The following is a 69561-nucleotide window of genomic DNA, read 5'->3' on the forward strand; positions in this document are numbered from 1 at the left end:
CCCTCAGCTATGCCACCGAGGTATAGGTCTTCTCCTGAGTTTCCTGTTTAGATCTCTGTCCCCTGGTGTCCCTCCCTGTTGTTGCTCCAGATTCTGAGGGTAGTAGCAATGGAGACTCAGAGTTGCACTTAGTGAGTCTCTGGGGAGTCCTTTCCTCCCTTCAGCTGTCCCCTTGTTGTGGAGCAGACTGGAGGTGGTGTCTCCACTGATAAACTGTTGAATTGTTAGCAGCCACTTAATCTCTCCTTAGGCCCCTCTTTCCTCTCTGTCACCAGCCACGCATGTTTGTACTCACGGGTGATTTACTGGGTTCCTGTGGTCATTCTAGTCCTGTCTTGTTTCGGTGCGGGTGGTCTCCTTTGGCATTTCTAGTTGATCCGGGAGAGGAGAGGAGAGGAGAGGAGAGGAGAGGAGAGGAGAGGAGAGGAGAGGAGAGGAGAGAAAGCGATCTGCTGCTCGTAGCTCCACCTCCCTCATGTGAGACTTCTATGAACAACTATATGCCACCAAGCTAAAGAACCTGGAAGAAATGGATGATTTCCTAGATACCTACCAACTTCCAAAACTAAGTAAAGAGGAAGTAGATAACATGAACAGGCCCATCACAGTTAATGAAATTGAAACAGTTATCAAAAATCTCTCCCCAAATAAAAATCCTAGACCAGATGGTTTTGCAAATGAATTCTACAAAACCTTCGAAGAAGAACTAATACTTCTACTTTTAAAAGTCCTCCAGAATATTGAAGACACGGGAATACTCCCTGCCAGCTTCTATGAAGCCAACATCACCCTGATACCAAAAGCAGACAGGGACACAACCAAAAAAGAAAACTACAGACCAATATCTCTGATAAACATAGATGTGAAAATATTGAATAAAATTCTAGCCAACCGGATACAGCAGTATATCAAAAAGATTGTTCATCATGACCAAGTGGGGTTTATCCCAGGCATGCAAGGTTGGTTTAATATACATAAATCAATCAATGTGATCCACCACATCAACAAAAGCAAGACCAAAAACCACATGGTCATATCAATAGATGCAGAGAAAGCCTTTGACAAAATCCAACATCCCTACATGATCAAAACACTACAAAAAATGGGAATAGATGGAAAATTCCTGAAGATAGTGGAGTCTATATATAGCAAACCTACAGCCAACATCATACTCAATGGTGACAAACTGGAAGCATTTCTACTCAGATCAGGTACTAGACAGGGCTGCCCACTATCACCATTACTATTCAACATAGTGTTGGAAGTTCTTGCCATAGCAATCAGGCAGGAGCAAGGAATTAAAGGGATACAGATTGGAAGAGAAGAAGTCAAACTCTCCTTATTTGCAGATGACATGATAGTATACATGGAAAAACCTAAGGAATCCAGCAAGAAGCTTTTGGATATCATCAGGCAATACAGTAATGTGTCAGGCTATAAACTTAACATTCAAAAGTCAGTGGCATTCCTCTATGCAAACACTAAGTTAGAAGAAATTGAAATCCAGAAATCAGTTCCTTTTACTATAGCAACAAAAACAATAAAATATCTAGGAGTAAACCTAACCAAAGAAGTGAAAGACTTGTATACTGAAAATTATGAGTCACTACTCAAAGAAATTGAAAAAGACACAAAGAAGTGAAAAGATATTCCATGTTCATGGGTTGGAAGAATTAACATCATCAAAATGAATATATTACCCAGAGCCATCTACAAATTTAATGCTATCTCCATCAAGATCCCAAGCACATTTTTTAGGAGAATAGAACAAATGCTACAAATGTTTATCTGGAACCAGAAAAGACCTAGAATTGCCAAAACAATCTTGAGAAAAAAGAACAGAACCGGAGGCATCACACTCCCAGATCTCAAACTGTATTATAGGGCCATTGTCATCAAAACTGCTTGGTACTGGAACATGAATAGACACACTGACCAGTGGAATAGAATTGAGAGCCTAGAAATGAGGCCCCACACCTATGGACATCTAATCTTTGAAAATGGTGCCCAGAATATTAATTGAGGAAAGCAGAGTCTCTTCAACAATTGGTGATGGAAACAATGGGTTGAAACATGCAGAAGAATGAAACTGAATCACTGTATTTCACCAAATACAAAAGTAAATTCCAAGTGGATCAAGGACTTGGATGTTAGACCAGAAACTATCAGATACTTAGAGGAAAATATTGGCAGAACTCTTTTCCGCATAAATTTTAAAGACATCTTCAATGAAACAAATGCAATTACAAAGAAGACTAAGGCAAGTATAAACCTATGGGACTACATCAAATTAAAAAGCTTCTTCACAGCAAAAGAAACCACTACCCAAACCAAGAGCCCCTCACAGAATAGGAGAAGAGCTTTACATGCCATACATCAGATAAGAATTTAATAACCAACATATATAAAGAGCTTGCCAAACTCAACAACAAGACAACAAATAACCCCATCCATAAATGTGGGGAGGACTTGGACAGAATATTCACCACAGAAGAGATCCAAAAGGCAGAGAAACACATGAAAAAGTGCTCCAAGTCTCTGATTGTTAGAAAAATATAAATAAAGACAACAATGAGATACCACTTCATTCCTGTGAGAATGTCATACATCAGAAAAGGTAACAGCAGCAAATGCTGGAGAGGATGTGGGGTCAAAGGAACCCTCCTACACTGCTGGTGGGAATGTAAATTGGTCCAACCTCTGTGGAGAACAGTCTGGAGAACTCTCAGAAGGCTAGAAATGGACCTACCCTCTGACCCTGCAATTCCTCTCCTGGGGATATGTCCTAAGGAACCCAACACATAATGTTGTTTTCGCTGGGCTGGCTTCACCGGTGGGTAACAGACGACCCGGGACTCATGGCTGGGTTGTATGCAGTATCTCTTTATTCATGCAGGATGCAGCGCAATCTATACCAAGCTAAGCTAAACTCTAAAAACTACAAAAAATCTTGTCCTTATAAATATACTAGCCCAGTAGGGTGGGAACAGGATGCGAAGCAGAGAGGGTGGAGAGAAAAGTGACTGGTGAAAATCAGGGTATGACAAGGAGAGGGGGCGGAGCAGGTGAGAATTCTACCACTAAACCACCAATGCCCTGGATGGAAGGTGGTGCTTGTTAACAGAGGTTATGTAAATAGAATGAAGTGGTTATGTAAATAGAATGCAGTGTTAAGCAGGGGGGATTTAAACCAAATGAAACAGAAGGGGTTTTTAAAAGCATACCAACAACATCCATCCAAAAAGATCTGTGTACACGTATGTTATTGGCAGCACAATTTGTAATAGCCAAAACCTGGAAGCAACCCAGGTGTCCAACAACAGATGAGTGGCTGAGCAAGTTTTGGTATATATATACATGTTGGTATGCATGAGACCCCTTCTGTTTCATTTGGTTTAAATCCCCCCTGCTTAACACTATTCTATTTACATAACCACTGCATTCTATTTACATAACCACTGTTAACAAGCCCCACCCTCCCTCCAGGGCATTGGTGGTTCAGTGATAGGATTCTCACCTGCTCCGCCCCCTCCTTGTCACACCCTGATCCTCTCCTTGTCACACTCTGATTTTCACCAGTCACTTTTCTCTCCACCCTCTATATGTCACATCCTGTTTCCACCCTACTTGGCAAGTATATATAAAGACAGCATTGTGATTTTTACAGTACCTTGAGTTTATCTTAGCTCGGCTTAGACTGCGCTGCATCCTGCATGAATAAAGAGATACTGCGTACAACCCAGCCATGAGTCCTGGGTCGTCTGTTACCTGCCCGTGAAGCCAGCCCGGCGAAAACAACATAGCCCGTGCAAAACAACATATACACAATGGAATACTACTCAGCTGTAAAAAATGGTGACTTCACCATTTTCAGCCGATCTTGGATGGACCTTGAAAAATTCATGTTAAGTGAAATAAGTCAGAAACTGAAGGATGAATATGGGATGATCTCACTCTCAGGCAGAAGTTGAAAAACAAGGTCAGAAAAGAAAACACAAGTAGAACCTGAAATGGAATTGGCATATCGCACCAAAGTAAAAGACTCTGGGGTGGGTGAGTGGGGAGAATACAGGTCTATGAAGGATGATAGAGGACCTAGTGGGGGTTGTATTGTTATATGGGAAACTATAGAATGTTATGCATGTACAAACTATTGTATTTACTGTTGAATGTAAAACATTAATTCCCCAATAAAGAAAGAAAAAAAAGAAAAAAAAAAGAAAACCCAAATGATAGGAGAAATCACTCCCTAAAAATACAACTAGCAGGAGGACCGTGTCAGTCACGTGAGACCTAACCTACAGAAGGCCAGTCCATGAAAAGTCCAGAATGATATTTATATACTTTCCCCATATTTGGGAGCTACACTCTTCCCTGATCCTTTTTACAACTCTGACACTATCTCCCCAGACAGTAATGTGGGTCCCCCTGCATATCAAATGTCAGGTTCAAGCAAAAACTAGTAAAGTTACGGGCCCCTTGGAATAGACCTAAAATAGACTTACTAGCTTTTTCTGAAACAGAGACCCCAAATCTTCATCTTCAATATTCTTGCCTTTAGGTTCATGATTAGTCAACAATTTGTTCTACTTTATATTTTAACTCCTTTTCAGCCACCAGGTTCCAGATGCTACCATGATGCAAATCTGACTTCTCTGGGCAGACAATTCCACCAATGTGTCCTGGAGCCCTGCCTCCCCCAGAGCCCTGCTGGGCCCACTAGGGAAAGAGAGATACAGGCTGGGAGTATGGATTGACCTGCCAATTCCCATGTTCAGTGGAGAAGCAATTACAGAAAGCAGACTTTCCACCTTCTGCAACCCATAATGATCTTGAGTCCATATTCCCAGAGGGATAAAGAATAGGAAAGCTTTCAAGGGAGGGAATGGGATATGGAGTTCTGGTGGTGGGAACTGCATGGAATTGTACCCCTCTTATCCTATGGTCTTGTCAATATTTCCATTTTATAAATAAAAATTAAAAAAAGAAAAGTCCAGAATGAAGACTAGGGAAGGAAGAGGCTGGAAACCCCAAGGAAGTTATAAAAGGAAAAGAAGGAGAAGATTTCTGGAAGAAGAAAATGATCACCCATGTCAAATGTGGTGAAGAAGTCCCATAATATGAGGACTTGAAAGTATCAGCTGTCAGGGAAGAGAAGAAAAACTTCTCTGTTCTTTTATGTTCTTCTCAGTTTAGTTGAACAATAAAATTAACATTAGACATATTAGTAGGAGAAAAAAGAAATTCAATTATATACATCTGGGAAAATCTATACAGAAGTGCATTTCAATTACAGTTAAGGAAAGAAATATATATATATATTCCTAAGCTAAAGAATGGACTGGGATCAGGATCTTCATGCAGAGAGAAGAGGAACTCACAGGAAGGGGAAGGGTGACTCATGCGACAAAGATCAAATACATATATCTTTAATTATTATATTTATTTACTTATTGGATAGAGACAAACAGCAATTGAGAGGGAAGGGGGAGATAGAGAGGGAGAGTGACAGAGAGACACCTGAAGTATTGCTTCTCTGCTTGCAAAGCTTCCCCCCTGCAAGTAGAGTCTGGGGGCTTGAACCTGAGTCCTTGTACACTGTAACATCCACATTCAACCTGTTACACCAGCACCCGGCTCCAAAGATCAAATATATATATTTTTGTTTTTTACCAGAGCACTGTTCAGCTCTGGTTTATGGTGGTGTAGGGGATTGAACCTGGGACTTTGGAGCCTCAGGCATGAGAGTCTCTTTGTATAACCATTATGCTATCTACCTTTGTCCAAGATAAAACATTTTGTAATGATATATTTGTACAACCAGAGAGATAGGTTTCTCCAATAAGAAGGTTATTTCTGGTAAAATTCCCAATTTTTGGTATGAACCTCAATTTTTATTCTTCCAGAGAGTTAATGGAGTGGTAAAGATTTCTCATGAGCCTGCAGTGTCTGGATAGACTTCAATTCCAAATAACCCACATGGCAAAGTGACAAATCTCAGGGAGGCCTATCTGAACTTTTTTTTTTTTGGGGGGGGCTGTCCTTTACTGTTGTATCATGTAACATGGCATTGGAGACTTTAGCAAGAGCAAATTTCTGGACAGTATGGAGTATGAATGGAAACGAAAGAAATGAAGGAATGAGTATAGAAAAGTTTGTCTCTAAGGGACCAGGCGATGGTGCACCTGGTTAAAAGCACACATTATAGTGCTCAAGGACCCAGGTTTAAGCCCCTGGACTCCTCCTGTAGGGGGGGTTGCTTCACAGGTGGTAAAGCAGAGCTGCAGGGATCTTTCTGTCTCTCTCCCTCTCAACCTCCCCCTCCCTTCTCAATTTCTCTCTATCTCAATCCAATAATAAATATACAAAATTTTTATTTTTAAAATTATTTGTATTATATTTATTGAAGGAGAGACAGAGAGGGAGAGACAGAGAGACACCTGCAGCCCTGCTTCAACATTTGCAAAGCTTTCCCCCCCTGCAGATGGAGACTGGGGGCTCAAACCCAGGTCCTTGAGCACTGTAACATGTGAACTAACTGTGTGTACTACCACCCGGCCACTGTATATATACAATTTTTGAAAAATGATTAAAGAAAAAGAAAAAAGAAAACTTTGTCTCTGAAAGATAATCACAGCATGAGGGTTGAATTCAGAAAGGTTTTGTTCTTGTTTTAACAAGGGGTCAATTCTATAGATTGATGAAATGCCAGAGGAGGGGGCAATGAAACAGGAGATAGAAAAAAAAATATTGGAAGACATAAAAGCCTTTGAAAAGGTCAGAAAGGCAAGCCCAGGAGCAGAATGAAGAGTTGACTTTAAAGTCAGAGCCGGTTATCCATTTCCTCCACAAGCCAAACAAAACAAAGGACGGAGGGCAACACAAAGTAAGAGCTTAGGTGACCATAACACCTTGACCATTGGAAACAGGGGCTCCCTGATGTCTTGCAGCATGATATAGCTTGTCTCCCAAGGCTTAAGCAACTAAAGAGGTGAGTCAACTTGACTCTAAAATGGAAACCCAAGCCAATGGAAGTACCTTAGCTCCCCTGCTCCTTTCCTTGTCTCACTTCCCTAAAAAGGTTACACACGCTGGAATTCTGTTCTTTCAGAGGCAATCCCAACACAGCACTGGGAAGCAGGAGAATTTTTTTTTTTTTTTTTTTCATTTTCTGCTTTGCGTTTAGCAGTGTTCCAGGTCTTGCCTCTGCAAAGAGATGAGAAATTGCCAAAGGGCTTTAATCTTCCCTTAACCCTTCTCAGTGTCAATATGCTCACTCTGCTTGCTGTTAGGCACTTAGGGGCTGGGTGGTGGTGTACGCTTAGTACTATACACCAGGACCTGAACCCCACTCCCCATTTGCAGCAGGGGGACACTTCACAAGTGGTGAAACAGATCTGCAGATGTCTGTCTTTCTCTTCCCTACTCTATCTCTCCCTTCTCTCTAAATTTCTCTCTGTCCTATCTAATATGGGGAGCAGCAGAACAGAGTAACTTACTAAAAGATATCAACTAATGTAGGGGGTGGCACTTAAAGGGAGGAAGGAGGGAGCATTGAAAGAGGAGCAAGGGAGGGGGTAGATAGCATAACAGTTATGCACAGAGACTCTGATGCCTGAGGTTCTGAGGTCCCAGGTTCAATCCCCTGCAACGCTATAAGCCAGAGCTAATCAGTGGTCTGGTAAAAAAAAAAAAGGGAGGGGGAGCAAAAGGCCAGGTGGTGGTGCACCTGGTTAAGTGTTCACATTACAGTGCACAAGGACCCAGGTTCAAGCCCTTGGTCCCCCACCTGCAGGGGAAAGCTTCACGAATGGTGAAGCAGGACTGCAGATGTCTCTCTGTTTCTATCTTCCCCCTCTCATCTCAATTTCTCTCTGTCTCTATCCAATAATAACTAAATAGATACAATTACTAAAAAGTTGCAAGAGAAGAAAGAGAAACAAAATAAAATTCTCAAAAGGCACAATGTTTCAAGTTGAGAAGCTTCCAGGACATGACCCATCCATTCCCATAGCACCAAGCCTTGTACAGGTCCGGGCATTGCCACTACTCTGTGTATGTATCTTAGCTCCTCTGGACACAGACTAGATATTCATGAATGATGAGTCCCCTGCACAATGCCTGCTCGAGTTCTGTGGTAAGAACTACCATGACTTCCTTCTCTTCAGCACCAAAGTCAGGTGCTTTAAATGTTTCTAAACAAGTCTAAGACTCACTTTCATTTTGCAGGTAGAGGGCCAAGGCTTAAAGTGTCCATGCTTGCCCAGACAGTGAGCCATAAATATATAACATGAGCCTCTTAGATGGCAAGAGAGTAGGGTATCCTTGAGAGCTTGTTTGGAGGCTTTAATAGGGGAGCACAGCTACTTGTATACCCTTCACCAAAGACTGGTCTGCCTATTGAGGGAAGGCCATCCCCTACAACCAAGCTCACAGCTTCTGGAGGAACACACATGGAGTGGTGAGGGAGGAAGGGGACTCCCACCTAGCCAGCCAGATCAGCTGAATCAATCCTGGCCATCATTGGGGTGACAGATGTTGCAGCCAGATCACCCTCATGTCCAGGGGTTGGGGTATCCTAATGGTATGTGGATCTCTGTGCAACCAAACTACTGGGGTTGGCAGTCCTTCTGCATCATTTCCGTGATCTTTGAAAGGTGTGTCAAACCCAGAACCTCATGCTTGAGAGTCAAGTGCTTTACTAACTGTACCACCTCCAGGACTACAAGAAAAAAATTCTTTCAAAAAGTCTTGCAGTATACAACTAGAAGATGGTTTCAAGGGTGGAACTTGGTCAAGCAAACGGCATTCAAGTAGACTGGGAGCAAACTGCACTGGTCCTTGGATCTCCTTTTATTCATGTGGAAACCAAAAGGACAGTTTGATCATTTAGTGAAATCTCCAGAGAGGTGACTTAGAAATGATGTGAGTACTATCTATATGTATATCTATTATCTCTCTTCTATCTGTCTTTTGATGGAAAATTAAGATATCTTCCAGGAGTCTTCAATAGCTTTCTTTGACTCAAAGTGTTTTTTTTTTTAAGATTTTATTTATTTATTAATTAGAAAGATAGGAGGAGAGAGAAAGAGCCAGATATCACTCTGGCATACATGCTGCTGGGGATTGAACTCATGCTTGAGAGTCCAATGCTTTATCCACAGTTCCACTTCCCGGACCACTCAAAGTGATGTTTTTCTTGTTTTAATTATCTTTATTTATTGGATAGAGACAGCCAGAAATCTAGAGGGAAGGGGGTGGTACAGAAGGAAGAGAGACAGAGAGACACCTGCAGCACTGCTTCACCACTCACAAATCATCCCCCGTTGCAGGTGGGGACTGGGGGCTCGAACCTGCACATTGTGGACACCTGGGTCCTTGCACATTGTGATGTGTGTGCTCAGCCAGGTGTGCCACCACCAGGCCCCCAAAGTGATTTTTAATTAAAATAGAACAGAAAATCAAAGACAAATATATTGATAATTTCTCTATGAAATGTAGAGAATTTGTCTTCTTAGGAAGCATAATCTTTTTTGAGTTTGACTCTTAGCATATTGAAGGGAGTTTCGGTGCTGTGGTTTTTTTTTTGTCCTTCATTCTCCCTGCCTCTCTCTGTATGGAAATAAGAGTAAATCACAATATCTTAATGTAATTGTATGATAATTTGGGTCACCTTGATAAGGGAGGGGCATTGATGGAGATGGGGAAGTAGAAAGATAAACCCTTCCAAATAATGGTGACCTAACATAATCGAGGACTCATGCTCTCTCGGTGGTGATTTTTCCAACTATGGACTCATTCACACCGCATCACAACCTCTTCCCAAGACATACCCTTTTAAGTACACAGAAGTGACTAGCAGCAGGACTGCCAACCCCAGTAGTTTGGTTGCACAAAGATCCACATACCATTAGGATATCCTCCCCCCTGTACATGAGAGTGATCTGGCTGTGACATCTGTAACCCTACTGATCGCCAGGGATGATTCAGCAAATCTGGCTATCCAGGTGGGTATCCCCTTCCTCCCTCACCACTCCATGTGTGTCCCTCTGGAAGCTGTGCACTTAGTGAAGAGGATGGCCTTCCCCTAGTAGAGACAGACCGGTCTTCTGTGGAAAGTGTAGCTATGCTCCCCTGCTAGAACTTCCAGACTTTGAGGATGAACTGACTCATGCAGTCAGATCCCAGAACCCTACATTCATGTCCTTTACCTTGCGCTAACTCTATCTTGCATTTGGGGTGTTAAAAATTGTGACTACAAGGCCAGGTGATGGTTTGTCTGGTAGTATGTATGCATTTCAATGCACAAGGACCTGGGTTCAAGCCCCCACTAGTAGGGGGAAAGCTTCATGAGCAGTGAAGCTATGCTGCAAGTGTCTCTTTTTCTCTATCGCTTTTATGACTCCCTTCCCTCTCATTTTCTCTCTGTGACTATCCAAAATAATAATAATAATAATAACATACACACACATATATCTATATATTTAAAATTATAGCTCTAAGGGTTGGGAGGTAGATATCATAATGGCTATGCAAAAAGACTTTCATACCTGAAGCTCCAAAGTTCCAGATTCAATCTCCAGCACCACCATAAGCCAGAGCTGAACAGTGCTCTGGTGAAAAACAGAAAACAATAATAGGTCCCACATTTTGCCTTATAGCGTGAGTTATTTAAATTCTGATGCTGAAAAGTCTCTAAATAACAGAGTTTTAACATGATACAAGTCTATTCTTTTTGTTGTCTTAAGGGTAAGGATACTGGTTCCAGCCCCCGATCCCCACCTGCAGAGTGGTTGCTTCGCAAGAGTTGTAGCAGGTCTGTAGTTATCTATTTTTCTCTCCTTCCTCTGTCTTCCCCTCCACTCTCAATTTCTCTTTGTCCTATTTATCCAATAATAACAACAGCCACAATAACAGCAACAACAACAATAGAAAAAAACGTGGTCTCCAGGAGTGGTGGATTCCGAGTGCAAGCACCAAACCCCAGCAATAACCCTGGAGGCAACCGAACAAACACTACCATTATTTTCCATATGGGGTCATCCATCTTTGTTGCAATGGCCCATGGCCCATGTGCTTCCCTGGCCCATGCCTTTACATTTTCCTGATTAAAAGCTTAAAATATCTGTCTTGGATGGACCTTGAAAAAATCATGTTGAGTGAAATAAGTCAGAAACAGAAGGATGAATATGGGATGATCTCACTCTCAGGCAGAAGTTGAAAAACAAGATCAGAAAAGAAAACATATCTGCAGTGGGGAAGCTTCACGAGCGGTGGAGCAGGGCTGCGGGTGTCTCTCTGTCTGTCTCCCTCCCCTCTCAGTTTCTCTCTGTCTCTATCCAGTAATAAATAAACAAATAGTTTATTTAAAAAAAAAAAGAAAAAAGAAAAGAAAACACAAGTAGAACCTGAAATGGATTTGGCGTATTGCACCAAAGTAAAAGAGTCTGGGGTGGGTGGGTGGGGAGAATACAGGTCCATGAAGGATGATAAATGACATAGTGGGGGTTGTATTGTTAAATGGGAAACTGGGGGATGTTATGCATGTACAAACTATTGTATTTACTGTTGAATGTAAAACATTAATTCCCCAGTAAAGAAATAAATTAAAAGAAATCTTAAAATATCTGAAACCATGGTCTCTTCAGGTTTTTTTTTTTTTTTAAACCAGTTCAGCTCTGGCTTATGGAGGTGCAGGGGATTGAACCTGGGACTTTGGAACCTCAGGCATGAGAGTCTCTTTGCATAACCATTATGCTATCTACCCATGCCCTCTCTAGTTCTTTAACAAGTTTAATATAGTAAAGCTGACATGATGGGAGACACATTTTAGCCTCATTTCCCTTGCAGTGTTAGGACAAATTAAATAAAAATGGGAATTGTGCCCCTCCCCCCCAATGTGTCTAGTTCCCTTATGGTATCCATCCTGCTAATCCATAGATACTATGGGCTATTCCCTTGTTCTTCACTTCTCAACAGCCTGTGACACTATGGAATAGGACTTAGAAAGTACTTACTTATTAACACAAGGGAGAGGAAGAGGGAGAGGGAGAGGGAGAGGGAGAGGGAGAGGGAGAGGGAGAGGGAGAGGGAGAGGGAGAGGGAGAGGGAGAGGGAGGAGAGGGAGAGAGAACCAGAGAATCAGTCTTACATGTGTGATACTAGGTACTGAACTCAGTACCTCATACTTGAGAGTCAAACAACTTAACCACTGCAGCTCTCCCAGGTAACTGGAATGGAACTTTTTGAAATAGTCACTTCACTTGGTTTCTTGACCTTCGTGTTACCTTTGTGAGATATCACATAAACCTCTGAATTTTTTCTGCACATCTTATGAACATCAGAAAAGGTAATAAAAAATGTAAGATGTCATAGAATAAAAGCAAGGGTTCATTCAGTATCATCGCCATCAAGACAAAGTAGGAAATGGGTCAACAAGGGCCACAGCAATAAGCAGTGCTCCAGGAGGCAATTCCAATGAGAGTCATGCCTGTATCTGTTTATTTACTAGCAGAGCTCCTCTCAGCTCTGACTTACGGTGCGGTGCGTGCTGGGGATAGAACCTGGTACTTATAATGCCTCTCTATCACCCCCTTCCCTCTCAATTTCTGGTAAATGCCTCAGGCATAAGAGTCTATTTGCATAACCATTCTGCTATCTGCAGCTCTGGAGAGAAAGGAAGACATTCCTTGAATGGGGAGGGGGGGCGCATAGAGGGAAATGTAAGTCCTGGTCTTTAGATACCAAGATCAGAATTTGCCTAGATCAAATTCATACACAGAAAGTATGAATGGAGAGACACCTGGAATATTAAGGAAGATCTCTAGCCTTCTAAAATGACCATAGTCTTGAATGTCAAGAAATTATAGAGTGTTTCACCAATACGTTTATAGTGGGGAAGGAGGAGACTATTTTATATAAAAAAAAAAAACCTGTGGTCCGGGAGGTGACACAGTGGATAGGGCTTCGGACTCTCAAGCATGAGGTCCTGAATTCAGTCCCTGGCAGCACATGTACCAGAGTGATGTCTGGTTCTTTCTTTCTCTCTCCTATCATTTCACATGAATAAATAAATAAAATCTTTTTTTAAAAAATCCTGTATTTATCAATTTTTTAAAAATGAATTTATCAGTTATTTTTCTCAGGGATAAGAATCACAAATTTCAGGAGGCTTGAGAGGAGAGAGACAAGGAGCCAGAACATCATGATAAATTGATCTCTAATGATTACAATTTGCTTATTGAAACACCTATCCATAGTGATGTCAGAACAAAGCCAGAACTCTCTGAGGAAAGGGAGAAGAAATGGATACTGGGAAAGTGAAACTGCTACCTTACAACATGGGTTAGAAACTATTTTAGTGACAGTGTAACACAGTATATGTTAGAGGCTATGATTTGCTTATTCACCCAGACTAAAAATTTGCAATTATATTCTAATGTCCACATATCATTTTACAAATAGAATGTCAAATAAATTCTGAAGCTCCCTTCAAATTTTTCATTCATGAACGGGATGACTATCTTCCATTTCTTTCTGACTTCACCAAGTCTTCTAGAAGGTGGTTGGGAGATGACATCTGCATTGGGGTAGGGTAGGGGACTGCTGGAATATAATCAGGCTTGAACTTTTCTTGTTTTCAAACTATACCATTGGTATATATCACTCTCTCCTGCCCCAAGAGGAGAAAGCCTTTTATTTCTCAAGTGAAAATGCTCTCAAAGCAATTTGGCAGTCATCCAAGGTTATGGGGAGCAAAGACTATAATTCCTCCTTTATGAAGAAGGAAAAGCCCAAAGGACAACACTTTCCAAACAGTTGGCATCCCTGTAGGCTTGAGGCATATTGAGTGACAAAAAGTCCCATGCCATTTGCAAATCCAGGTCAGATTTCCACCTAAGAAAAGTAAATCCAAAGAGTTATCTGGGAACTAGAAAAACTGGTTCCAGCTTCTGTCTTCAGCCCTCCTCCTTTGATTTAGCAGGAAGACACCCCCTCCCCCACCCTCAGTCTAGCTTAATGTCCAATCCAGGAATACTATGCTCCCAAAAAGATGAAGTTTAAACTTTTAAGTGGTTGAGTGTCAAGAAGATCCCTGTTAACATTAGAAAAATAACTTCCCACAATGACCTTGGGTCCATACTCCCAGAGGGATAAAGAATAGGAAAGCTATCAGGGGAGGGGAGGGAATATGGAGATCTGGTGGTGGGAATTGTGTGGAGTAGTACCCCTCTTATCCTATGGTTTTGTCAGTCTTTCCTTTTTATAAATTCTTCTTCTAGCGTTTGCCCTTCTTCCGTAGCCAGTCAACAGCGTCAGGTTGAGCCTGATGTAAAGTTTCCAGACCTCCTTTTGAATCTGGAGAGGTGGCAGTCGTTGACTATGTGGGTCATAGTCTGTCTGGAGCCACAGGGGCAGTTCGGGTCGTCTCTGGCTCCCCAGCGGTGGAACATAGCGGCACACCGGCCATGGCCTGTTCGGTAGCGATTGAGGAGAGCCCAATCATAACGTGCTAGGTCAAAGCCGGGTTGACGCTTGCAGGGGTCTGTGATGAGGTGTTTGTTCTTTATCTCAGCTGACTGCCAACTCTGTTTCCAAGAGTCTGGAACAGAGAAGTTCAGTGTAGGCATAGGGGACCAGATTGGGTGACGAGATGTCAAGCGTTGGACAGGGTGGGCGAAGATATCCGCGTATATTGGCAGGTCTGGTCGAGCGTAGACGTGGGAAATGAACTTAGATGATGCCGCATCCCGACGAATATCTGGCGGGGCGATGTTGCTAAGAACTGGCAGCCACAGAGTGGAACGGATGGTTCCAGAAATTATCCTCATGGAGGAATATAATTTGGAATCGACCAAGTGGACATGGGGGCTACGGAACCATACTGGGGCACAGTATTCTGCAGTGGAATAGCATAATCCCAGAGATGATGATCGTAGTGCGGAAGTGCTCGCACCCCATGAGGAACTGGCCAGTCTTGCAATGATGTTATTCCTCGCGCCCACCTTTGCTGCAGTTTTTATGAGATGTTCGTGAAATGACAGGGTGCGATCGAGAGTAACGCCAAGATAGACTGGCTGGGCTTCATGCCGGATTCTCGTATCGCCAAGCTGCACATTAAGCTCACGCGAGGCCGAGGCATGGTGTAGATGGAAAACAGATGATACCGTTTTTGCAGTGCTAGGGATTAGTCGCCATTTTTTACAGTAATCAGATATCAGAGACATGTCTTTCGTGAGTGTTTCCTCAAGGATGTCAAACTTGGATGCCTGAGTAGCACAGCAGATGTCATCGGCGTAGATGAACTTCCTTGAAGAAGTTTCTGGAAGGTCATTGATGTCAATGTTAAATAGCATAGGAGCCAGAACAGAGTCCTGGGGGAGGCCACTTGAGATAAGTCTCCATCTGCTAGACTTGTCACCCAGATGCACCCGGAATCTTCTGTTTTGGAGAAGAAACGATATAGTGTTGGCCACCCATGGAGGCAGGCATCTTGAGATCTTGACTAGGAGACCACGGTGCCAGACCGTGTCATAGGCTGCTGTGAGATCAACAAAGACAGCACCAGTCTTTAAATTCTTCTGGAATCCATTTTCAATGTAAGTTGAGAGGGCCAGGACTTGTTCGCAGGTAGATCTTCCTGGGAGGAAACCAGCTTGGGTGATAGGAATTTCTCTGTAAGAGGAGAAATTCGTGACAGAAGCAGCCTCTCAAGGAGTTTGTAACTAACTAACTAACTAACTAAATTAATTAGTTTGTAAATAAATAAATAAATAAATTAATTAATTAAAAATAACTTCAAGTGAAAGGGACCAGGCTACAGGATAGAGAATGGCTGTTCTGAACTATTTTCTGGGGTCCCACACAAGTTGTCTAATTTTGGGGGGAAAAGTTGCAAGATTAGAAGGCAAGAAGAATCATTTAGAAAAACCTTGTTTTCTTTGTATTTCCCAACCCATGGAGATTAGAGTCCAGGGCTGGGCTGAGGACAAATTTGGCAGGTCTTTGAAGACATCATTGTTTCCCAAATTTAGAAGATGGCTTCCCTTGGCAAATTCAGCTTTGCAGATATTTGCCATGGAAATGAATGCCCTCTTGAAAGCATTTTGAGCAATACTGAAAATGCTGGTGGAAGGGGAGCAAAATACAATCAGTTAAGATGGTGATAAGGCAGCCTAGGAGGTGGTGTAGTGGTTAGAGTGCTGGGCTTACAAGCCTGACAAATTCAATCCCTGGCATCATTTTTGCCAGTGTTATGCTCTAGATCCCCCTCGTTCCTCTCTATCGTAGACAAAGAGTAGATCTTTTAAGAAATGGTGGTAAGTTACCATCATGGAAGTGGCTCAGAGCATGCACTCCTAGGATGTATGAAGCCCCAGGTTTGACCCCTCAACACTTCATTCGGTGAAGCATAGAATGCTTTGGTCTCTCTCTCTCTCTCTCTCTCTCTCTCATAAATGAGTAAGTCTTTCTGGAAAATGGTAGTAAAGAACAGTCTTTACTGACTTGAGAGATGTTGAAATATATGACAAGTTGGTGAGCAGTTTTCTGTCAAGTGCCAGATAGAAGTTTTAGGCTTTGCAATCCATATGTTCTCAAAAAAAAAAACAAAAAAACAAAAAAAAAAGCACTAGCCAGGGGCAATATGTAAATAACCTGGCTGTTGTCACTCCCATACCAATTGTTGAGCAATTATGACAGAGACCAGATGGCCTACAGAGTTCAAAATATTTACTAATTCTCGTCAATTACAGAAAAAGTGTTTGTACATCTGGGTAGTTGGGTGAATTACAAGTCAGATGAAGGGAGGTATTCAAGAGAAGCAGTCTCGTTGATGACAGCCTACACTTTTCATCATTATTAGGTGTGGTTGGTGTAGCTCATGGCTTACATATACAGCAAAACAACAAGAAAAAGGATGCGGGGACCGATGTTAGTCAGACTGAAACCCAGCATCCATTAACTGGGACATGAGACCCTGAAAGGTGTTTTTTTGTTTGTTTGTGTTTTTGTTTTCCTGAAAAGTGCCTTCTTACTATGCTGGGATAAGGCCTGGAATAGTGGCCAAGGTTTTTGGAGTGAGACACAGGTTCAAATTCTTGTGGTGCTGCTTACCAATAGTTTGAATTCAGGTAAAGTACCAAACTGCTTGGGACTTCTGCTTCCTCTTCTATAAAGTGGGAATAAACTAAGTCAGGCGGTAGCACAGCGGGTTAAAGTGGGAATAAAAATAATAGCTATATCCCTGGCTTGTTATATATTATAATTTTGCAGCTGTGCTCAAGATAATGGAAATGTTTTTTACTATTTTTTAAATTACCTAGTGTTACCTACTAGTAAGTTTTAATTCAGGTCAGCAAGGAATATATTTGGAATACTAAAAAATATTAGTGGAGGGGACTGGGGAGATAGCAGGGGCAGTGCAACAAACCCTCTCCTCCTCTTCCTTGTCCTCTCCCCCCTCCTCCCCTCCTCTTTCTCCTCCCTCTCCTCCTCCTTCTCCTCCCTCCCCTCCTTCTCCTCCCTAACCCCTCCCTCTTCTTCTCCTCCCCCTCCTCCTTCTCCTCCTTCTTTTCCTCCTCCTTCTTCTCTGCCTCATTCTCCTCCTCCTTCTTCTCCTCATCCTCCTTCTCTTCCTCCCCTTCTCCTTCCCCCTCTTCCTCCTCCTTCTTCTCCTCCCCTCCTCCCCCTCCTTCTTCTCCTCCTTTTCCTCTTCCTCCTCCTCTTCCTCCTCCTCCTCTTCCTCCTCCATCTCCTTCTCCTCCTCCTTTTCCTCCTCCTCTTCCTCCTTGAAGTCTCTGGTTTATGGTGAAGCAGGGGTTGCACCTGGGAGCTTGGAGCCTGAGGTATTAGTCTTTTTGCATAACAGTTATTCTATCTCTCCTACCTCCTTCATCTTTAGGTATTAAAAATCCTAGGCTCAATTCCTGGCACCACACATATATGTGCTTGTATATTAGCGGAGAATGCCATCCCTCTTGTTTTCTATCAAAAAAGTCTACAAGTGCCTAAGATGGAAAACAGAGGAGAAGGAGACATGAATGAGGGATAGGGGGAGAAAGGACCAGACACCAATCACTCTGGTACATGTGCCTCTGGGGATGGAACTCAGGACCTTGTGCTTGAGAGTCCAACCCTTTATCCACTGCACCACCTCCCAGACCACTAATTAATATTCTTAGGAGCCACTAAAGTCAGAAATTTGCACCATTTTTATAAGTGTGAAAAGTAATCTGATCAGAATAGGATGTCACAGAATGCTGGCCTAGTGTAAGGGCTCTGCACACAGGCATTCATGTCTGAGGCCAGAGCTTCAAGTTCAAACCCCAGTTTCACCAGAAACCAGACTTTCCCACCTCTGGTAAAAAAAAAAAAAAAAAAAATCATTGAGATCTCACTCGTAGGCAGAAGCTGAAAAACAAGATCTGAAGGGAAAACACTAAGAAGAACTTGGACTGGAGTTGGTGTATTGCACCAAAGTAATGACTCTGGGGTTCGGGTCGGGGAAGGATTCAGGTCCTGGAACATGATAGCAGAGGACCTAGTGGGGGTTGTATGGTTATGTGGAAAACTGGGAAATGCTACATATGTACAAACTGTTGTATTTTACTGCCGACTGCAAACCACTGACCCCCCCAATAAAGAAATTAAAAAAAAAAGTTTAAGTAAGGAGGAGCAATACTAATATGTCAAACAGTGTTGATATTATCACACAAGTAAAATGCCATATTTGTGTTTAAGGAATGAATTAGGGGCTTGTCAAATTTCTTTTAGAAAATTTAGTAAAAATATTTAGAATCTAATCTAATTAAAATTATTTTCTGAAAGCCAGACAGTAGTGAACACACATTACAATGTGCAAGGTCCCAGGTTCAAGTCCCTAGTCCCCTCCTGCAGTGGGAAAGATTCAAGTGTAGTGAAGCAGTGCCGCAAGTGTTTCTGTCTTTCCTTTCCTCTCAGTGCTCTTATTCTCTATACACTAAATAAATTAATAAAATAAAATATATTTTATGAATACCTGTGTTGTTGCTACTGTCAAGCTTTACATGCCAATGAAAATTTATTTCCTATTACAAGGTACTTGATTTATTTTTTTAAAAATACTAATGATTAAAAAAAAATACTAATGATTTGTGGTCCAGGAGGTGGCACAGTGGATAAAGCATTGGGCTCTCAAGTATGAGGTCCTGAGTTCAATCCCTGGCAGCACATGTACCAGAGTGATGTCTGGTTCTTTCTCTCTCTCCTCCTATCTTTCTCATTAATAAATAAAAAAAATACTAATGATTTAATAAAGGTTTACACTATTACAAAATCACAGGGATATATAGTTCCAGGGCAGGGGTAGATAACATAATGGCTATGCAAAGAGATTCTCATGTTTGAGGCTCCAAAGTTCCAGATTCAGTCCCCTGCACCACCATATGCCAGAGCTGAGCAGAGCCCTGGTAAAATAATAATAATAATATTTGTTATTATTATAGTAATAGTAATAATAATAATATAGTTCTACACTGCATTCACTATGGAAGTTATTTATTTATTTAATTTTATAGGAGAGATTAATGGTTTACAGTAAATATAGTTGTTGATACATGTTTAAAATTTCTCAATTTTCTGGAAATACCCTCAACCCCAGCCTAGTTTCTCCTCTACCATCATGTACCAGAATCTGAAAGCCCCTCCCTCCCCAGAGTCCTTTGTTTTGGTACAATATACCAAACCTAGTCCAAGTTCTACTTTGTGATTCCCTTTTCTGTTTTTATTTCTCAACTTCTGTCTATGAGTGACGTCATCCTATATTCATCCTTCTCTTTCTGGCTTATCTCATTTAACATGACTCCTTCAAGCTCCTTCCAAGATGAGGTGAAGAAGGTGATTCCGTCATTCTTAATAACTGAGTAGTATTCCATTGTGTGTATATGCCACAACTTTCTGTTGTTGGACACCCAGGTTGCTTCCAGGTTTTGGCTATTACAAATTGTGCTTCTATGAGCATAGGTATACACAGATCTTTTTGACCGAGTGTGTTTTGATTCCTTCGGATATATCCCAGAAAAGGAAATGCTTGGTCATAGGGTAGGTCCATTTCTAGCCTTTGAGAGTTCTCCAGACTGCTCTCCACAGGGGTTGAACCAATTTGCATTCCCGCCAGCAGTGTAAGAGGTTTCCTTTGCCCCTACAACCTCTCCAACATTTGTTATTACTATCCGTTCTGATAAATGACATGCTCACGGGGGTGAAGTGGTGTCCCATTGTTGTTTTTCTTTCCATTTCTCTGACAATCAATGACTTGTAGCATTTTTCTCTTTTTTTAATATTTATTTATTCCCTTTTGTTGCCCTTGTTGTTTTTATTGTTGTTGTAGTTATTATTGTTGTTGTTATCGGTGTCATCATTGTTGTATAGGACAGAGAGAAATGGAGAGAGGAGGGGAAGACAGAGAGGGGACCAGAAAGACAACTGCAGACCTGCTTCACCGCTTGTGAAGCGACTCCCCTGCAGATGGGGAGCCGGAGGCTCTAACCAGGATTCTTATGCCCGTCCTTGTGCTTTGCGCCACCTGAGCTTAACCCGCTGCGCTACCGCCTGACACCAGCATTTTTTATCTATCTGTTGGCCTTTTGAATCTTTTCATTAGTGGATATTCTGTTCATATTATCTCCCCACTTATGGATGGGGTCATATGTTCTTTTGTTCCTGAGTTTGGTGATCTCTTTACATATTTTGTTATTAGCCTTTTGTCTGATTTATGGCATGTAAAGATCTTCTCATAGGGTAAAATCTAAGAGGCTTCATCACTTCTTTTATGATATGGTTCCTGGGGCCTTCTATAAACACAATACCACTGCCCCATTTTTCTCCTTTTAGTTTAAATAAAAGAGAGAATTTAGAGAGTCGGGCGGTAGCACAGCGGAAGGGTCCCGGTTCGAGCCCTGGGCTCCCCACCTGAAGGGGAGTCGCTTCACAGACGTTGAAGCAGGTCTGCAGGTGTCTTTCTCTTTCCCGCCTCTCTCCATTTCTCTGTCCTATCCAACAGCGACGACATCAATAACAATAATAACTACAACAATAAAAACAACAAGGGCAACAAAAAGGAAATAAATAAATAAATATTTTTTTAAAAAGAGAGAGAGGGAGAATTTATTAGAAAAACACAAAGGTCCTTGCAGGGATTCCAGTGGTCATAATGTCTCAGTAACTGGAAGTACACCTCTTGTGAAGGACAAATCACATTGCAGTGTAGTCACAAACTTCTTCTGATTTTTACGAGTTCATAAGCAGAATATCTTCGAGGCTATAAATCTAAGTGTAGAATGAGTGTGAGAGAGGAAATAGAATGCTAATATGTGACTATATTTCTCCTTTCGTTTTGGTTCTTTTTTTTTTTTTTGCCTTTTTTCCCCTTTTGTTGCCCTTTTTTTTTATCGTTGTTGTAGTTATTATTGTTGATTTTGATGTCTTTGTTGTTGGATAGGACAGAAAGAAATGGAGAGAGGAGGGGACGACAGGGGGAGAGAAAGATAGACACCTGCAGACCTGCTTTATCGCTTTTGAAGCAACTCACCTGCAGGTGGGGAGCCGGGGTCTCAGACCGGGATCCTTACACCGGTCCTTGTGCTTTGCAGCCACATGTGCTTAACCTGCTGTGCTACTGCCCGACCCCCTCAGTTTGATTCTTATATTCTTTTTATATATTTGTTTGTTTGTTTGTTTTCCCTTTTGCTGTCCTTGTTTTTTATTGTTGTTGTTGTTATTGATGTCATTGTTGTTAGATAGGACAGAGAGAAATAAAGAGAGGAGGGGAAGACAGAGAGGGGGAGAGAAAGATAGACACCTGCAGACCTGCTTCACCGCTTGTGAAGCGACTCTCCTGTATATGGGAATGCGGGGGCTCGAACCCAGATCCTTACACCGGTCTTTGCACTTTTTAAAAAATATTTATTTATTCTCTTTTGTTGTCCTTGTTTTATTGTTGTAGTTATTGTTGTTGTTATTGATGTTGTTGGATAGGACAGAGAGAAGTGGAGAGAAGAGGGGAAGACAAAGAGGGGGAGAGAAAGACACACACTTGAAGACCTGCTTCACCGCCTGTGAAGCGACTCCCCTATATGTGGGGAGCCGGGGTCTTGAACCGGGATCCTTACTCCAGTCCTTGTGTGTGCTTAATCTGCTGTGCTACCGCCCGACTCCCTTCTTTTTTTCTTTACTTATTTCCTTCTTTCTCTGTCTCTCTTTTCTTTTTTGTTTGTTTGCTTATTGTTGACAGAGACAGAAAATGAGAGGGAAAGAGGAGACACACAGAGAGGGAGACGCCTGCACCATGGCGTCAATGAGCTTGTGAAGCTCCCCCTCTTTCAGGTGGGGTAGGGACTTAACTTTGAGTTCTTGAGCATGTTAACATGTGTGTTCTACCCAGTGCATCAGCACCAGGCCCTGACACTTGTTTTGTTTTTTTTTTAAAGCTGTCCTCAAACTTGTCAAGTAAATGCTGACAGACACTCATGAGTGCATTCAGGACTCTCTGAAATGGCTCAACAGCTGGAATAGCACCTGGAGTCTGAATGTGTACATTTATTTTGCTTTCTGAAGGATGGGTGGTATTATAACCACAAGATTCTTCTTCTGGATTCTTCATGATCATGTAACTTGGGAGTTTCCTAGGGTATAGTCCTCTTCATACAATATAATTGCCACATAGTGTCTATGTGTTCCAACCACCTCATCTATTTTCAGGGGTGTCTTTTTAAAAAATATTTTATTTATTTATTTATTATTGAATAGAGACAGATAAATCGAGAGGGGAAGGGGGATAGAAAGGGAGAGAGACAGATAGAAACCTGCAGCCCTGTTTCACCACTTGTGGAGCTTTCCCCTGCAGATGGGGACCAGGGGCTTGAACCTGGATCCTTGTACACTGCAATGTGAGCATTTAACCAGCTGTGCCACCAACTGGCCCTCAAGGGTGTCTTCTTTTGCAGTCAGCCTTAGAGATTTTCGATTCAGGTATTTTCCTTTGAAAAAGTGGCCTCTGCACCCAAAAGGTGGTGCTGGACCACCATCATCTCCATCCCATGACTTTTTCATTCTTAAAGATTTATTTTTATTTATTTATTTTAAAATTTTTTGTTTATAAAAAGGAAACATTGACTAAACCATAGGATAATAGGGGTACAATTTCACACAATTCCCACCACCGGAACTCTGTATCCCATCCCCTCCCCTGATAGCTTTTCTATTCTTTAACCCTCTGGGAGTATGGACCCAAGGTCATTGTGGGGTGCAGAAGGTGTAAGGTCTGGCTTCTGTAATTGCTTCCCCACTGAACTTGGGCATTGACAGGTCAATCCATACTCCCATCCTGTCTCTCTTTTTCCCTAGTGTGGAAGGGCTCTGGGGAAGCATAGCTCCAGGACACATTGGTGAGGTCCTCTGTCCAAGAAGTCTAGTTGGCATTATGGTAGCATTTGGAACCTGGTGGCTGAAAAAAGAGTTAACATATAAAGCCAAACAAATTGTTGACCAATCATGGACCTAAAGGTTAGAATAGTGCAGATGAAGAGTTGGGGGGTCCTCCATTTTGTAGATAGCTAGTAGGCATATTTTAGTTATATTCCAAAGGGCCTGTGGCTGTACTAGTGTTTTTGTTGTTATTTTGTTTTTTGCCTGAGCCTGAAATCTGATATGCAGGTGGATCTTAATTATTGTCTGGGGAGATGATGTCATGATTGGCAGAAGGACCAGAAAGCTAGGTCAGGGAAGAGAGTAAATCCTAAATATGGGAAAGATGTATAAATATTGTTGATTGTAAACCCCATAGGTTTGATGTGATCTGGGGCTCATATTCAGCTTGGGAGCCTATGTGACCTCTGCATCCCTGTAGATCTGAGTCACATTCTGTGGTCACGAGTAGGAACGTTCCAAGCTGCCCCAATATCAGGACCCATCTTCCTCAGGTATAGCATAGAGTATGTTGTCCAACCTCCTTTCGGAGGATGAGATTTATTTTTTTAAATGTGCTTCATATGAATTGGAGAGACGAAGGGGGTGAGGAGAGAGAGATTGAGAGAGAGAGAGAGAGAGGTGAGGTGGAGAAAGGACTTAGAGTACCTTAGCTACTTTGCCACCATTGAGCACCAGTACCCCAATCTCCTCCCTTCATTCCCTCCCTACCTATCCTTCCCCAGATTACTTTGCTTTGGTGTAAGTCTTCATTCTTTTAACAGATGAGTAGTATTTCATTGCATGGGCAGGCCTCGTTTTATTAATCTAGTTCCAAACTGATGAACATCTGAGTTGTTTCCATTTCTTTTAGCTATTATAAATAGTAATGTAACAAACATCCATGTACAAGTCTTTGTACATTTTTCCTGGTGACTAGAGATGTTGACCTATTTTTTTATGTGTGTTTATTGACCATTTATACAACTTTTTTGAAAAGTGTCTATAGAAGAAAAAAATTCCCTCTACCTATCTAGAGGGAATTTTTAATAAAAGACAGATTAATAGTAGAAAAATATATATGCCTCCTGAATATATGGAAGAGTCTGAGGAAAACAGAGCAACTCATTGAAAGGACCCAAGCCATATCCTTAAAAACTATCTTCAGTTAAAGATAATGATGCTGGGGAAAAGGGCAGGCCTGTCTTGGATGTTATCAGGACAGGCAGAGTAAACAAGGGTGAGACTGTTGTGCAGCTATACATTACTACATTCCCTACTGATAAGAGTTTCTGGAAATTTGGTCATCCTTCACTTCCTGGTGCACACACACACAAACACAGAGACTCTTACAAGTGGACATGTTTACGGGTAAATATTTTGCACAAAGGGGTAATTTCTACTCACGTTTCAGAGTTCTTCCTACCTTTCACATTAAAAAAACAAAACAGGCCCAAAATAAATACTTACGCCAAAGACATATTTGGGGGATGATATCTGCTCCCTTCTATATCCATGTAAATCTTTTGTCCATTTTCAATAGCTTTGTTTTTTTAAATCCAAGTAATATTGCTTTATAAATTTCAAGTGTGTTTCACTGTGTATACACTATACTGGTTCGTTACTAAAGGTCCAATTTCATTGTTTTTCCCAATTTCCCTGTCCCACCTCCTCTCTTTACTTCTAGTAACCATTAATTGGTATTATATTACAAATGTTAATTTTATTTAGTTTATTTAGTTCATCTGTTTATTTTCTCTACCTATCCTATACAAATTAGCTTTTTTTTTTTTTTTTTAAATCTTTTCCTCTTTCTCTGACTCCCTCCCTGAACCTCCCTCCTCAGAGTCCTTTGCTTTGGTGTACTAGTCCAAACCAGTTGTTTTACTTTGTTTCCTCTTTCTATTCATGTTTGGTAAATTCTGCCTATAAGTGAGATTATCCTGTATACATCCTCTTTTTGGCTTTTGTCATTTAACCTGATTCCTTCAGCCTTCCCAGATGAGATGAAGGGTACTTCATCATTATTAATAGCTAAGTAGTATTCCATTGTTTTATATATACATCTTTCTTAGTCACTCACCTGCTGTTGGACACTTAGGTTGTGAAAATGTCATACATCAGAAAGGACAGTAACAACAAATGATGGACAGGTTACAGGGGTAAAGAAACCCTTCTACACTGCTGGTGGGATTGTTAATTGGTGGAACTCCTGTGGAGAACAGTCTGGAGAATTCTCAGAAGGCTAGAAGTGGACCTACCTTATGATCCAGCAATTTTTTCCTGGGGATATATCCCATGGAAACAAACACACTCATCCAAAAAAAGATTTTTGTACACCATTGTTCATTTGTAATGAGATTGTTTACCTTATTATTGCTGAGGTTATTCATAGATATTGCATATTCTCAATACATGGCCTTCATCGGAATATATGAATTACAAATACTTTTTTCCCCAGTTGTGTTTACCTTTATCATTCCTTCTGTGGCACAAAAGTTTAAGATTTGGTAAAAGTAAAGTTTATCTATTTTCTTTGGCTATTTGTGGTTGCATTGCTTTTATAATCAGGAAAAATAAAGAGAGAATAATTTTATAGACAAACATCAACCCAGACACTGTTTATTCTCTTGTCTATTTATCTATTTATTGTTACCAGAGCACTGTCCAACTCTAGCTTATGGTAAGTATTGAACCTGGAATCTCAGATCCTCAGGCAGGAAAGTCTTTTTTTTTTTTAATATTTTATTTATTCATGAGAAAGGAGGAGAGAGAAAGAATCAGATATCACTCTGGTACATGTGCTGCTGGGGATTGAACTCAGTACCTCATGCTTAAGAGTCCATTGCTTTATCCACTGCACCACCTTCTGGACCACAGGCAGGAAAGTCTTTTGTGTAACTATTATGCTACACCACCACCACCACCACCCCAGCCCATTTTATATAGTGAATACCATTGCTGTCTCCAAGAAGCTCAAATTGCCTGGGACTTAAACTCAATAGTTAAAAATGCTTTATTTTCTTCTTTAGTACTTTTCCAGGTTGCTGGGCAAAGTCTTTCATATTCCGATGAACCATATGGCCCATTAAACAGCTTTGGGTTTAAGTGGGATGAGTCATCACTTAAGTCTACTTAGAATTCTAAAATTAGTCAAGTGTAAGCCATTCTGCCTTTTTTGTTTTCAGTTTCTTGACTGCCTGTACCCACAATGTTTGATGACTGTAGAATAAACCCAAACATTGGCAGATGGTGGTTGTGCTGTTTGGAGATCATCAAATCCCGCCCAATCTGGGGAAATATGCACCATATGTATTTATAATAACAAAACATTGGGAAGAATTTAACCATCATTCAGGAGGGAACAGGTTGAATTGTTCAAATGCAAGAATCATGACAGTCAAAATGTACTGAGGGTAGAGAATTAGAAATGTTAGGAAGGATAAGCCTTTCCTATTCCCTCAGTAAATTGGGTGGGGGATGTGGGGGAGAGGGAGAGAGAATGTGAATTAAAACAGAAGGTATGTTAACAGGAGAATACAAAGACATTTTTTAATTTATATAATTTTTATTTATAAAATGGAAATATTGACAAGACCATAGTATAAGAGGGGTACAATTCCATGCAGTTCCTACCACTAGAACTCAGTATCCTATCCCCTCCCTTGATAGCTTTCCTATTCTTTATCCCTCTGGGAATATGGACCAAGGGTCATTATGGGGTGCACAAGGTTGAAGGTCTGGCTTCTGTAATTGCTTCCCCGCTGAACATGGGTGTTGACAGATCAATCCATACTCCCAGCCTTTCTCTTTCTTTCCCTAGTGGGGCAGGGGTCTGGGGAGGTGAGGCTCCAGGACACAGGTGGGGTCATCTGCCCAGGGAAGTCCAGTTGGCATCATGGTAGCATCTGGAACCTGGTGGCTGAAAAAGAGTTAAGATATACAGCAGAACAAATTGTTGACTAATCATGAACCTAAAGGCAAGGAAATTGCAGATGAAGATTTGGAGTCTCTGTTTTGGAAAAAACTAGTAGGTCTATTTTAGGTCTATTCCAAGGAGCCCATGACTTTACTAGTTTTTGCCTGAGCCTGACATCTAATATGCAGGTAGACCCAAGGCATTGTCTGGGGAGATGGTGTCAGAGTTGTAAAAAGACTAGAGGGCCCCAGCTGATGGAGTGGCCTGATAGTGACTAAAGAATCATCATTAAAGTATGCCAGTCTCGGGAGTATGGACCGACCAGTCAACGCCCATGTTCAGCGGGGAAGCAATTACAGAAGCCAGACCTTCTACCTTCTGCAACCCACAATGACCCTGGGTCCATGCTTCCAGAGGGATAGAGAATGGGAAAGCTATCGGGGGAGGGGGTGGGATATGGAGATTGGGCGGTGGGAATTGTGTGGAGTTGTACCCCTCCTACCCTATGGTTTTGTTAATTAATCCTTTCTTAAATAAAAAAAAAAAAAAAAAGAAAAAAATATGCCAGTCTCTTGCCCTTATTCAGCTTTTGTAGTCCTTACTTTGATAAGGTTAGCTTTGGAGTGAGAGAGAGGTATAATAGGAAGTTGGTGAGGAGGGTATCTATGTATAAGTAGAAACTATTTCATTAGGTACTTTATGGTATCTTTTTAAGTCTTTCTACTTGATTGCTCCATTTATTGACTCACTGTGAACTATTGTGCACTTTTGCTTTAAAGTATATATTTTGCCCTAATTTATGGATACATGTGTACATGTGCCCGATCTCATGGGGCCTGGTCTATATCTAGGTTTTGAGACTTTGTTAGGAAGTGTACCTGCTGAAATGGAATTAAGGAGTCCTATGAGCTAGGGAAGGTCTCACCAGAGTAATAAAGCTAAAGGGATGACATCCCACGTCTGACGTCTCTGGATACAGTCTGAAGTGAAATATGCCAAGGTGGTATGGGTTGCATTGATTATGCTGGGATCAGCAGATGCAGTATCAGTTGGTATAAATTGAAAGAAGCATGCAGGAAAGTGAATCCAGCCCTAGAGGTTTCAGGAATGGGAGAAATATGGGCTTTATAGAGAAAGGGGAACATTCCTGCTGTCTTAGGGTTTAAGAAAGCAAGAGATAGTTACTGCTTTAACCAAGTTATTCAGCAACTGGGTTAACTTTGAAAATCCCATTGTTAGGATTTGCTGCATCACACACAACCTCACCATAATTTATGTCCTTTAGTGTTATTTATATATAGCTGTATCTTATAAAGTAATTTCACTAATAGTGTCTGTTCTCCCTGGTCTAAGCTTTTAGGAGATTTAATATTTGAAAGAACAAGTCATTATTAGAAATGTATTAACAATTTGAGACCACTGTTAAAATTCAATCTGATTACCAATTTGAAATCTTAAGTGCTTAACTTGAAGGAACATATACTCAGAGCTATGGTTTATGCATCTAAAAGCTTGAGACATTCAATCTACTTTTCCCTTCTCATATTTATTAAATAGTGATTTGTGAGACTATAAGTTAATAGGAGTGTATATTAACACCATTCCCACCACCAAAGGTCTGTGTCCCCCCCCCAGCTCCCCCCCCCCCCCAGTGAAGCTGAACATCTACCCTCACCCTCCACCCAGAGATTTTTACTTTGGTGGCATACTCCAAACTCAGTCAGATTCTGCTTTGAGTTTCCCTTTCTGTTCTTCTTTCTCAATTTCTGTTTATGAGTGGGATCATCCCATACTCTTTGTCTTTCTGACTTACCTCACTTAACGTAATTCCTTCTAGGTCCATCCAAGATGGGTCAGAGAAGGTGGATTCATTATTCTTAATAGCTGCATAGTATTCCATTGTGTAAATATACCACAGCTTTCTCAACCATTCATCTGTTGTTGGGCACTTGGTTTGCTTCCAGGTTTTAGCTATTATAAAATGTGCTGCTATGAATGTACATTTAAAATGTACAAAGACATTTTAAAATTAATATTGGGAATGAGACCTCCCCCCCAAAAAAACTGAGCTGTCAGATATGGTCTTGGGGGGAAAGATGGTGATCTGAGGTAAATACATAAAATTAAACTTAACTATCAGTATTCAGTCAGCAATTAGCATGCTGAAACTGAATTTGAAAAATAAAAGAACAACACAAAGGACTCGCATCTCCACCCTGATTCTTTTAGCACTGCCCTTCTGAAACACTGACAAGGTTAAGAGCAACTATAGATTGTGGTAAGCAGGAAGTTTGAGGAGACAATGACCCAAGAAAAGGGAGATCTGAAACCCTCTAGATCCCTTCTTGCTGGCCCCTAAACCGAGCTCCTGGTTTTCCAGTCCTCTTTCATTTCTACCTGTGTAAATGCTCACATTCATGACAGAGCCCTTTACAGGTTTCTTTGAGTAACAATCCCAATCCCCCATACAGATTTGAACTGCAACTAAAGGAATATTTTCCCTTCTTGGAAAAGCTGACTGTGCTTAGCTTTCTCTGGCACCAAGCAGAAAGCCCACGTTCAGCATCGATATCTATATGTATAGGAAGAGATGAAATTCAAAGAAACAGACTCACAAGCATGCATGCCATTTAAAAAAAGTAAAATAAAATATCCAAAGCTTCATGTAACTCTTTCCTTCACCCTCTAGTCAAAATACATACAAACTCTTTACAATTCAGGAACACACACACACACACACACACACACACACACACACACACACACACACACACACAGGCTTGTGGTTTGGATTATTTTGTGACAATATCTTCCTGAGAACTGCTTGTTTTATTCTCTTATGGTTTTTACAGGACCCAGAGAGACCCTTACAAATACCTTTGTGCTGATAAGAACCCACATCCTGGGCTCAGCAAAACTGATCGATGAAGATTGTGCAATGACCTATAGTCTCCTTCTGCCTCATCACCATACAAAAGCCATGCCCTTGATGCAGTTTCTCCACTGTTTTCTTTTCAAATATTTAATATTTATCCTCTTGGAGGCCAGGCAGTGGCACACCTGGTTAAGCGCACACATTACAGTACACAAGGACACAGGTTCAAGCTCCTGGTTTCCACCTGCAGGGGGAAAGTTTCACGAGTGTTGAATCAGTGCCGCAGGTGTCTCTCTGTCTCTTTTCTACCTCCCCCTCCCCTCTCAGTTTCTCTCTGTCTTTGTCCAACAATAAATAAATAAATAATTAAAATATATATTTATCCTCTTGAAAAATTAAAACTTTGTTTATTTCATTTGATGGAACAGAGAGAAGCTAAGAGGGAAGGGGAAGTGGGGGGAGGGAGAGAGGGAGGGAGGGACAAAGGGAGATAGAGAGAGCCCTGCAGCGCTGTTTCACCCACTTATGAAGTGTTCCTCCTGCAGGTGGGGACCAAAGGCTTGAACCTGGTTCTGTGTACATGGTAATACTTGTATTTAACAAGGCACGCCACCATCCATCCCTGCTTAAATATTTCTTCTTTCACATGAAAGAGAGAACAAACCAGAGTAGCATTCTTTTTTTAAAAAATATTTATTTATGTATTCATTCCCTTTTGTTTCCCTTGTTGTTTTATTGTTGTAGTTATTGTTGTTGTTGATGATGTCATTGTTGTTAGATAGGACAGAAACAAATGGAGAGAGTAGGGGAAGACAGAGAGAGGGACAGAAAGATAGATATCTGCAGACCTTCTTCACAGCTTGTGAAGTGACTCCCCGGCAGGTGGGGAGCCAGGGGCTCCAACCGGGATGCTTAAACTCTCCTTGTGCTTTGTGCCATGTGCACTTAACCCACTGCACTACCCCCAGAGCAGCATTCTGATACATGAGCTGGGAATGGAATTCAGGACCTTGTGTTTTAAGGGGTGAAAACTTTTTTTTTTTAATTTACTTGTGTTTTGGATAGAGACAGGGAAATTGAGGGGAGAGAGAGAGAGAGAGGGAGAGAGAGAGAGAGAGAATGAGAGAGAGAGAGAAAGAGAGGGAGAGAAAGAGACTCCTATAGTACTCCTTCACCACTTGTGAAGCTTACCCCCTTGCAGGTGAGAACCAGGAGCTCCACCCCTATATATATAGATCTATCTGTCTCTCTTTAAAAAAGTCAGCATGGGGTGTTATGGATTGACCTTCTAACATCCATGTCCAGGACAGAAGCAATTACAGAAGCCAGAACTCCCATCTTCTGCACCCCAAAAGGAATTTTGGCCCATATTCCTAGAAGTAGAGAAATGTTGGGGGAAGATGACTAGAGGGCTCTGAAGCCCAATTCCATTGAGAACAAGGGAGTAAAGGAGAAAAAAGGAAAGACATATGGAAGTAGTAATACATGTAGGTATGACTTCAAAAGGAAGAGAAGACCATAGAAAAAAATGAGACCATAGAAAAAAATATAGATAGAGAGATAGGCAGACAGGATAGATGATAGACAGATAGTTAGATAGTTATAGAAATAATAGTCAGCCCATGTGATCTTGGGAGAACCACTGTTGTTACCTTTTTTTTTTTTTTTTTACGTAAGGCTACTTAGAATTTATTGAACAGTTATTTTCCATGTGATAATAGTAAAGTGGATCTTTTCATTTTCTTTATTTTAATACTTATTTATTATTGGATAGAGGTGGATTGAAAAAGAGAGGGAATGGAGAGATATAGAGGGGGAGAGACAAAGAGAGACACTTGCAGTACTGTCCCACCATTCATGAAGCTTTCTCCCCTGCAGGGAGGGACTGAGGGCTTGAACCTGAGTCCTTGTGCATTGCAATACATGTGCTCAGCTAGGTGCATTTCTACTTAGCCCACCCAATCTTTCCATTGTCAAAGTGCTGTTTATTTATTTTTTTTTATTGCCACTGGGGTTGTCCCTGGGGATTGGTGTCAGTGTTAAAAATCCACCACTCCCAACAGCATTTTTCTGCCCTTTTATTTTATTTGATAGGACAAAGAGAAATTGAGAGAGAGAGAGAGAGAGAGAGAGAGTCAAGTCTGCCAACTTGCCTCACAGCTCATGAAGCATCACCCCTGGAGGTGGGGACCAAGGCTTGAACCTGGGTCCTTGTACTTGGTAATGTGTGTGTTCAACCAGTCCTCCTTCAAAGTGTTGGAGCCCCATTCAGACTTAATACCTAGCCTAACTGCAGTTTCAGCTTCTCCTAAGAATACAATCTTAAATCTCTCAACGTGGAGTTCCCAGTCGGCCGGCACAAGTGAGATAATCTGCATATTTCTGCCCACCCCACCCCTCCATTTCCCCTGAGGGGAGGCAGCTGGGCCTGAAATAATCTGCCTTTCTCATAGCTAATAACAGTAGTTCTTCTTCTTCTAGCGTTTGCCATAACAGTAGTTCCACACTCTGACTATAAAAGCCTCCCATTTTGTACAATCTCTTGCAGAGTCTTTCTACTTGCTAGCTGAGATACTGCTCTATAGTTTAAGTATACTGTTTGTAAAGTTTAAATATATAGTTTAATAGAGCTAATTAGATCTCTAAATTTATTCAGGTGAATTTTATCTGGTTAGAAATATAATGGTCTACTGTTGACTGTAAACCACTAATCCCTCAATAAGGGGGCAAAGGGAATGAAAGGAAGGAAGGGAGAGAGAGAAAGAGAAAGAAGAGAAAAGCAAAGAAATATGTTTCCAGATTTATTAAGATACAACTGTTATACAGCAGTCTAAGGTTATGGTGTACAATGTTATTTGAAACACACATATAGCATGAGATGATCACCACTTCAAAGGATTCTAGGTGGGACTGGGCAGTGGCACACATTACCATGTGCAGGGACCCAGGTCCAAGCACTGGTCCCCACCTGCAGAGGGAGAGCTTGACAAGCAGTGAAGCAGTGCTGTAGGTGCCCCTCTTTCTCTTTCCCTCTCTATATTCTACTCTTTTCTTTATCTCTCTCTGTACTACTATAGAAAAAGAAAGAAAAAGAATAGAAAAGAGAAGAGGAGGGGGGAAGGGAAAGGAAAAGGAAAAGAAAAAAGTGGCCACTGGGAGTAGTGGATTTGTAGTATAACCACTGAGCCCCAGAGATAACGTGCACAGGGTCACGTGTGCATTCTGCAGGTTGAGTTGTCTCCAGGCCCTTAAAATGTGTTACTATGCTGCTTGTCACTTAAGGCAAAGTCCAGGCGTTAGCACCTTAACCCCTAGAGCCCCTGGGGTGGCTTGAGAGAACAACAGTGAGGGTTGGGGGAACTGTTCACCTTGAAAATCTGTCACTCTGTACTGATTAGACAACATCTCTACTCTTGCCCTTACTGCAGTCCCATTTTAGTTTCTGGGTTGTTCCCCCCTTTCTTTTTGAAAGATTTTTTATTTATGAAATAAAGGAAGAGAGCAAGAGAAACAGAGCATCTCTCTGGCACATAAAGAGCCAGAGATTGAACTTGAATCTCAGGCTTGATGGTTCAATGCTTTCTTTATCCACTGCACCATCTCCCAACTGCAACTTGGTTTTTCTGCTAGATACCTTATATAAGTGGAATCTTGCAGTATTTGTCTTTTCATGACTGACTTCTTTTTTTTTTCCAGTTAGTATAATTTCTTCCAGGCCCTTTCAAGTTAGAGCATGTATGAAAATGTCTTTTTCTTAAAAAAAAAAAAAAAAAAAGAATCTCTTTTGTTTAAGACTTAATAGTCTTTCCTCAGCAGACTTCTGATCTCAGGTAGTCCCAAATCCAAAAATCAGTTTGTGCAATAAAGGTATGAAGTTTCCTAAGTGCCAGGAGTTACCCTGGGGCAGGAAGCCTCTTTCTCACCAGAGCTCAGCCTGGAGGGGGAATAAGGTTCTGGGTGTGAGCAGAGGAAGGGGAAGAGAGGGAAGAAATGGGAGAGCCCCTGCCACTCCAGATGCTTGGCATGGCTGGGGTAAAAGCCATGGCCCTGCCTTCCAGGAACCCAGGTTTAAGCCCCTGGCCCCCACTTGGAGGGGAAAAGTTTCATGACAGTTAAAGCAGTGTTGCAGATGTCTTTCTTTCTTCCTCTCTACCTCCCTTCTCCCCTCAATTTCTCTCTGTCCTCTCAAATAAAATAAGGATCAAGAAGTTTTAGAAATAGGAAGGGTCACTGAGAATGAAGGAGTTGTCCATGATCTCTTTCCAGCTCACCCACTTCCACCACCTCCCATGTCACCAGCCTCAGACAGTCAAGCCCCTTGTTGGCAAAAACCTAAAGAACACGATGGATTACCACCCCTCTACCCCAAACCCCTACCTTTGCTTCTCAACAGAGGTCCTTTATGTGGGCTTTCAAGATGGAGGTGGGGGGCAGGTGGTGGCTCATTAGGTAGAGCACAAGTGTTATCATGCATGAGGACTCGGGTTCAATACCTCAGCCCGTACCTGAAGGGGGGAAGCTTCATGAATGGTAGAGCAGTCCTGCAGATGTCTCTCCTTTTCTCTCTTTCTCTGTCTTTCCTTTTCTATGTCTCTCTGTATCCCATTTCTATCAGAAAGAAAAAGGAGGAGCTGGACTGGGCATACCTGGTTGAATGCACATATGACTCTGCACAAGGACCTGAGTTTAAGCCCTCGGCCCCAACTTGGAGGGGAGAAGCTTCATGAGTGTTGAAGCAGTCTTGCAGATGTCTCTCTTTCTCCCTCTCTATCTCTGCCCCCCTCCCTCAATTTCTGTCTGTCCTATCAAATAAAATAAGTAACTATTAAGAAGTTTTAGAGGGAGTCGGTGATAGAACAGAAGATTAAGTGCAGGTGGTGCAAAGCACAAGGACCGGCGTAAGGATCCCGGTTCGAGCCCCCAGCTCCCCACCTGCAGGGGAGTCGCTTCACAAGTGGTGAAGCAGGTCTGCAGGTGTCTATCTTTCTCTTCCCCTCTCTGTCTTCCCTCTTCTCTCCATTTCTCTCTGTCCTATCCAACAATGACAACATCAATAACAACAACAATAATAACTACAATAATAAAACAACAAGGGCAACAAAAGGGAATAAATAATTTTTTTTTTTTAAAAAAGAAGTTTTAGAAAAAATGTTCATTGAGAATGATGGAGTTGTATGGCACTAAACCCTAGAGATAATAACCCTGGTGACAAAAAAATAAAGTTATCAGACTTTTTAAATCCCTCTCCAAATAAGCTACTGTCCAAGGACCTAGACTCCTGGGCCCTTGATTTTTCTGAAACTTTTTGGATTATTGGAATTGCTCCGAATACAGCACATGCCACTGTCTCAAGGCAGAAGGAGAAGTAAGTAGGCACCCTGCCCTCATCCCCATCCTCAAAGCACATCCATCCAGCAGAGAGGCAATGCTTTCCCTCTGCGCGGGACTTCTCTGATAAAGCTGAGCAAAAAATTAGCGACTGCAAAGTCTTTGCTCCTCAGCCATTTGGGTGAGAATATACTTTGGGTGGCTATCTTCTCCTGTTCTCCTTCTTTGATCAAAGAATAAATGTTTCCTTTACATTTGTCTTGTGTTTTTCTTTTTTTACCGTGTGCACTTGCGTGCTTGTGTGTGTGTGTGTGTGTGTGTGTGTACAACTATTGCCTCATGGGCCAGTAGGGACTATTGGTAATCGTTAGGGAACTGCTGGGAGCAGTACCAGCAGTGTCTCTGCCCCTACCTGGAGTTATTCAGTCTGAGAAAGAGAAACTCCAGGTGGCAGGAAAAGGAGCTTGTAAGAAGTGGGCAGGTCCGCAGGTCCGCAACTCTTGCACAACAGAACATGAATCTATGTTTTAATATTTCACTGCTGAGTTTTAAAGAAGGGGCCAGAGGGTGTTTTTTTTTTTTTTTTTGTATTTATTTATTTATTTATTTGCCTCCAGGGTTATCATGGGGCTCAGTGCCAGCACTATGAATAGACCAATCCTGGAGGTTATTTTTCCCATTTTGTTGCCCTTGTTGTGGTTGCTATTGTAATTGTTGTTATAGCTGTTGTTGTTAGATAGGACAGAAAGAAATGGAGAAAGGAGGGGAAGACAGAGAGAGGGAGAGAAAGATAGATGTCTGCAGACCTGCTTCACTGCCTGTGAAGTGACTCCCCTGCAGGTGGGGATCGGGGGCTTGAACCGGGATCCTTAAGCCCGGTCCTTGCTCTTCACGCCATACGCGCTTAACCCACTGGGCTACCACCCAGCCTCCTGTTTGTATTTATTTGTACCCACCTGGGTACAGTTTCTCTTCTCCCCATGATAGGTGTCTACAAATCATTCTCATCAACCCCCCCCCCCAGTCTTGGCCAATGTCCATTATTATGCACCGTGACCCAGCACCCTCTCCACCTCCTCTGAACTGGAGGGTTCAAAGGAGAGTTTCAGACCTATGTCAAGCTGATGACTGCACACTGATGGCTCACAAAGATGTGGCTACACAGCTGCATCCCACATGATGCAACTCACCCGTGTTTTTAGGAACAAGAATGTTCTGCAGGATAGTTAAGTGGTTTAGAAAGAGTGAAAGGTAGGGGTCAGGAATCCAGGGCACCTGAACACTGCTGGTCTATTTCAGAGCTGGGTAGATTTACCAACAAGAAGAACCACACCATCCAGGTCTGACCCAGCCTGATTTGTAGCCACCCTTCAGCCCCAGTCTCAGGAGACTTTGAGAACCAAGAGCAAGTCTGTGAGCCGCACAGTAAGGGTCTGATCCAAGCAAGTCCTCTGTAGTGACTTGGAAAAGGGCGTGGTGCAGATTTGTGAAGAAAAAGCCCCCTTGATGAGCTTCAAAAAGGCTGATTTTATTTTATTCTCTTTCTCTTCTTTCCTTCTTTTTAAAATTTATTTATTTATTTCCTTTAGTTGCCCTTGTAGCTTTATTGTTGTAGTTATTATTGTTATCATCAGTGTTGGATAGGACAGAGAGAAATGGAGAGAGGAGGGGGAGACAGACAGGGGGAGAGAAAGAGAGACACCTGCAGACCTGCTTCACCGCTTGTGAAGCGACTCCCCTGCAGGTGGGGAGCTGGGGGCTCAAACCGGGATTCTTCCACCTGTCCTTGAGCTTTGCTCCACCTGTGCTTAACCAGCTGCACTACCACCCGGTTCCCTTCTTTCCTCCCTCCTTTCCTTCCTCCCTCCTTTCCTTCCTTCCTTCCCCCTTCCTTCCTCCCTCCCTTTCTCCCTCCCTCCCTTCCTTCCTTCCTTCCTTCCTTTCTTCTTTTCTCTCTCTCTCTCTCTTTCTTTCTTTCTTTCTTTCTTTCTTTCTACCTTCTTTTCTTTCCTTCTGTCTCCAAACCAGTAATGGCTTTTATTGAATCTTCCTGCTATCACAAGTAGGTCTGAAGAATCATCCCACCATTTTGCTACTTGTGTAGCTGGATAACTTAGTGCTTATTCACTGTCCTGCTGGAGGTTTTCAAAAGCATAGATCGCAACGCCAGATTTTCAGATAGCCCTGTTTTCAATTGTAGCTTGCTGAATCAATGCAGCTGAATTTGCACATGGCCAACATCATTTCCTTCAAGAACTAACTCATCTTTCTGGGCTTGAGATACTCAGCAAATAACACCTGGCCTCATCAAACTCTGTGCATATAGTTTTTACCCAATAAATGTTGAGTTTCAACTACAGACCCATTCTCCTAAAAAAAATAACATTGATGGGGTCGAAAGCATCAATATTCTCTTCCACCAAGTTCACTAGTAAAAGTTCTGGCTCCTGTTAGTCGCCTTAGGCCTCCAGGACCTGCCCCTGCTCCAGGTCTTTCTTTCTCTACTCACTGGGGATCTACCAAAGTCCCTCCGGTGCTGCCCCTATGTGCATGCACTCCTACCACAGGACCTTTGCACCTCCACTACAACTCTCACTGTCCTTCCAGCTGACCTTTAGTTAACTAGTTCCCAGTGAGCCTTTCCCCAAACTACACTGTTTAAAGTCACAGACCAACCGCTGCCCATATTTCTTTTTTCTTTCCTCCTCCTCCTTCTTTTTCCTTTTTTTCTTTTTTTCCCCTCCAGGATTACTGTTGCCAGCACTATGAATTCACCACTCCTGGAGGCTATTTTTCCTTTTTATTATTAAAATTATTATTATTTTAATTTTAAATTCTTTTTTATTTTTTTCTTTAACTTTTTAAGATCTTTATTTGTTGGATAGAAAAAGTCAGAAATTGAGAGGGAAGGGGGTAATAGAGAGGGAGAGAGACAGAGAGACACCTGCAGCACTGCTTCACCACTTGTGAAGCTTTCCCCCTGCAGGTGGGGACCAGGGGCTTGAACCTCGGTCCTTGTGCACTGTAACATGTGCGCTCAACCAGATGTGCCACCACCTGGCCCCAATTTCTTATTTTTTTATTGGATAAGACAGAGAGAAATTGAGAAGGTAGGGAGAGATAAGGAGAAAGAAAGGCAGACACCTGCAGACCTGCTTCACCACTTGTAAAGTGTCCCACTACAGGTAGGGAGCAGGTGTTCGAACTCAGGTATTTGCGCAGGTAGGTCCTTATGTATGTTTAACCAGGTGCACCGCCGCCCGCCCCACTTCTCTCCTTCTTTATTGCCACTAGTGATTTTCTTTTCTTTTCTTTTTTTTAATGTATTTATTTTCCCTTTTGTTGCCCTTGTTTTTTATTGTTGTAGTTATTATTGTTGCTATTGATGTCATTGTTGTTAGATAGGACAGAGAGAAATGGAGAGAGGAGGGGAAGACAGAGAGGGGGAGAGAAAGATAGACACCTGCAGACCTGCTTCACCGCCTGTGAAGCGACTCCCCTGTAGGTGGGGAGCCTGAGGGCTGCAACCGGGATCCTGACGCCAGTCCTTGCGCTTAGCGCCAAGTGTGCTTAACCCCGCTAGGCTACCGCCCGACTCCCACCCCCAGTGATCTTGGGGGATTTACACCTGTGTGCTCACGCATACTGGACTGGTCTTTTTATTTATTTTTCATTTTTCCAGAGAGAGGTGAGAAATAGAGAATGGGGGGCAGAGAGAGAGAGAAAGGGAGAGACCACAGCAGCATTCCATTGCTCATGAAACATTCCCTTTTCATGGTACTACCATATGTGACCCAGGGCTTGAACCCAGGTCCTTATCCATAATAAGCTACACAAGGGACCAGGTGGTGGCACACCTGGTGAGGTGCACGATAAGCTACACGTTCTCCCAAGTGAGCTATCCCCTGACACCCACTTCCTTTCTTTATCTTTCTCTGTAGTGCATACATAGGTCATGACAGAATATACTTGCCCTGGGCTGGTCAATACCTCCTTTGGGTAGTGTGCTTCTGAGCTATGTTCGTGTCCAGGTTTGTGTCCTACAACCACTGTATGGAAGGAAGCTTCAGTGCTCTGGGCTCCTTTGCGCTCTCCCTCTCTGCTCTAATCTTATATATATGGCAAATACGTACACGCATATACACACATATTAGTATATACGTTAGACTCATGCTTATGTTGTTGTTACTTCTTCTCCTCCAAGAGAAAGCAAGCTCTGCACAGCAAGATGCTTGTCTAGTTATGCTTGCTCTTCAGCCTCATCAGCAGTGACTGGAATGGCAAACATGAAAATGACTGAGTAAATAAATAATCAAATGACAGGTGTAACTTGTGAATGCTATTGTCATTACTGCAGATACCATTCTTACTGTTAATGCCAATTAGTTAGAAATAAATAAATACATAAATAAAATGGCTTATGACTGCTTGCAACTTGTGCATTCTTGTCAGGGCCCCCACCAAACAAAACAGTTCTGTGGGTGGGCTTTGCCTGCCACCTAGTGGAATTCTTTAGTACCTGCAAGTCATACACGCTTATATTCTCCACATAAAACATATACTATGCAGGTATAGTATACAGTCAAAAGTCTAGTCATCACTTTATATATATACACACACATACACACATATGTTGGCATTTCTGGAGAGAATAAAAATGTGCACAGCGCTTCCAGAGGGAAGTCTAGAAGCACCTAGCAACACCACCTGTGCATTTATTTGCCTTTCTACCCAGCAATCCTATTTGAGAACTTGTCCTTGAAGCTTTACTTCCAACAGCACAAGAAACACATATTAATGGCATCAGTATCGGTAATTTCAAACTAGTGAAAACTATTTAAGGGTCCATATATAAGAGAATGAGTGAACAAATCACGAGATGTCCACAAGGTGGAGTAATGGGAGCGTGGAAAACTCTGGGAACAACATGGAGTGATTTTTCTGAACATTCTTGTAAGGAGGAAACAGCGAATCTCCAAGGAGTATCACTAATCTTCAACCCTACATGTAAGAAATATAGGGGGTATATCAAAATACAGGACGGCTAAAAGAGAAACTAAAGAGGTCGATCAGTTACCAGTGCTCATGGGAAGGAGATGGAGAACGGAAGAGGATCTCATTGAGATATTTCACATATTCAAAAGGTAAGTGAACAGCTAAAACCAAGCAGGATGGGTAGGGGATCCCGGGATTGGAATAGAGACATATGGCACTAGCACATGATATGGGGATTATTAACCACAGGAAGAGGTGGGCAGAAAGCAACCCACCTAAGGAATTGCAGGAGACGGTGTCTGAGCAGACAGTGCCTGCCCAGGGTAAGGACCTGCCTGTGGTCATGGTCATCTAGTTTGCAGGGCTTTGGGCTGGAGCTCTGAAACTCCTTTCCATTTGCTTTAGAGTCAAAGAAAAGAGGATACACACATCTCAAACACTGGGCTTCTCATTATTGGAGTTAGGAGCCATAAATCAGAGAGAAAAAATGGATGGCCAGGTGGTGGTGCACCTGGCTAAGTGCACACATTACAGTGCACAAAGATCCAGGTTCAACTCCTGATTCCCACCTGCAGGGGGGAAGCTTCACATGTGGTAAAGCATGGCTGCAGGTATCTCTCTGTCTTTCTCCTTCTCTACCTTCCACCCCCCTCTCAATTTCTCTTGGTCTCTATCCAATAATAAATAAAAATATTGTTTAAATGTCTCAAAGAAAAATACCTAAAATGGATCCGTGTGTTGGGCTGGCAAGAGAGAACTCAGGATAAGGTTAGGTACTTGGCATAAATAAGCAGGTATACAGGTTTAGAAAGAAAGACATGTTTGTGGGAGGCTACAATTACACACATATGTTTCCTGGTCTTCTGTCTCCAAAAAATGGCAGCCCAGCACAGACAAGCATATCCAGTATCCAGAGCCAGACTGGTTAAGCCCTAGTTACCAATAAAAGAAGAAAGGGCTCTTTGGAGAAGGAGATGAACTGAGTCAGAGACAGAGAATAAACAAGAGTGGTCCAAGGAAGCCAGGCGGTAGCACAGCAGGTTAAGTGCACTGGCATAAGGACCCGGGTTCGAACCCCCGACTCCCCACCTGCAGGGGAGTCGCTTTACAGGCAGTGAAGCAGATCTGCAGGTATCTATCTTTCTCTCCTCCTCTCTGTCTTCCCCTTCAATCTCAGGCAGCACACGTATCCGAGTGATGTCTGCTTCTTTCTCTCTCTCCTATCTTTCTCATGAATAAATAAATTTTAAAAAAATAAATAAACAAGAGGCTCCTGGAACTACTTGAGTTGGCAGAAAGTAAGAAAGGGCTGGACAGAAGGTATTCAAAGTTCACAGGAACAAACCTGCAAAATTCCCTAATGGACAAAGCCAGGAAACTTGAGTAAGAAAATAAACCATGGAGAAGTCAGGCAGTAGTGCAGGGGATTAAGCACACGTGGCGCAAAGCGCAAGGACCGGCGTAAGGATCCGGGTTCAAGCCCTGGGCTCCTCACCTGCAGGGGAGTCGCTTCACAGGCGGTGAAGCAGGTCTGCAGGTGTCTATCTTTCTCTCCCCCTCTCTGTCTTCCTCTCCTCTCTCTATTTCTCTCTGTCCTATCCAACAATGACAACAACAATAATAACTAGAACAATAAAACAACAAGGGCAACAAAAGGGAATAAGTAAAAAATATATATTAAAAAAAGAAAAGAAACCATGGGACCAGGTAGTGGTGCATCTGGCTGAACACACATGTAACCATACACATGGACTTAGATTCAAGCAGTCTGTCCCCACCTGTAGGGGGGAAGCTTTGTAAGTGGTGAAGCAGGCCTGCATGTATTTCTCCTTCTCTTTCCTTCTCTATCTCTCTCTTCCCTCTCAATTTCTCTCTGTCTCTATGAGGAGGAGGCGGCAGAGAGAAAAGAAAAGAAAAGAAGAGAAAAGAAGAGAAAAGAAAAGAGATGCCCACCAACAGTGGTACATTTACTGCACAGGCACTGAGTGTCAGCAGTAACCCTACTGGCAATAAAAAAAAGAAACCACAAAAAATGTCCAATATTAGGACAATAAAATAAATATTTGTGAATTTCTACTCACATAAAAATAACCTGATCTATTTATTTATTGTAACTGTGGCCTCATTCATGTGCAAACCTGGTCTGCACACATGGCAAAATAACTTCATTTTTTTTACTATCTTTATTTATTAATTGGATAGAGACAGCCAGAAGTTGAGAGGGAAGGAGGCGATAGAGAGAGAGAGAGAGACAGAAAGACACCTGCAGCCCTGCTTCCCCACTCATGAAGCTTTCTCCCTGCAGGTGGGGGCTGGGGGCTCAAACCCAGTTTTTTGTTCATTATAACATGTATGCTCAACCAGGTGTGCCACCACCTGGCCTCCAAACGACAAAATATGCCCCTTACCTGGTGATCTCTTTACCCTCCACCTCCAGTAACAAAATTTTGAAAACGCTTTTCTTATGACAGAATTCTAACTGATGGTTGGAGAACGAAAGAGGAAGATCAGAATCAACATCAGGCCAGTGCTATGAACATTATTGTTTCTTGCTCTCTGGTGGGTGTTCAAATTAATGGTTGAAAATCTGAGGAGGGGCAGGAGCTTATAGTCTTCGAAGATGTGTGCAACTTTATAGCACAGAAGCCCACAAACATTTTCCCACAGGCAGATATGGTAAAGGGTACCAGTGACAGGCACATACACACAGTATATCAGTAACGCTCTGAGGGAGCCACAGAGCACTTGGCCTCCTTCTTTCTAGACATGAATGATGGGGAAGCACCATTCATCCCAAACTGATGGACCAACGATAAAAGGGCTGGTCACCACTCTTCATGAGAGTGTGGGTCATGAGAGACAGGACTGTTCCATACAGGAGAAAGCCAAGGAGAGAGGAGTGACTTCAGTGTGTGATGCTGGCTTGGGTCTTAGAACAGATGGAGGGCATAAATGGAGTGACCTTCATGTAGAACATACCATTTATTTTCATGAATATACAGGACAGTATTGTCCCAATATTATAGTTCTTGGTTTTCATGGTGCTTTTATGGTGACCTAAGAGGCTGAAAGTTGGGAGCAGCTGGGCAAGGGACAGATGGGAACACTGTCGCATTGTTCTAATATTTCTGGAATTCTAAAATGACTTCAAAATAGTTTTTTTTTTTTTATCTCCTTTAAGCTCTCACCATGTACCCAGCTCTGTTCTACACTCAGGACATTCCAATCATCATAAAAGCTACCGTCCCTGTCTTCAAGGCACTGTCCTTGTCCTCACGGCCCTTCATTCCAAAGGAGAAGAAATAAATAAGAAGCAGATCAATAAGAGAGCCCAGTGAAGAGATGAAGAGAGCAAAGGGCAGAGAAGAAAAGGAAGGTGGGGATTTGGTCATTGAGAAGGGGAGGAGCTGGGTGATCAGAGAAGCCCTCTCTGAGGAGGTGACATCTAAATGACAAGGTTACCCCAGGGAGAAAGGCTGGGTACAAAGTCTCTGAGACACAAATGGGTCTTAGGGCTGCCAGTGGTTGGGGGACAGGGAGGATGAGAACACGCTTGTGGATGTTGTGGGTAGTCAAGGTCATGGAGCAGGATGTAAGGACTATGGGAAAGTACAGGTGGCTATGAGTCTAGGAGAGATGCATCTTCCTTCCTGCCTTCCTTTCTTTTTTCCTTTTCTTTTTTTCCCTCTCAGTCTCTTCCTCTTTTTATTTCTCTCTTTCTCTTTTTGCTGGGACACAGTACTTGCACAACAAATCCACCACTCTTGGTGGCCATTCCTCTTCCTCTTGTTTCTCCTCCTCCTCCTCTTCCTTCTTCTTTTTCTCTTGTGATAGAAACAAAGATAAATAGGGCATGAGAGGGGAAGTTAGAGGAAGAGAGAGAGATACCTGCAGCATTGCTCTACCACTTATGAAGAAGCTTCTTCCTTGAAGGTGGGGACTGTAGGGCTTGAACCCAGGTCCTCTCAAATAGTAACTTCACCAGTCATACCATCTTGTTTTATGCTTATGTGCATTTTATGTGATCTTACTAGTTTATTAGAATGTAATGTGAGATCAAATTGTAAAATGGCAAATAATCCAACATTTAAAAGAAATGGCTGAGGTGCCAAATAGACACTTCCCATGTGACTCCAAAAATCATATGTTATTATTCCAGAGAAATGAAAGCACCCAGACATCTGTGTACATTCTTATTGGGAGGCAGTGTGTGTGCTGAGGACTAAGTCCAGGGACTCCTCCATCCCAAGCCTGTGCTCTCCCTCTGAGGAGAGCCGCACCGCAGCACTCTGCATCTTTCCCTGCAGCTCCAGTTCTAACAGTCCAAACTGCAAAAGGTCAAACGTCCTTTAAGAGGTGGATGATGGGGGGTCAGGAGGCAGCACATTAGGTTTATGGGATGTGGCCTCAAGTTAGGGAGGAAATAGACCTAGGAATTTAGTGAGGCCTTAGTTAGCCTCAAAGTTTTTTTTTATTATTATTATTGGTGATTTAATAATGGTTAACAAAACCTTAAGATAACAGGGTACAATTCCATACCATTCCCAACACAGAGTTCTGTGTCCCAACCCTCCATTGCAAACTTCTCTATTTTTATCCCTCCGGGAGTATGGACCACAATTCTTTTTTTTTTTTTAAATATTTATTCCCTTTTTTGTTGCTCTTGTTGTTTTTTATTGTTGTTGTTATTGATGTCATCGTTGTTGGATAGGACAGAGAGAAATGGAGAGAGGAGGGGAAGACAGAGAAGGGGAGAGAAAGAGACACTTGCAGACCTGCTTCACCACCTGTGAAGCGACTCCCATGTAGGTGAAGAGCCAGGGGCTCGAACCGGGATCCTTATGCCGGTCCTTGCGCTTCGCACCACCTGCACTTAACCTGCTGCACTACCGCCCAACTCCCGGACCACAGTTCTTTATGGGATGCAGAAGGTGGAAGGTCTGGCTTCTGTAACTGCTTCTCCACTGGACATGGATGTTGGCAGGTTGATCCATATCCCCAGCCTGTTTCTATCTTTCCTTAGTGGGGCAGGGCTCTGGGGAGGTGGGGTTTTGGGACACATTGGTAGGGCTGTCTGCCTAGGGAAGTCAGGATGGTATCATAGTAGCATCTGCAATGTTGTGGCTAAAAGGTGGTAAGATACAAAGCATAATAAATTGTTTAATAAACGGGAAACCAAAGGCAGTAGTAGATCAGATGAAACTAGGGGTCTATGGGTGGGAAGAAGCTAGGAAATTTACTTTAGGTCTATTCCAGGAGGCCCATAACCTTGGTAATTTTTGCCTAAGCCTGATAGCTTATACGCAGGTAGACTCAGAATATTGTCTGTGAAGATGGTGTCAAAGTTGAGAAAAAGGGCTGGAAAACTGGATTAGGGCAGAAAGTTGCTCCCAAACATGAGGAAAGTATAGAAATACTATTAAATGTTTTGCCCCAGCAATAACCCTGGAGGCAAAAATAAATAATAAATAAATAAATAAATAAAGCTCTTTTATTTTTTTTTAATAATGGAACTAGGTAAATCCCAAGTGTTAGAAAAGATCTCAGCAGATTAGAGGAGTTGTGTTGGTATGCTTCACATTGGTTTGGTCTCACTCCCTCCACCTCCGGGCGATTGGGTTTAGCCCTTGCTAGTTTCGTGCTTCTCCCTTCTCCCTGCCCCCTACCCTACATACTTCCTGAGTTCGAGACTCCGCTGCAGGAGGAGAAAGATGGAGGAGCACATGGTGTGGTGATTAGGTGTTGGACTGTTTGCCCGCTCGTGAATAAAGATTAAACTGCATTCTCAGCTCAGCTACGAGTTTCTGGTCATCTGTTACCCGCCCATGAAGCCAGTTCGGTGAAAACAACAGAGTTGGGAGGTTGACATCTCAGGTTTGGCATTTCTGAGACAATCTGCAGTAACAAGTGAGTAGCACCTTAAGGTGGCCTGGCAGCACTGGTAGTGTTGATTTAGTTGAGGACAGCAGAGGCAATATAATGGAATAGAGGATCAGATAGAAGAAGCATCAAGAAATATAGATAGCTCTGACTCTTGATGGGGTCAGGGGTGGCATGTGTCTTCACAGGTTAGACAAAACCTCACAGAATGGTTCAAACCAGTTCCAAAGCAGTTTTCAAGACTTAACACTGTCATTTTGGAAGAGGCAACCACTGTGGAAACTGGATCAAAGATGCAGAGACATTTTTGCCTTATTTTTAAAAAATATTTATTCATTGATTTATTCTCTTTTGTTGCCCTTGTTTTGTTGTTGTAGTTATTATTGTTGTTGTCATTGTTGGATAGGACAGAGAGAAATGGAGAGAGGAGGGGAAGGCAGAGAGGGGGAGAGAAACATAGACACCTGCAGACTTGCTTCACCACTGCAGGTGGGGAGCTGAGAGCTCGAACCGAGATCCTGATGCCAGTCCTTGTGCTTTGCCCCACCTGCACTTAACCCACTGCACTACCTACCACCCAACTCCCTGATGCAGAGATATTTTCTGCAACTTCTTGAGGATCTGCAATTCTTTCAAAATAAAAGATTAGCGGGAAAAAACAACCATAGGTCAAACTGTCCTGTGGGGTTAAGGGATCAGCCTTCCCCAAAATGTTCAGACTTTTCCCAAGACCTAGTGCAGACACTGAACAATTCATGTACCCTCATATGTGGAAGTAAGGCGAGTCTTGTGGACCTTGGGAGGAAGGGTTCCCATAGACTCAAAGAATGAAGCATAATCAAATTTCTTTATTTTAGATTGCACAAATTTGAGATCATCTCCAGAAGTGAGCTTTTTAGGGAATTTAAAAAAATTCTACAGCATTCTTAATTGATGTTTTTCTTTTCTTTTCTTTTTTTTATTGAGTGGATTAATGCTTTGCAATCCAGTCATTGTATGTGAGTATAATTTCATTATGTGCCAGGCCCCCAAAGTTCTCTTGCATCCCTCCCACCCCCCTCATTGCCCCGAGTTCCTTGCTTTGATGCTATACACCAAGCCTACTTTATATTTCACTTTGTGGAGATATCTATCGTAAGGAGGGCAAACATCCAGAGACAAGGTTTTGTCATATGAAGTTACCCCCTGCTTGCCATGTGAACCCTTCTTCTGACAAACAGACCCCTTAGCTCAGAATAGAATCCCCTTTTGTCTCATTTACCCTAGAATTTAGAGTCATGTGAATTCTCCATATGCTTGTCACTAAAAGTTTGGTCTTTTTCTCTTACTAATCTGATATCTATTTGTTTTCTCATTTAGTTCAAGAAGAGCCCACAACAGTGGGAGAATGTAAAAGTAAAAAGGGGAGGACTGGCCCTCAAGTCAGCAGTTTATAACCTCCGTTTCCAAGGAATAGGGCCCCAACTGGGATCTTCTACTTTTGGTCCTGTTTTCTTTAGTCATAGATTGATTCAAGGTCAAAGGAAATATTGTGTGTCTTCCTAGGTAACAAGAATGGCAGATGGGAAAGGGGTGTGTGTGTTGTACTGTATTCTTTTTACTTTATTGTATTTTACAAAAACACATGTCAACAGGGATTTGAATCCACACCATTCCCACCACCAGAGTTCTGTATCTTCAGCCTCCCCACTGCAATCCACCACAGTTCCCCTAAGGTTGTAGACATGGGCCAACCATCATCTCCGCAACTATCTGTCCACATTTATACAAAGTTACCCCCTTTTTTTTTTTTCCTGATCCAATACTCTCTTCCCCTCCAAGTCACTCATAACAACATTACTACCTCCATATGTCCCTCTTCTTTTCTTTCTCTCTCTGTGCCATACTCTTTTTCTATGTGATGGCCACAAACCTAGGGACTTAGAACAGCACACTGATATTCTCTCTGTTAATGCCAGTCTGCAGTGTGTATAATGTGAAGTGGCTCTAGCTCTCCTTCTCAATTTCTATCATTATCTAAAAAGAAAGAAGGGAAAAAGGGAGGAGGACGAGGGGGACGGGGAGGAGGGGGGTGGAAATGGCCACAGGGAATGTTGCAGAGCCATTGCAATGTAGTGTGGAAGCTGAAGCCACACCTCCTGCAGGGCCCCTCCAGCCAGCCGGGCACCGCAGATGAGGGCTGCCCCTCAGCCCATGCCAGCAGCTAAGCCCAGAGCAGCGGGTCCACCATCCGTGGTCGGCTCACCTGCTGCAGTTCCCCCCCGCCACACACACACACACAGGTGAGCGCTGCAGCTAGCGTGCCTGTGGGCTCCTGCTGTGGGGAACACCATTGGTCATACTATCAATGGGGCCTTCAGCTGAGAGAGCATTGCTGAGTCTGCTAGGCCCGACATTACTTACCAGGAGCCTCAGGGAGCCCAGCCTGCATACCACCACCACCAGCAGCAGCAGCAGCAGCAGCAGCAGAAGTTTGGTCCGTGCCACTACGAGATGAAGCAATTTTTGGAGTGTTCCCAGAATCAGGGTGACCTGAAGCTTTGTGAGGGTTTCAGCAAGGTGCAGAAGCAGTGCAAGATTTGCAAATGGATTGTCCTAATCAAGATGTTCAAATTGAAGACATTGAAAAAAACTTCTCATGACCAAGTTAATTTAGCATGAAATAAGTAAAATGCAAATTTAACCTCTCCTAGATCATTAATAGCCTCCTTGCTTCAGGCTGGCAATAGGAGTGGTCTTATCTCAGTTCACTGAGATGGTAGAGTTTGGGGCTAGAACGTGCTCGTGTGGCTTCCTGGATCCAGCTTTTTGTAATGTTATTGTTTATGAGTTAAATTGAATAGAGCAATTTATTTCAATATATATACATATATATTAAATTTTATTGAGGTAAACTGGCTTACAAGGCTGTAGGTTTTAGGAGTACAATTGCATACACATTTACAGTCACTAGAAATTTGGACAGAATGACAAAAACATGATGTATAAAGTAACATGCTTGCCTCCTTAGACAGACATAGGGCATTCACGAAGATGTTAGGTAAATGTCTGCTCTTAGTGAACACACAAAAACGATTAGTATGGACTAGGGGTTGGTAAACTTTTATAAAGGGGCTAGTTAGTAAATAATTTCTTTTAAAAATATTTTTTTTATCTTTACTTGCTGGATAAAGACAGTCAGAAATTGAGAAGGGAGGGGGAAATAAAGACAGAGGAACGCCTGCAGCCCGGCTTCACCACTCGTGAAGAGTCCCCCCTGAAGCTGGGGACCAGGAGCTTGGGCCTGCATCCTTGTGCACTGTAATGTGAGCACTTAACCAAGTGCACTGCTACCTAGCCCCAATACTTTCTTTAAATTTTTAAAAAATTTATTATTGGATAGAGACAGAAATTGAGAAGGGAGGGGGAAATAGAGAAAGGAAGAGACAGAGGTGCACCTGCAGCTTTACTTTATCACTGTTGAAGCTTTTCCCCTGCAGTTGGGTCCAGGGGCTTGAACCTAGGTCCCTGTGCATTGTAATGTATGTTTTTAACCAGTTACACCACCGCCTGGCCCCAGTAAATAATTTCAGCCTTGAGGGCCACAGAAGTTTCTGTAATAACATTTAACTCTGCCTGGAGCATAAAAGCAGTCATAGACAATATGTATTTCAATGGTATGACTGTATCCCAACAATATATAGACACTGAGAAGTGAATATCATCTGTTTTTAATGAAACATTCATCTTCTGGTATATATATATATATATATATATATATATATATATATATATATATATATATATATCCGGCTAGGACTTTGTGAGAACTATGGTGGTTATCATTGGGAGGGTGACACAAAAAACAGGTAGAGGGAGTCGGGCTGTAGCGCAGCGGGTTAAGCGTAGGTGGCGCAAAGCACAAGGACCGGCATAAGGATCCCAGTTCAAACCCCGGCTCCCCACCTGCAGGGGAGTCACTTCACAGGCGGTGAAGCAGGTCTGCAGGTGTCTATCTTTCTCTCCTCCTCTCTGTCTTCCTCTCCTCTCTCCATTTCTCTCTGTTCTATCCAACAACGACAACACCAATAATAACTACAACAATAAAACAACAAGGGCAACAAAAGGGAATAAATAAATAAATATAAAATATTTAAAAAAAAACAGGTAGAAAGTTTGATTTTGACCCTGACCTTCTAGACTGATTTCTCTTCAAGTCAACTCCATATTGAGGTCACAGTTCATAACCATAATATTTTTTTCTCATTTAAATTGAGAAGAGCTCACACCATCTCTTTTGCTTGAAATGGCAACTCACCAACTCACAAGAAATGAAAATAGCAAAAGCAAATCCATAACTTCCCTGGTTACTAAACTCATATTCTTTTTCTTCACATTTGAGAAAAAAAAAGTTTCAAATTCGAGATTTCTTCGGAATAGTTTTATTAGTTTGCATAGGGTTTGTCAACACGACCTTTTCTCTCCTACTTGAACACAAATCCATTCCCAAGGATTCATTCCTCGTCTTCACCCCAGATTTCATATATCGTGATGCTATTATTATCTGGATCTGAAGATCCGTCTACACTCGAATGCTTGACGTTACTGCCAGCTGACATAACGACTTTCAGATTTCGCACCTTAGACATAAATTTCACAAGGTCCATCTCAAGTTGAGTTAAGGTGTTGAACGCATAGTCTTTTTTGGGGGAGGCATTTTGATTTTTCTTTGCTGGTGAGCGTAATGAACATCCTCGGAGATTAGTACTCAGCTCCTGTCAAGAAATGGTATCCAGGGTGAATAATGTGGTTGATTTTGCTGGTTTTGACACAGTTCCTAGGAGAGTTGAGCTTATCTAGGAGAAAATAACTTGCATTGTTCAAGCTCAGGGTTTGAAAAATTCTGGCCCACCATCAGTTTTTGTTAATAAAATTTTATTGACACAGCTCTTATTTGCATATTACCTATGTTTCTTTCATGCTACCAGAGCAGCGACCCCAGAACTTACAAAACCAAAAATATTACCTGGCCCTTTGTAAAAAGTATTTGCCAACTCCTGCTCTCTAGTTAGTTTGGATACTGTATCATGTAATGTTTGGTCTAAGAAGACATACCACAGTATTTCTGGCCTCCTCCCTTTCTGAGAGTCATTCAACTACTTTCAGGACGAGCCTGGACATTTTTGCAGCTTGATTAAGACAGATTTTTTTTTTTTACCTTTACCATTATGTTAGATAGCTATACAATTTCCAGTCAGCTCAACAATACATCAGATGCCAAATACTAGCACACTGTAAACCTAAGGTAACGAATCTAGCTTAACCTTGACATAATCAAATTCTTGAATCTATTGTCGCTTTGAAGAACACTCATTTACCGAACAAAGGTTTTATTTGTGTACTCCAGCCTAGTAAACTGCATATCATCTTCAACAATCAGTCCTAGTTTCTGTGGCATAAGGAAAATATATCTTCCTGAGGGTGCATCAGGAAATGAATTTGCCCATGTTTCCCAGAGCTTTAAAATAGGTGCTTTGCATCCAGGTTTATAATATTTAGCCATGCTGTGTATACTGACAAAAAACAAACAAACAAAAAAAAACTTTCCTCTGAGATTTCTGAGATGGTGTCAATGTGGTACACACACACACACACACACACACACACACACACACACACGTCACAGAGTGAGTGTGTCATCCTTACCTTGTTCTTCTCATTATCTGATCGAAACCTGAGTATCCCATACAGTGTAATAACAAAGAAAAGCCAGAGCCATTTGCTCCCAAGCCAGCCTTGGGTGTGCTCTGGTAGACTCTGCCTGGTCCGGAAATGTCCTCCGCATGCTACCTTCCCCTGAGTATCTTTGGCTTTCAGAGAAGAAAACATGAAAGCATAACTACAGGAGAGGAACAGAGGCAAGAACAAGAACCATTTCATCCTATGCATGGTGAGCAAAGATGGGGCAGGAAGTTGCTCATGGTGGGTTTATTTTCTCTGGCTCCTGGAGACTGGATACCTAGGCTGGGTGCTTTGTGATGTCACAGAGGCCCCAGCATGATGCAGCCCTGGCCCTCGTGATGACCTCAGAGTGGGGGATAATGCAGCACAGGACTTAAAGGGACATGGAGAAACTTCTAGCAGGCAAAACAACAGGAAGGGGATGGGGATGGTGAAATGCCATTTCCTTGTCAGTAATTTTTTTTTTTTTCTGATCCTGTTATTCTGTTGAGAGAGACCATTGATCAATTTCTGGACTCTGTTTGTTGAGTCCAGACCTGGTGGCGAGCAATGCACACAGGAAATATGCCCCTGGGAGAGAGGAGGTGGAAAGGCATTAAATGAAATGCTATAAACTGGGAGCCACATAGTTCTGTTTAACCCATACTGTTTCTACAAGTACTCAAAATACCACAAACACTGTACCATGTGTGAGGACCCAGGTGGCAGCTCCCAGTCACCACCCAGGAGCACTATGCAAACAGGAAGCATAAGAAGCAGTGAGGAAATGCTGTAGTGTCTCCCCTGACCACCAACTCTCTGCCTCTCTTACCCTCTCTACTTTTCACTATCAATCTGAAAAGCAAAAATAATATGGCAGCACAGGAGGCAGAAGATAAATTCTGCACTGCTAAGAATGAGGTCCTAAGATCTGATGCTCCGCACCTGGGCCCTGGGCCACCTCTCCTGCTGCCTGATTTCTTCTCAATGGATGCAAATCTATTTCATTATCATTCCATTTGGATTTTATGTAATCTCTTCTGAGGTGCATTCTATGTCATGTCCACTAGGTGGCAACATAACACACTATTCATTTTTGCAGGTCTCCCCTCAAAATGGATCAGGCTTTTCTTTCTTTCTTTGTCTTTTTATTTCTTTAAGTAATTTTGATTAGTGATTTAATAATAATTAAGAAAGCTGTAAGATAATAGGGGTACAACTCCACACAGTTCCCAATACTAGAGTTTCATGTCCCATACCCTTCATTGGAAGCTTTCCTGTTCTTTTTATCCCTCTCTGGGAGTATGGACCAAAATTCTTTATGGGGTGCAAAAGGTGGTAGGTCTGGCTTCTAGAACTGATTCTCCACTGGACATGGATGTTGGCAGGTTGTTCCATAACCCCAGCCTGTTTCTATCTTTCCCTAGTGGGGTAGGGCTCTGGGGAGGCGAGGTTCTAAAATACATTGATGAGGTCGTCTGCCCAGAGAAGTCAGGTAGCACTTGCAGCTTGGTGGCTGGAAGGCAATAAGGTATAAAGAAGGACAAACTGTTCAGTAAACATGAACCAAAGGGTTGGAATATAGCAGACAAAAGTAGGGGTCTTTATGTGGGAAGAAGCTAGGAAGTCTATTTTAGGTATATTCCAAGGGGCCCCCAACCTTAGTAATTTTTGCCAGAGTCTGATAGCTAACATGCAGGTGGACAAAAAGCATTGTCTGGGAAGATGGTATCAGAGTTGGGAATAGGAGTAGAAAGTTGGATTAGGGCAGAGTAGCTCCCAAATAAGAGCCAAGTATATAAATAATCAACTATTAACCCCTCAATCAGACAGACCTATGGCCCATATATCTTCATATTTAGCACAGGAGCCTGTGTAACCTCTGAGTCCCTGTCAGTCTGAGCTCACAGTCCATGGTCACAGCTGGGAACATTCTAGGCTGCACTCATTTAAGGACCAGTCTTCCTCAAGTGGCAGAGTGGGCTGACCCAGCCTCCCTTCAGAGAGTGGGACAGTCCTTACCATTGCTAGTGAGGGCAAGGTCCTGGAGAGTCAAAGCAGTTGAGTTTATGCCAGTCCTTGTGCTTCGCACCACGTGTGCTTAACCTGCTGCGCTACCGCCTGACCCCAGCAATTGATTTCAAACAACTTTTACAACTATCCTTCATGGCATGATGTTGACAATGATGGAGGAAATAGCTCAACCAGAAGAGTGAAGGCTTGCATGCTTGGTTTTCCTGGTTCTATCCCTACCAGCATAGGTGTTCAAGTCGTGCTCTGGCTTCTTCTTTCTTTCTGTGTCTGTGTAACTCTATCTCTTTCTGTTCTCTCGGGGGTAGGTGAAAGCCTATTAAACAGAAGTAGAGAGTAAGAAACTTATGCAGGGCCTACACAGAAGATGCTTTGGATCAAACTGGGAAGCCAAGTGTCTGTCTTAAGCACTTCTTTAAGAGACCTCACCACCTCTGATTCAAAGTTTCAAACAGGGCAATATGCCCAGGAGGCTGCCTGGGAGCTGCAAGTATTGCAAATTTCTGGCAAGGTCTAGTCTCACACAGGGATCCATTTCCTGAAGGCAAATTAAATTTGATAAAGACAGCATTTGGGGGGGGGGGGGATTGATTGCTCAGTGCTAGAACATAGGCCCTGCATCCATCCCAGAGGCTCCTTGCATGGACCACAGCAAAGCCAGAGGCCTGAGGTGGACTATTCTCTTGTGTCTCTTTTCTCTGTTAACACAGATAAATATAAAACAAATAATCGAAGAGGGCCAGGTGGTGGTGCACCTGGTTGAGTCACAATACAACATGCAAGGACTGGGGTTCAAGCCTCCACTCCCCAACTGCAGGAGAAAAAGCTTCAGGAGAGATAAAGCTGGGCTGCAGTCTCTCTCTCTCTCTCTCCGTCTCTCCCTCTGCTCCTCTCCTGACTTCTCTTTGTCTTTATCCAATAAATAAAGTATTTTAAGAAATAATAAAGTATGTAAATAGTCGATTTAAATAGTCTTAGAAAATAACTTGAGAGTGTCAGGTGGTAGCTCAGCAGGTTAAGCACACATGGGGAGAAGCACAAGGATTGGCGTAAGGATCCCGGTTCGAGCCCCGGGCTCCCCACCTGCAGGGGAGTCGCTTCACAGGCAGTGAAGCAGGTCTGCAGATGTCTATCTTTCTCTGCCTTCTCTGTCTTCCCTTCCTCTCTCCATTTCTCTCTGTCCTATCCAATAATGATGACATCAATAGCAACAACAATAAATAAAACAAGGGCAACAAAAAGGAAAATAAATAATTAAAAAATAAAGTTAAACAATTAACTTGAAGCTACACCATACTCTCAGAGGCGGATGAATACATTAGAGATGGTGTATGTAAGAGGAGCTTGAGGGCTTCTTTGCCCCCCTTTCTTGCTACTCTGATGAGAGTGTCTCGGCCTGGGCCTGGAGTCGCTGTCCTGCACACCTTGTCACTGTGTCTGCGCAACCCAGGAGATCAAAGACTTTCTGTTCACCACCTAGCGGAAGGACGCCGATTCCGTCAAAATGGAGAAAAGCTAGTATAATATGAAATTTATAATTGGGTGCAGCAGATAACTTTATACCTCAGTCATTAAAAGACAAAGAGAGAGCTGGGCGGTGGTGCACCTGGTTGAGTGCACATATCACCATGTTGAAGGACCCAGGTTCGAGCCCCTACTCCCCACCAACAAGGGGGATGTCTCATGCGCAAATACAGCAAGTGTCTCTGTCCATCTCTATCACCCCCTCCTCTCTCAATTTCTCTCTGTCCTATCAAATCAAGAAAATAATAAGGAAACAAAATGTCTGCTGGAGAGGATTTGCCGTGAATTCTTGGAGCCCCAGTGATAACCCAGGTGGCAAAAACAAAACAGAATGAAACAGAAAAGGCAGAGAAACTGACACAGTCTTCGCCCCCAGGCTTGATAGTTGAAGAGCTGACATGAATGAGGCACTATTAACATTAAATTTAAAATTGAAAAAACCCAATAAATAAAGTATTTTAAAAGATAATAAAGTACGTAATTGATTTGAAGGATCTTAGAAAATAACTTGTATTAAAATTATTATTTTTTCATTATTGTTCTTTAAATAAAAATGATTTAAATTATTATTATTTTTTAAATAAAAAGAGCTGAGTCATCCCCGTTGCTCAGGAATGAGTCCCACTTGGAACCTCACTCCTGTAGTCTGGTGCGCCATCTTGGGCCTCCTCTTCCTGCTGCTCCTACTCCTTCAAGTTGGATTTACATGTATTTTAATACTATTCAGATACAACATTTGCATTTCTGAAGTCTTCTGTCCTGAGGGGCATTCTAGTCCATGTCCACAAGGAACCCAGAGGACACCACAATTGATATTGTTCACAAGCCTTCACTCCAAGAGAACTAGACCTGTTTCTTGCTCAGATTTTTTGTTTTGTTTTGTTTTGTTTTGTTTTGTTTTGGGTGTAGACCATATGAAAGCAATTGATTTTTAAACAAGTTGTAATGTTTCCCTTCATGGTAAGAACTAGATGGTGACAGGGAAAAATAGTTCAGCTGGCAGAATGCAGGCGTGCATGCCTGAATCCCCTAGTTCCATTCCTGCCACCACAGGTTTTGATGTAATGCTCTGGCTTCTCTGTCTCTTCTTTATCTCTTACTCTCTCCGTATCTCTGTCTATCTGTGTGTGACTCCTAGGGAATGTCAAAAATCTATTAATAAAGCAAGTAAGGAATGGGAACCTACATAGCCAGTGCTCTGGATCTAGATGGAAAATATGTTTCCAGTTAACTCTTCTCCTGGGTCACCTCACAGCCTCTATTTCAGTTTCCAACAGTGCACAGGGGGGTGGCCTGGACTGGGGAAGTGCTAAACGCTGGCTGGCTTGAGCACCCACCCAGACAACCATTTCCTGCAGGTATTCCACCACCCACCCCCCATTTTCTGAACTTTGCCCTCTCTCAAAAAGGTATTTGAAAATTGATTGTGTTTTGAAAAATAGAGAGAGAGACAAAGAGAAGACATGACCAAGGGAATTTCTCCACTCTAGAACATAGGTCCTTCCTTTAGAAATCAGAGTGTGGTCCGCAGCAAAGACATAGGTGTGCGCTAGAATTGATTCTTCCTACTCTCTCCATTGATAAATAGAATATAAATCATCATTTTGAGGAAAGTCTAAATAATATGAAGCAACCAAATGCTTAGAGCCAGATCAATATACTAGATATTGTTGTTGACAGGAGATTAGTTTGGAGTGGGGGGGGGCAGGAAGGTAGATAGCATAATAGTTATGCAAAGAGATTCTCACGCCTGAGGCTCCAAAGTCCCAGGTTCAATCCCCCACACCACCCAAAGCCAGAGCTGATCAGCTCTGGTGAAAAAAAAAAAAAACTTATTAAAAAAAGAAAGAGTAGTTTGATGAAAGAGAGAATGTAACAACTAACATACCAGATTTTAGGTGTGGCATCCAAAGGACTCAGAGGCTGTCCCTCTTACTCGGATGAAAGCACAGAAGAAACCAGCCCTCTGTGAAGGAGGCAGATGGTGCTGCAAAGACCCCAATGTTGGGTTAGGGCAGCCCCGGTTCCAGAGCATTGGGACAGAAAAGCTTGATATTTAAGGACAAAGAAGGCACAGGGGGGAGGGACTGGGCTAAAATGATTTTATTGCTCATTTAATAATTGGAGGAAGATTGCTTTATAACAGCATATAGGTTTCAGGTGTGGTCATTCCAGGAAGCACACTCAATTCATGACTGGTGAAGCAGGTCTGCAGGTGTTTATCTTTCTTCCTCTCTACCTTCCCCTCCTCTCTCAATTTTTTTCTGTCTTGCCAAAAAAAAAAAAAGAAAAGAAAAGAAAGAAAGAAGGGGGGGGGGGAGATAAAATGGCCATGGCCATCGGGAGCTTAAAAGTTATTGCTGAAATAAAATTAGAAGAAAAAAAAAGTATTATGTGGGGCCAGACGGTGGCACAAGGACTCATGCAAGGATCTGGGTTCGAGCCCCCTCTTCCCATCTGCAGGGGGTCCGCTTCATGAGTGAAGCAGTTCTGCAGCTGTATTATCTTTCTTTCCTTCTCTATCTCTCCTCCCTTCTCCATTTCTCTCTGTCCTGTCTAGTAAAAGGAAAAAAATGGCCTCCAGGAGCAGTGGGGTTCATTCACACCAGCACTGAGCCCCAGCGATAACCCTGGGAGACCAAAAGAAAAGCATTACAGCTTTTTAAATGATTCCACTCGCTCATTTAATGTTGGTGCTAGAGCAAGATTATTTTATAAAATATATAGGCTTCAGGGGCCAGGCAGTGGTGCACCTGGTTAAGCACACACATTACAGTGCACAAGGACACAGGTTCAAGCCCCTGTTCCCCACCTGCAGGGGGAAAGCTTCATGAGTGGTGTAGCAGGGCTGTAGGTGTCTCTCCATCTCTCTCCCTCTCTATCTCTCTCCTCTCCTCTCAATTTCTCTCTCTCTCTCTCTCTTTTTTTTTACCTTTATCTATTTTTTTGAATAGAAACAGCCAGAAATTGAGAAGGGGAGAGAGAGAAGGAGAGAGATGGAGAGACCACTCGTGAAGCTTTCCTCCTGCAGGTGGGGACTGGGGGCTCGAACCTGGGTCCTTGTGCACTGTACCATGTGCGTTCAACCAGGGGCACCACCACCCGGCCCCAATTTCTCTCTGTTTCTACCCAATAACAAATAAAAATATTAAAAAACAAAATAAGGGTAGGGGTAGATAGCATAATGGTTATGCAAAGAGATTCTCATGCCTGAAGTTCTGAAGTCTCAGGTTCAATCCCCATGCCACCATAAACCAGAGCTGAGCAGTGCTCTGGGAAATAATAATAATTAATTATAATATAATAATAATAATAATAATAAAATATGTAGTTTTTAGAAAAAAGGCTTTCATACCTGAAGCATGAAAATTCCAGTCCCCAGACCACTATAAACCAGAACTGATCAGTGCTCTGGTAAAAATAATAATAATACAAAATAAAAATTTTGACACCACAATAAGCCAGAGTTGATCACTGCTCTGGTAAAATAAAATAAATCCTACAAATCAGTTTTTCAAAAGACAGAACACAATAAAAAATATATAGGTTTCAACTGTGGTCACTGCCACCACTCCTGAATGCTATTGCCCAGAGAGTTGAAAAGCAGCCTGAGACCCGGGAACAAAGCTCTCTGCTTTCCGGACTGCAGCCCAGCTTCTCTGAACCTAGAGCCCACGGCAAAGAGGCTGAAGGTGAGGTGAAGACATTTCACAAGGTGAAATTTCTGAGGTGAAGACATTTCACAAGGAGCATGTGTTCTTTCTTTTGAAAAGATATTCATGTATTTAGGGTGGAACTAGAAAAGGGCACAGCAGCAGTTAGGTGTGTGTGTGTGTGTGTGTGTATGGGGGGAGGGTGGCGAATTGGGTCCTCACAATCCAAGTCTGATATCCACACTGAGCCATCTCCCCTGCTGCCTGATTTCTTTTCAATGAATGTACATGTCCATTGAATATAATCTCAACACTGGACTTGGGTTTTACGTATTCTCTCCTGAGGTGTATTCTATACCATGTCCACAAGGTGGCGACATAAGAGGACAGTTGAAGTTCTTTGCAAGTCTTTTCTTGCAAATGGACCAGGCCTGGTTCTTGCTCCATTGTTCAGATTTTTTTTTTTACCTCAATATGAATAAATAGAAAGTGATTGAATTGAAGAGAATCTTAGAAAATAATCAGAAGCCTTTAAACCACCGAGTTGCAGATACTACCATGATACCTGGCTTCCCGGTGCAGACAACCTCACCAATGTGTCCCAGAACCTCACCTCTCCAGAGCCCTACCCCACTAAGGGAAGGATAGAAACAGGCTGGGAGTATGGTTCAACCTGCCAATGCCCAAGTACAGTGGAAAAGCAATTACAGAAGCCAGACCTTCCACCCCCTTTAACTTATAAAGAACTTTGGTACATACTCCCAGAGGGATAAAGAATAATAGGGAAGCTTCCAATGGAGAGGATGGGACACGGAACACTGGTAGTGGGAACTGTATGGAATTATACCCTTGTTATTTTACAATCTTGTTAATGACTATTAAATCACTAAGAAAAAAAAAAGAATAACTTGAAGCTGCCATGCTGTCTTCTGAGTCAAAGCACTAGAAATTGTATAGTTAAAAGTTTCTTGAGGGGGCCGGGTGGTGGTGCACCTGGTTGAGCACACATATCGCAATGTGCAAGGACCCAGGTTCGAGGAAAGCTTTGCGAGTGGTGAAGCAGTGTTGCAGGTGTCTTTCTGTCTCTCCTTCTCTCTCACTCCCTTTCCTCTTGATTTCTGGCTGTGTCCTATCCAATAAATAAAGATATTTTTTTAAAAAGTTTCTTGAGGATAGGAGACATGCAGTTTCCAACAAGCATAACTAGGTTCAGATGTAGCAGCCAAAGAACAAACTGTTCCTATATTTCAGGCTAAGCCACAGGGGCAGACAGCTGTCTGTGAAGGAGACAAGAGGTGATACAGAAACGCTGAGTCTGCCAGCATCCTAGTTTAGGACTTCCCTAAGTCAGGACCTCTAGAAATGAGTTTGTTATTTAACGTCAAAACAAGCAAAGGAGAAGAGAGATTTTTAACTGATTCTAACAGCTCATTTAATGATAATATTGATGGAGGCTTGCTTTAAAACAAAGTTAGGTTTCAGCTGTGAGCATTGCAATGCCCGCACCTGAATTATTAGCAAGATAATCTCCCAGACAGCTGAAAAGCTGCCTGGGCCATGAGGAAACAGCTCTCTGTTGTTCACACCAGCTCAGGATCTCTGAACCTAAAGCTCAAGGTAAATGTGTTGTGCAAATTTCCTGTTTAATTATTTTTATTTTTCTGTAGAGGCAGAGCCTAATTGAGAGAGGAATGGGAGGGAGGTGAGAAGAGAAAAATAGACCCCCACAGTCCTTTATTGCCTTTGAAGCTTCCTTTTTGCAGTGAGGACCAGAGGTTTGAACCAGAGTCCTTGTAGTTGTTAACATGTGTTCTTTGCCAGGCATGTCACTGCCCCAGCCCTCTATGTTTCTTTCTTCCCACTCTTCTGAGCAGAATCCATTTTCCACACTGCACATACATTCATTCGTTTGAAATGCTATTTGTGTATTTAGCAAGGAGCAAGATAGGCCCCAGTAGCAGTCAGATAAGGGGGTGTGGGTGTGGTGGATGAATGCAAGACTTTGCACATGCAAGTCTGGCACTCCACACTGAGTTACTGCCCCCTGCGGCCCTATTTCTTCACAATGAACTTAACTTGCAATCTGAACCCTGCTTCTAGGTTTTATGACGTATTCATTTCTGAGATGCATTCTACCGTATATGCACAAGGTGGCAACATAACACCACATTTCATACTGTTTGCAAGTACTTCTCCAAATGGGCTAGGCCTGGTTTTGCTCAGCTGTTCATTTACAGAATCTATCAAAGTAATTAGGTATTTAATGATTGTGAAAACTTTCCTTGACAGTGATAGGGGAAATAGTTCAACCATTAGAGTACTGGCTTGCAGGCCTGATTCTCCTGGTTCCATTGCTGCCTCACAAATGTTGTGATGTTCCTGTGATGTCTGTCTCTTGTAAATCTCCCTCCCTCTCCTCCCCCCCTTATCTCTCTTTCTCTCTCCCTCCTGCCCTCCCTCCACCTGAATAGATCAAAATCTGTTAAAGGGCTCCAAAGAATAAGATCTCAGTGCAAAAACGTGCGTAGGAGGTGCTCATGATCAAAATAGAAAAACATGTTTCTTGCTTAATTATTGTTCAGCTGAGCAGTTGCAGACTCTGCTGAGGTTTCAAACAGGACAATATGCCCAGGGGGTGCCTGGGAGCTGCGGGAGGGCTAAATGCTGGCAAACCTGAGCCCCATTCAGATAGTCATTTTCTGCAGGCATATACCCTTAATTTTCTGGACATTGCCTTAAAAAAAAGAATTTTTTTTTAAGTTGACTGGGAAAATTGCTCCATTCTTGAACACAGGTCCTGCATGCCAATCTTCACTCTGTGTGCATGTGATGTCTCTCTCCAGCAATTAAGACATAAATAATTGATTTGAGAAGAATCTTCGAAAATACCATGAAGCAGCCACATAGAGCAGGGCCAATATCCTACATATTATATACTGAGCAGTAGCTTGATGAGAGAGAATGTAAAAACAAAACTACTGTGGTCTGGGAGGTAGCACAGTGGATAAAGCACTGGACTCTCAAGCATGAGGTCCCAACTTCAATCCCTGGCAGCATATGTACCAGAGTAATGTCTGGTTCTTTCTCTCTCTCCTATCTTTCTCATGAATAAATAAAATATTTTTTTAAATAATAAAATAATAAAAACTACCTGGCAGTAGCACAGCGGGTTAGGTGTACATGAGTCGAAGTGCAAAGACTGACATAAGGATCCTGGTTCGAGCCCTGGCTCATCTGCAGGAGGAGGGAGGGGGTCGCTTCACGGACAGTGAGACAGGTCTGTGGGTGTCTCTTTCTCTTCCCCCTCTCTGTCTCCCCTCTTCTCTCCATTTCTCTGTCCTATCCAACAACAATAATAACGACAACAACAAGGGCAACAAAATGGGGGAAAATGGCCTCCCGGAGCAGTGGATTCATAGTGTAGGCACCGAGTCCCAGCGATAACCCTGGAGGCAAGAAAAAAAGAAGAAGAAACTACCAAATTTCAGATGTAGCATCCAAGAAACTAAAAATATATCCATTCCTTTTATTCATATTAGAAGAAACCAGCCCTCTGACAGGAAGCAGTGGGTGCAGTATAGAAACTGATCTTGGTCTAGGACCTTCCAGGCATCAGAAAACTGAGATAGAAAAAGCTTGTTACTGGAGGCCCAGCGCCAAGGCAGGTGTTTATCTTTCTCTCCCTCTCTGTCTTCCCCTCCTCTCTCAATTTCTCCATCCTATCTAATAACAGCAACAAAATGGGAAAAGGGCCTCCAGGAGTAGTGGATTCCTAGTGCAGGCACCAAGCTCCAGCGAGACCTCATTTAATGTTGATGCTGGAGGAAGATTACTTTATAGCAGTATACAGGTTTCAGCTGTCACTGCAACCACACCTGAATGCTATTGCCCAGAGAGTTGAAAAGCAGCCTGAGACCCGAAGAGCAAAGCTCTCTGCTTTCTGAACTGCAGCCCAGCTTCTCTTGAACCTAGAGCCCACGGCAAAGAGGGTGTCTTATGCTACTTTTTTCCACCTTTCTACAATGAAGACATTTCACAGGGAGCATGTGTTATTTCTTTTGAAAAGCTATCTATGTAGGAAAGGAGAAAGCAAAAGGCCAGAGTAGCAACCAGGCAGGGCTGGGAGTGGGTGGGAGGGATGGTGATGGATGAAATTGGAACTCACACATCCAAGCCTAAAATCTGTACTGGGCCCTCTCTCCTGCTGCCTGGCTTCTTTTCAATGAATGTACATGTACATCGAATATAATCTGAACACTGGACTTGGATTTTTTAAAGTAGCCTCCTGAGGTGTAGTCTATGCTGGGTCCACAAGGCAGCGAAATAACACTGTGATTGACACTACAAGTCTTCCACATTGACCAGGCTTTGTTCAGTTCTTGCTCAGTTTTTTGTTGTTGTTTCTTTGTGCATTAAGCATGTTGAAGTAATTGCTTTATCAATTCTTAAACTTTCGTTACTGGTAAAACGTGAAAGCACAGAACGAACTGTGAAGGAGGTGGCCATTGCTGCATAGATACCAATCTTTGTTTAGGACTTCCCAGTTTCCAGCGTACTAGGATATGAAAGTTTGATATTTAAATTCAAAAGAAAGGAGAAGAGGAGGAGCAGGAGGAGAAGGGAGAAGAAAAAGTAGGGCTTTAAAATTTTTTTTTTAATTTTATTTATTTATTCCCTTTTGTTGCCCTTGTTGTTTTATTGTTGTAGTTATTATTGTTGTTGCCGTTGTTGGATAGGACAGAGAGAAATGGAGAGAGGGAGGGGAAGACAGAGAGGAGGAGAGAAAGACAGACACCTGCAGACCTGCTTCACTGCCTGTGAAGCGACTCCCCTGCAGGTGGGGAGCCGGGGTTCGAACCGGGATCCTTATGCCGGTCCTTGTGCTTTGCGCCACCTGCGCTTAACCCGCTGCACTACAGCCCGACTCCCAGGGCTTTAAAATTTATTCTACTTGCTCATTTAATGACACTGGAGGATGATTGCTTTATAAAAGTACATAGATTGTGGTTGTGGTCATTGCAACCACACCTGAATTTGCAATTTGATCCTACAAACAGCTGAAGTACTTCCTGAAATATGAGAAACACAGCTCTTTGCTCTTGCTACCTGCCAGCCCAGGATCTCTGCACCTAGAGCCTATGGCAAAGGAAGGTGTCATGTTCCAATGCCTTTAAAAAAAGCTTTATTTACTTGATGGAGACAGATAGGAATTGAAAGGAAGGGGAGAGAGACAGAGAGACACCTGCAGCACTGCTTCACCACTTGTGAATCTTTTCCATTGTAGGTGGGGACCAGGGGCTTGAACCTGGGTCTTTGTGCATTGTAACACGTGCGCTCAGCCAGATGCACCACCACCCAGTTCCCTTCCTCTGTCTTTTGACTCCTCTAGGTTGAAGACATTTTTTCACATTGTGCGTATTCATCCTTTTGAAAAGGTATTTGTGTACTTAGCAAAGGAGCTAGAGAGGTCACAGCAGTGGTGAGGCATGGAAATGTGGGGGCTGGAAGAACTTGGGAGTTCACGTATCTATAATCACACTGGGCTGTCTCCCCTGCCTCTCAGTGAATGTGCATGTACACTGAGTACTATCTAAACAGTGCACTTGCATTTTATGAAGTATTCTCTCCTGAGGTGCATCTACTTCAAGCCCACAAGGCGACGACGGAACACCACAATTAATGGTTGCAACTCTTTCATCTATATGGATCAGGCCTGTTTCTCAGCTCAGTTTATTTTCCTAGAATATACTGAAGCCATTAAACTAACAGTTTTTCAAGTTTTCCTTCATAGAACAAGCTAGAAAGTAACAGGAAAGTTGTTCAACTAGCAGAGCACAGGGTTGCATGTTTGATTCTCCTGGGTCCACACCTGCTTTAACAAGTGTTAAAAGGTGTGTGTGTGTGTGTGTGTGTGTTTGCGTGTACACACACACACACACACACACCCTTTGTGCATGCTCACTTCTGGGGATAAATCAGAATCTATTAAATAGAGCGAGAGGTAAAGAACTTAGTATGGGAACCTGTACAGGAAGTGCTCTGGGTCTAGATGGAATATCATGTTCCCATGTTAAGCAGGCCTCTGCTGGGCTCACCTCACAGCCTGATTCAAAGTTTCAGAGATAACAACAATCCCAGGGGGGCTGCCTGGGAACTGGGGAGAGCTAAATGCTGGCAAGCCTGAGCCAATTCATGGATCCATTACCTGCAGGAAAATACCCACACTTTATGTTACTTAGTCTCCGTCTATAAAAATTATTTTGGAATTTAACTTAATTTTGAAGAAAGAAAAAAAGATGAAGTCTAGAATGTTCCCAGCTGTGGCCATGAACTGCGAGCTCAGACCAATAGGGACTCAGAGGTCACACAGGCTCCTGTTCAAAATATAAATACATATGGGCCCTGGGTCAGGTGGATGGGGGTAAAAAGTTAATTTTATTCATAGATTCTCTTCAAGGTTGGGAGCTCATCCAACTTTCTAGCCCTTTTCTCTACTGTGACACTATCTTCTCAGACAATATTTTTGTCCAACCCCATGTTAGCTATCAAACTCAAACAAAAACTACGATAGTCATAGCCCCCCTAGGAACATGCCTAAAATAGACTTCCTAGCTTCTTTTTATTTCAAGATAACTATTTTCATCTGGTCTGTTCCTATTTTCTGGTTACTGTCCATTTATTATTTTGCCCCACCTTTATATCTTGCCGCCTGTCAACCACCAATTTGCAGATGTTATCATGATTCCATCTTAACTTCCCTGGGCAGACGACCTCACCTCACCTCTCCAGAGCCCTATCCCACTAGGAGAAAACAGACAAACTGGGGGTATGGACCAACCTGCCAATGTCCATGTCTAGCAGAGAAGCAATCACAAAAGCAAGAACTCCTACCTTCTGCATCCCAAAGAGAATTCTGGTCCATACTCCCAGTGAGGGAGAAGTATAAGGGGAAGATGGCCAGAGGGTTCTGAACTCCAGCTCCATCAGGACCTGGAGAAGAGAGAGAGAAAAAAAGGGACATTCAGGTGTAGTAAGAGGTATATGTGTAACTTGGAAAGGAAAGGATAGTACCACGGGAAAAAAATGGGTAAATATATACAGATATTGACAGATAGTTGTAAAAATAATAGTTAACTTTTATCTGCAAACTTAGAAGAACTGTTGTAGTTTCCAGTGTAGGGAATGGGGAATATAGAACTCTTGTGGCAGGAATAGTGTAGTTTTGCCCCTATTATCTTGTAAATATTAAATCACTAATAAAATTAAAAGAGCAAGAACAAATTGACCAGGTTGTTGTTTAGTGCTAGAACTCAGGACAAGCATACAAGGCCCTAGCATGTGGTCCACAGCAAAGACATAGGCCTGATGTGGACTACCTCTTATAACTCTTTTTCCCTCTCAGTATAAATAAATATAAAATTAGTAATTGATTTGAAGAGAATCTCAGAAAATAACTTAAGTCACCATATTTTCATAGTTAGGCTAAAACATTAGAGATTGTATATTGAAGAGTTTCTTGAGGCTTGAGAGAGAGTTCAACTTCCAACAGGCATAACCAGGTTCAGGCGTAGCAGGCAGAGACCTAAAAAGCAGATCCTATATTGATACACAGTCCTGAAGTCTGACAGTATCCTGGTTTAGGGACTGCTCCAGAGCACTGATAAATGAGTTTATTTAAGGTCAGAACAAGAAAAGAAGAAACGACTTCAAAGTGATCCTAGCTGCTTGTTTAATGTTGATGCTGGAGGAACACTGCTCTATAACAATATATAGGTTTCAGATGTGGTCAGTGTGACCACACCTGAATTTACTAAGTAATGCCCCCAAACAGCTGAAAAATTACCCAAGGCATGAAGAACACAATTCTTTGCTCTCCCTACCTACCAAGGCTCAGGATCTCTGAATCCAGAGCCCATGGCAAAAGGAGGTGTGCCATGCTTGCTTTTTCCCCCTTTTCTTTTTCTTTCTTTCTTTCTTTTTCTTCCTTCCTTCCTTCCTTCCTACCAGCACTATGAATTCATGGCTCCTGGCAGTCATTTTCTTTTTAATTTTCCTTTCTATTTTTATTTGACGGGACAGAGAAAAACTGAGAGGGGAGGTGGAGAGGGAGAGAAAGATAGACACCTGCAGACCTGCTTCACCGTTTAGGAAGCATTCCCCCTGCAGGTGGGGAGCAGGAGCTCAAGCCCTAGTCCTTGTGCAACACCCCTCTGCCATGTTCTTTCTTTCCACTTGTCTGGGTAGAAAACACTTTCCAGAGTGTGTATGTGGGAAATGTATGTGTTTCGCTAGAGAGACAACATGAAAGTTATGCAAAAAATTCTCACAACTGAGGCTCTGAAGTCCCAGGTTCAATCCCCAGCACCACCATTAGCCAGAAATGAGCAGCTCTCTGGTCATTCTCTCTGTGTCTTTCTGTATCTCTCATTAATTTATAATAAATTGTCGTTAAAATTCGAGGTGCTAGTTGGCCGGGCTAGCTTCGTGGCAGTGAACAGAGACTCGAGGACACACGGCTGGGCCGAGAAGCTGCAGTTTAATCTTTATTCACGAGCGGGCAAATCACCACACCATGTGCTTCCCCATCATTCTCCTCCAGTGGCTGCTGCTGGGACTCTGGACATCTGTAGCATAGGGGGCAGGGAGAAAGAGGGGCGCGAAACTAGTAGGGGCCAAACCAAATCTCTCAGAGGTAGGGGGAAGGGAACCAAACCAATATGAAGAATACCAACATAAATAATAAAATATTTTTTAAAAGAAAGAAAAAGACAATATGTGTGTTTAGTAAAAGAATTATAGAGGTCACAGCAGTAGTCATATGGGTGATTGGTAGATGAACTTGAGACCTCACACACCCAAATCTAAAATCCAACTGGGCTATCTCCCCTACTCCTTGGTTGCTTCTCAATGAATGTATATGTTTAACACTATACATAACATTTGAATTTTATGAGGTACTCCCTCCTGAGGCGCACTCTAACCTCTGTCCACAAAGTGGTGACATAATACAATTGACGTTTTCTTGAAAGTTTTCCCTCAAGTGACCAAGATTATTTCTTGCTCAGTTGTTTTTTTAATTCTTTAAATATTAATTTATTCCCTTTTGTTGCCCTTGTTGTATTACTGTTTTAGTTATTGTTATTGGTGTCATCGCTGTTGGATAGGACAGAGAGAAATGGAGAGAGGGGAAGACGGGGAGAGAAAGACAGACACCTGCAGATCTACTTCACTGCCTATGACTCTCCTTAAGCCGGTTCTTGCACCCACTGTGCTACCGCCCAACTCCCTGTTTTTTCAAATAGAATACATCAGCTGATTTTAATAGTTTTTAAAAGCTTTCCTTCATGTCAAGAGCTAAAGAGTTGCAGGAGAAATATAATAGTTCAACCGGCAATGCACAGGCTTGTATGCCTGAGTGTCCCTATTCGATCCCTGTCATTTTTTCCTCTTCTGTCTTTTGTGTATCTATCTCTTGTATCTCTCTGTCCCCTAGGGCATAGATGAAAATGTATTACATAAGAGGGAGAGGCAGATAACTTTAGTGCTGAGAAAGATACCCACAGAGAGATAATACCAGAGCACTACTCAGCTCTGTTTTAGGGTGGGGTTGGGAATTGAATCTGGGACCTTTCCCTCTGCACCCCTCCCTTCTCTTCATTAAAATAAAATATTTTAAAAATATAATTAGTCCTGGGAACCTGCACAAGAGGTATTTGGATGGGAAACCATGTGTCCAGGTTAAGCATTCCTCTGCTAGGTCACCTCTTAGAACAATTCAAAGTCTCAAATAGAACAGGCCCAGGGAGCTGCCTAACAGCTGGCAAGTTTGAGCCCTTCCAAGGATCCATTTCCAGCAGGTATACATCCACACTTTGACTTTGGAGTTTAACTTAATTTTGGAGAGAGAAAAAAAAAAAAGGAAGAAAGAAGAAAGGGAAGGGAAAGAAGCGAAGAAAGGGAGGGGGGGTTTCCTCTGCTGGGACACCTTGCAGGGCCTGATTCAAAGTTTTAAGCAGGACACTATGCCCAGTGGGCTGCCTGTGAGTTGCAGCAGTGCAAAATTCTGGTGAGCTTGAACCCCATTCAGGGACACATTTCTTATTTATTTACTTACTGCTTCCAGGGTTATTGCTGGGGCTTGGCGCCTGCACTACAAACCCACTGATCCTGGAGGCTATTTTTTCCCTTTTGTTGCCCTTGTTATTGTTGTCATC

At 42.5% G+C, this 69561-nt stretch overlaps 1 protein-coding gene and 1 pseudogene across 1 annotated transcript; one reads left to right on the plus strand and one right to left on the minus strand.

The window, feature by feature from the left end:
- The first annotated feature begins 48548 nt into the window (after nt 1-48548).
- On the plus strand, nt 48549-49100 carry LOC132541347 (coiled-coil-helix-coiled-coil-helix domain-containing protein 2-like; annotated as a pseudogene).
- A 1744-nt stretch (nt 49101-50844) lies between these two features.
- FAM209A (family with sequence similarity 209 member A) lies at nt 50845-52443 on the minus strand. Its single transcript, XM_007533247.2, has 2 exons — nt 52125-52443; nt 50845-51193 (listed from the first exon to the last, which is right to left on the minus strand). Exons 1-2 carry the CDS (start codon nt 52365-52367, stop codon nt 50933-50935), a joined length of 504 nt encoding a protein of 167 aa, XP_007533309.1. The 5' UTR covers nt 52368-52443; the 3' UTR covers nt 50845-50932.
- Nucleotides 52444-69561: the final 17118 nt, after the last annotated feature.

Source organism: Erinaceus europaeus, chromosome 1 (assembly GCF_950295315.1).
Source record: "Erinaceus europaeus chromosome 1, mEriEur2.1, whole genome shotgun sequence".
NCBI classification, from domain to species: Eukaryota; Metazoa; Chordata; class Mammalia; order Eulipotyphla; family Erinaceidae; genus Erinaceus; species Erinaceus europaeus.

Bases quoted from the DNA above. Each gene is read 5' to 3' on its own strand.
- FAM209A (XM_007533247.2), bottom strand. From the start codon at position 52,367: ATGCATAGGATGAAATGGTTCTTGTTCTTGCCTCTGTTCCTCTCCTGT. The intron at 51,194-52,124 runs GTAAGGATGACA...ATTTCTTGACAG, and splicing joins CAGATAATGAGAAGAACAAG to GAGCTGAGTACTAATCTCCG.